Genomic DNA, 72,089 nt, shown 5'->3' with positions numbered 1-72,089 from the left:
CCTCGGCTCTCCTGCTGCTTCTTCTATACCAGCAGTTCTCAACCTGTGGGTCGTGACCCCTTTGGGGGTGAATGACCCTTTCACAGGGGTCGCCTAAGACCATCGGAAAACACACATATAATTACATATTGTTTTTGTGATTAATTGCTATGCTTTAATTATGTTCAATTTGTAACAATGAAATTGGGGGTCACCACAACATGAGGAACTGTATTAAAGGGTCGCAGCATTAGGAAGGTTGAGAACCACTGTTCTATGCCCTTCCTTGTTTCACTGTCCTAAGTGTGATTTTGCTGTGGGCAATAAATTCTTGCTTGCTTTGCTGTATTTCGTCTTTTGATGAAATCTTTTCTTCAAGAAGACAAGAACTGAGGTCTTATTGTCTTGCAGGTAACATTTCCTCCTACCCAAGAACATTTCACTCTTAAATTTCAAAAAGGCCTCCTCTTCCCAGGTAGCATCCCATGCTAGAGATCTCTCCAAAGCCTCATTATATGTCCTATTTTTTGCTCTCTATAACAATTTTACAGGTTTAGGGTCAGGCCCCTTAGGAATGAGGATTACAGAGAAGAGAGCCTTCAAGCACTTGCCTCAGCATACAACTAGGGTATAAACACTTCCCACCATCTCTTATATCTAAGCAGTAAGCTCACCCATGTTGGACAATACTTATCCACCTCCCAACCACTTTTTCCACTCTCTAAGGACAGTTCTGTGTGATGCGAGGGATTTTTTGTTTTTAAAGATAGGTAAGTCACAAAAACAGAGCAACCCCTTTTTGGAGCACCATACCTCCCACTGATCATTGTTCAAAATTACTGTCCTGCAAATTAATATATGGAGAAAAGTATAAGCTGCTGCTAGAGCAGCCATTTCTCTTCATGTGTGGGCTATTCTGTTCTACCTCACCTCACAGGAAGTGAAGGAAACAAGCTATTTTGTTTCAATTACAGAAAAGCAGTCTTAAGGATTTACTCTTTCCTTTGTTTATCAAACAAATAGTCATCATATGTCCACTATTACAAATAGATTCTGATAACAATGATCTCCTTAGTATATTGGTTTGTTTTCTGTTTAATTCATCAGCAAAATTTTTCAGGGAAACATGAAGAATTATAAATGTTTCAGTAACAAAAGCAAACAACAATCAAATATATTTAAAATTAAACTGCCATGGGCAAATGTTTCCAGGTTTCGTTTAATGGCAAAAACAACTTGAGTACTAAGTGTGACCATAAAATAATAAGATTATTATCTTCTAAAAATAAACCTGAGAGGGTGTACCCATCCAAAGACATAACCTCCCACTAAGTGTAGCTAGCTGAGAGTCTGTGCCCTCGTGTACTGGTGTGGCCAATACTCATCTTTGGAGATTAAAATTAGTTTTAGTTTGGGTATGATGTTCCTCTTCTGGGATCCTCAGGCAACCTGTACTTTGATAGGTATCAAAGAACTTGTCATACTGGATTATCTGTCTCCCTCATATAGCTGAATGCCCCTTGAAGGAAGGGATGTCATGTGATTTTGTACCCCTGGGACCAAGCATGTACTCAGTAAGTTGATTGAAAAATATATCTGCATCATATTTTTTGGACCACCTTCAGTAGCATATCCTTCTTTTAATAGAGAATGTGGTTTTTTGGAGAACGGATGGTATTCAGAAACATGTTGAGCAAATGAGATAGTCATCAAACTGAATAACTCTGTGTTTATTTAAAAAATGAGCTGTTATTACAATGTATTGACTACTTTTCTTCTGTGATTCATAAATTGGCGCTGAAAACAATTCCAAAGAAAGAATTACAAAGGTTTTGAGCAATAGACGCTTCCTGGGACAATATCTTTGAAAGATTGCATTCATTTTTTTTTGTTTAAGGTTTAATATGTGTTTAGAGAACAAATAAATATTTGTCTTGAAAATTATTGAATACATACCCTAGGGAGCAAAGCATACTTTTTAGAGATGAACAGCCTTACCCTGGAGCAGGATTGCTGTATTCAAATCCTGGCTCTGCAGCTACCTTAGCATATAGTCTTGGACAAGTTATTCAACCTATTGGTACCTCAGTTTCTTCATTTGTAAAATGGGGATGAATAGTATCTCCCAAATAGGGTCACTGTAAAGAGTAATTGCATTAAGTGCATAGAAAATAGGGTCTAATAGTGTTCAATAAGAGTTACTATCATTTTTAGCATTATTATTATAACAATGTTTGAGGCACTGGGTTACTAAACAAACAAAATACTAAACAAACAAAAAAGGCATTTTCCTGTCCTCAGGAAGTTTACTAATTGGAAACATAGGCATGTAATTTATAATACAATTTGATGGGTGCCCTTAGATATCCCAACTGTCATTATGGTATGAACACCTGATATGAGGAGGTGTTCATACCATCTCAGTACAGTCCTATAAGCACTGAATGGCGCCACTCAATTCATTGTGTCTTGAGAATGAGTGTTAGTACAACCAGATGCTGCATATTCATGGTAGTGATGAGAACAGAAGGAACTGAGCTGGAGATAACACTCTTTTACTAAAATGTTTCTATTTTTTTAAAACAAAGGAATGGTATGTGGTGTTAATGCCTGTGAAACTATTCAATCTTCCTCACTTCACTTTGAATACAAACCAGTCTGGATAGAGAATTCATAGACTCTATCATCAATTTGTTTCTCTCTTTTAAAAAATTAGTTCCAATTTCAAAAACTAAGTTTATGATAACATTGATCTTTAAATGCAATAATCTAGAAGGACTTGCCATTTTACCAAGATAACCTAGAGCTTCACTATGGAACAAAATTGTGTCAAAATTTAAGAATAATAACATTAAATAATTATGTAATTTACATCTGGGAAATATATTGTTTCATTACTGTATCATTTCTTTTACTGCAATATTTTCAATTAAAATATTGGTTGCTTTTTTAAAATTAGAGTTTTCCTATCTCAGAAATAGTTATTAAGATGAAAATTCATGTCACAATCAGTTATTTTGTATGATTCATGGAGAAACACTTTAAAAATAACTTTGCAATAAAGACAGAAAACTGTTTATTCACAATTGTGAGTCATCATAATTATTTTTGAACATTTGGTAAATCATATTTCTGTGAACTTTTAAGTATTTAAAACTCTTTCAGAATTTATTTATGGCCCCCTTTTATGAATCCTGCAAAAGCTTCACTTTGTGAAAAAAATGGGCTTGAGATAATAAGGGTAATATGAGACAATGGGTTATATATGTGTTCCTGCCCTCTCCTCATCTTTTCAATTTCTCTTCTGAAAAGTTCAAATAAGTCAAGGTATGATTTGGGGAATTAACATAATTGCAAAGAGAAACAGTATGGGTCTGTAACCCTTCCAATATGGCATTTCTGTATGTCTGGGCCCAAAAGCAGGGGCAAACAGGGCATGGAGTATGCATTGAAAGATTTCTCCTTCACAAGGGAAGAAAGTGAGTTTACCATGACATTTTTTCAGAATAAACCAGTGACGGTGCCACAAATGTGTGTTTTTTTAGGAAAGGGAGAGAGAATACAGCAATGGTAAGTGGAGCCAGGTGCTATATTTGGCATTTGTTCCAGATTTGCTTAGTTGAACTGAATTTTCTTCTAAAAGTTTGTAATTACTATTTTGGGGATGGGCAACACACCATTCTGAGTTATACAGAATGAGCACACAGCTGTCATCTTCATTTTCTACCAAAGGCTATTAACAGTTTGTCCTAAAGTGAAGGATTTTATTCTGCTACATGGATCATGAGTAGAACAATCATAAAGTATACCAATACTGGGAAGAAAATCTACATTCTGTGCATGTGTATGATTAATACTCTTCTTGGACACTAATTATGATGTCCAAAGTTTCCAGCCTCATCTGAAACTTCCTAAGGGTTCTGAAAATGAAATGTGCACCAACTACAGTGACTGTAATCTGTGTTGCACTTCTAACATCAAGATATTTTTAAAAATATCCAAGATAGACTTCAATGGCAATTTGAATTATGTTGTTCTTTCACAATATTTCAGGGCATCCTGACCCCCTATCCTTGTGAGCCTCTTGCCTCCCTCCTTATTTTCCCATGGGTCCACTGGACCCAGGCATTTTTAGTCATAATTCTAGCTTAGGGCTGTCCAGGTTCTTTATGTGTGGCAATGCCACACCTAAGTCTTCCTTTCTGGGCACTGCTCCCACTTTCTAATCACTATCCCTTCTTTATGGTTCCTCAACCTTAAATTATCCATGAATGGCGATTTGTTCCCTCAGTGTCCTAATTCAATCTTTTGAAGGGCGAGGGTAGAAGTTTATGAATCCTTACTTGAAATTGTAAAATGTTATGCATTTGGAGTGGGTAGTGTTTACAGATTTCTTCAAATTCTCAAAGAGGTCAGTGTTCTTGCAAAAATTAAAGAATATTGCACTAAGGTATATAGTTATAGTTTCCATTTGAAGATTATTTATGTTTCAAGAGATGTCCTGGGATTAATCCCTTAACCTAAATAAAGGGTTCTTTTTTAAAAAAATATATTTTATTGATTTTTTACAGAGAGGAAGGGAGAGGGATAGAGAGTTAGAAACATCCATGAGAGAGAAACATCCATCAGCTGCCTCCTGCACACCCCTACTGGGGATGTGCCTGCAACCAAGGTACATGCCTTTGATCGGAATGGAACCTGGGACCCTTCAGTCCACAGGCCGACGCTCTATCCACTGAGCCAAATTGGCCAGGGCAAGAAAGGTCTATAAGAAAGAAAAAGCAGGCACCATGGTGGGGAATATATTGTTTGGGAGAGAATTTTTGTGGTACCTCACCACTTTATATGTGTGACTACTTTATTAGTTTAATAATGGTGACAAAGGAATTTATCAGAAGCCTTCTGTTTCACCCATGGTTATGGCCTTAATGAATACTAAGATATAATACATTTTAAAATGTTAACATGAGAAAATGGGGTGGGGAAGCAGTAAGTCCACTTTGTTTCTTTTTTTTGGCATTAAGTCCACTTTGGTTGGACAAACATTTATTGGGCACCTATTATGTTTAAAGCACAGTGCTAGGTGATACAGGATAAGAAATAAAATCCTATTTGGTGTAATCCCTCCAGAAATTGAAAATTCTTATGGGAGGTGGAATAAATAGATACACACATACATGATATTAATGTAAGACAGATTATGAGACATGCTACTATATAATGTGAGAGAAGAAGGCATTGATACTAACTAGATAGGAAGACTTAACTAAATGTAGAAACGAGGCTATCAACCAAAATCCTGGGCTGCACTCTCTTTTTATCCCCCTTTCCAAACAACTACTCCATCCTTTTTTTTTCTTAAACAGATTCAGAAATTGGGCACATTTAACTTTAAACTTTTTTTCTGTATTCCTGATTAGGAAATATTTCAGACCTAAAAAGGGTATATAAAAGATTACATACTCACACACCCACCACTCAGCTTAAGAAATAAAACATTACAGATATAGTTGAAGCCTCCTGCATAAGTACACATTAGAGTTCTCCTCTTTTACTAACACTCCCCTGCTTTTGACTAGTGGCTTTCAAAGGTGACCCTCAATGAACCCTATCTTCTGGTATTCATGCCCTCCCCTTTAGTGTGAGTGGGACTTAGTGACTTGATTCTAATGAACAGAATATGACAAAATTGATGGGATGTCACTTCTGTGATTAGGTCCCAAAAGACTGTGACTTCCATCCCACTGGCACTTTCTCTTGCCCCCTTACTTGCTTTGATGAAGCCTACTGCCATGTTGTGAGGTGCTGTATGGGGAGAGACCTACATGGCAAAGACACAACAGAGGCCTCCAGCCAAAACACTGAATCCTGCCAACAACCATGGAATTGAACTTGGAAGGCCACCCTTCCCAGTAGAGCCTTCAGATGGGACTGCATTCCTGTCCTACACCTTGATTGCAGCCTTGAGAGAGATCCTGAAGCAGAGGACCCAGATAAGCCATGTCTAGCTTCTTGAAAATGTATGTTTTAAGCAGTTATTTTTGTGATAATTTGTTATACTACATGATAACTAATATGCCTTCCAAGAGGTAATCACTATCCTAAATGTGCTATCATTCTCTTATGTGTCTTTGTATGCATCATTCCCATGCATGCCTATACACACACACACACACACACACACGCACACACAATCATATATACTATATATACATTATTATATATAAATATATATGATATATACACATATAGTAATTTTATTACATGTTCTTAAAATCTATATAACTGATATTATGTGGACTATATTTGTATTCTTCTGTGATTAGGTTTTCCCTTTATTTTTTCACTGCCACCACTCAATCTTTGCTTCTCTAGGAGGTCTTTCTCTATGTCTCAGCCCCTGTGAGTTTTAATCTCTCCCCAGCCCGACCCTTTCTGTACTGTTCAGGTTACCTGCAATAGTCTCATACCAGTACATTAAGCCTGGTCCTACATTCAGTGAAGCTTAGCTTCTTCCCATATTGCTCTCTAAACTAAAATCTAGGACTAAGTTCTTTAACATTACGTGGGTCTCTAGGTAAACCTGTCTCATCACTTGGGTTTCCTTTGATAATGGTACTTTCTAGAGCAGTATGCATTTAAAAGTTTAATGTGCATATTTGGGAATCTTGTTAAAATGTGACTTTGGATGTCTAGGGAGTGTCTGAGATCCTGCATGTCTACAAAGCTTTCAAGTGTTGCTGATGCTGTTGATACATGGACCACATATTTAGTTGCAATGTTCCAGAGGCTAGATGTCCACCTCTCTCTTTAGAAAAATTGTTTTCACTTGACATTTATATTGGATACCAGTAAAGAACTCATAGGCTTACCCAATGATGGAAAGTAATGGCTTTCAAAGAAGGTAATGTGAACCAAAGCAAAAACAAGTAATATAAAGAGAGCTTTCACTCAGTGTTATTTACCTAAGAAGAAATCTGTCCCTCCTCGAGCTTATTCATTTAAAACAAACTTTTATTTTTTTTAACTTAAATGAATGCTGGCAAATATATATGCAGATGGTAGGAGAAAAGTCAGATGTCAATGGATGTCTTCAGGTGATTAATTTTGGAGTGATATCAGTTTTGATAAAATTCCTCTGGGCTTCTAAAAAAAAACACACAAAAAAACCAAAAAAACCAGTGAAGAGCAGGTTCTTTCCCTCATCCTTTTCTTTCTATCCCTCCTAACTACAGGATGGTATAAGAGAAAATGAACCACATTAACCTGCACCAGTGACTTTCAAAATGTAAGAAAATAGTTTTATGTATGTGTATACTATATTTCAATAAGGAGAGAAGAACAATACATTTTCTTCTTGTAACTTTGGACCTTGTGCATCTGATGGCTTCAACCACCTGATCACACCAGTATTGTTTCTCTTGCCCAACATCAAAGTGCTTGCCTCTCTCTCCCTCCTTCTTTCTTTTTGGAAAGGCCAGTCTGGAATTTAAATAAAGCTTTCTACTTTATAAGACTGCAATTTCCACTTCTGACAAGTAACAGGGACTGGATTTATCCTCTCACCTGAGACAAACAGGACAAAATATATAAACTCTAGCTGTCTTGGTTCCCTGAACTCCCAGATCGGTGTTCATCAACTCAGGGAGTCTGCCAGGCTCTGCCCGAGCTACTCTTCCCCATGACCTATACTGAAAACTTTGTGATTGGGTCCCAAAAGAAGGCAAAAATCTGTGCCAAATCTTCAACATTAAGACCCTAGAAATAAGAGGGGGAGAAGAGGGCTCTAATACAAGGTGACAGGAGATTTGGCTTTGGATGGTTGGCACACAGAGCAATATACAAATCTTGTATATAAAGAAATTCTATGAGTAATTATATGCCAATAAATTAGATGAAACTGACAAATTTCTAGAATACATAATCTTCTGAAACTGAAGAAGAAAACAATATGGCCCGGCCGGTGTTGCTCAATGGTTAAGCATCGACCTGTGAACCAGGAGGTCATGGTTTGATTCCAGGTCAGGGTACATGCCTGGGTTACAGGCTCAATCCCCAGTGTGGGGTATTCAGGAGGCAGTTGATCAATGATTCTTTCTCATCATTGATGTTTCTATCTCTCTCTCCTTTCCTCTCTGAAATCAATAAAAATATACTTTATTTAAACAATAAAGAATTTAAATTAATATATATTTTTAAAAGAAGAAAAATGTGAATAGACCTGTAACAAGTGAAGAGATTGAATAATAATTTTTAAAAACCTGCCCACTAAGAAAATATCAGGCCCAGATGGTTCACCACTGAATTCTAATAAACATTTAAAGAACTAATACTACTAACTTCTCACAAATTATTCTAAAAATATAAGAGGATGGAACACTTCCCAATTTATTCTATGAGGTCAATGTTACCCAGATACAAAAACCAAAGACATCACAAGGAAACTACAGACCATTATCTCTTATAAATATGAATGCAAAAATCCTCAAACAAAATACTAGCAAACTTAATCCAACAACATATAAAAAGAATTATGCACTATGGAAAGTGGAATTTATCTTAGAAATATAAGGTTGGTTTAACATCTAAAAATCAACTAGTGTAATACATCATAGCAGTTGAATAAAAAATTAAACAACATGATCACTCCAATAGATGCAAAAAAGCATTTGACAAAATCTAACACCCTTTCATGATAAAAAACATTTGGCAACCTAGAAATAGAAGGGAACTTCCTCAATTTGACAAAGAACATCTACAAATAACCCATGGCTAACATCATACTTAATTGTGAAAGAATATATGCTTTACTCCTAAGATTAGAAGCAAAACAAGAATGTGTGCATCTCAACATTATACTGGAGTTCTTTTCAGGGCAATTAGTCAAGAAAAAAAAGGTACCAGGTTGGAAAGAAAAATTAAAAGTATTCCTATTTGCAGATAGCATGATCTTGTATGTAGAAAATCTTAAAGAAAATGCACGCATACATGCACACACAGAGAGAGAACCAAAAAAAAACCATTATAGCTAAAAAAAAAAGTTCAGTAAGGTTACAGGATACAAGATCAATGTGCAATAATCAATTGTAAAGCTATACCTTTACAATGAACAATACAAAATGAGGTTAAGAAAATAATTCTATTTATGGTAGCATCAAAAATAATACTTAGGGATAAAATTCAGAAAAGGAGTGCAAAACTTATACTCTGAAAACTATTGTTGAAAGAAAATTGTGATCTAAATAAATGGGAACACATCCCATGCTCATGGATTGGAAGACTTAATATTGTTAACATGGTAATGCTTCCCAAATTGATTTAACACAATACCTATAAAAATTTCAACTTGTTTCTCTTTAGAAATTAGCCAACTGATTCTAAAATTTATGGAATTACAAGTAACCCATAATAGCTAAAACAATCTTTAAAAAAGAACAAGGTAGGAGGATTTATACTTTTCAATTTCAAAATTTACTACAAAGCAATGATAATCAAGACAATATAGTATTGGCATAAGGATAGACATGTAAGTTGGTGGTATGAAATTGAGAGTCCAGTAATAAAACCATGTGGTTTTGGTCAACTGATTTTGACAAGATTGCCAAGGCACTCAATGGTGAAAAAATAGTATTTTCAAAATAGTGCTGAGACAACTGGATAGCCACATGTAGAAGAATGAAATTGGACCATGTACCACACTATGTAAAAAATGTAACTCAAAATGGACCAAAACCCTAAAAAGTTAAAACTATAAAAAACACATAAGAAATCATGGGGTAAATCTCCATGACCTCAGAGATGGCAAAGGATTCTCATTTATTACATCAAAAGGATGAGTAATGAAAGAAAAAAATATATAAATTGGACCTTATGAAACTTTTGTGCTTTAAAAGACACTCACGAAAGTGCAAAGACAACGCACAGAATGGGAGAAAATATTTATAAATCATTAATCTGATAAGGCAGTTGTATCTAGACTATATAAAGAATTGTTACAACTTGATAATAAAAACATAAATAACCCAATTAAAAAATGGGCGAAGGATATGAAAAGATATTTTCCCAGGGAAGAGATAGAAAAGGCCAATAAGCACATAAAAAGTTGCTCAACATCATCAGGGAAATGCAAATCAAAACAACAATGAACTTCATATCCCTTCATATTCACTAGGATGACTATAATAAAAAAGTCAGATAACAAGAATTGGTGAGGATGTGGAGAAATCAGAATCTTTGTACATTGCTAGTAGGTATGTAAAATGATGCAGCTACTTTGGAAAGCAATCAGATAGTTCCTAAAAAGTTTAAACATAGAGTTAACAACTGATCCAGCAATTCTCTCCCAAGAGAAAGGAAAATATATATCCACAAAAAACTTGTACATAGAATCATTATTCATAATAATCAAAAGGTGAAAACAACCCAAATGTTCATGAATTGATGAATATATAAACAAAATGTGCTATATTCATACAATTGATATTATTTGGCCATAAAAATGAATGAAGACCTTACTGATACATGCTACAACATGGATGAACCTTGAAAATATTATACTGAGTGAAAGAAACCAGTTACGCCCTAACCGGTTTGGCTCAGTGGATAGAGCATCGGCCTGCGGACTGAAGGGTCCCAGGTTCCATTCTGGCCAAGGGCATGCACCTTGGTTTCGGGCACATCCACAGTAGGGGGTGTGCAGGAGGCAGCTGATCGATGTTTCTCTCTCATTGATGTTCCTAACTCTCTATCCCTCTCCCTTCCTCTCTGTAAAAAATCAGTAAAATATATTTAAAAAAATATATTTTACTTTACGTTAAAAAAAGAAAGAAGCCAGTTACAAAAGATCACATGTAATATGATTTCAATTATTTGAAATGTCCAAAATAGGGACATCTATAGACAGAAGGTAGATTAGTAGCTAATTAGGGCTGGAGGGAATAGGGAATAGGTAGCGAAAGGGTATGGGGTATTAAAAATGTTCTAAAATTGGTGATGGTAGGACATCTCTGTGAATATACTAAAAGTCATTGAATTGCATTCTTTAAATGGGTGAATTGTTTGGTAGGTGAATTATATCTCAGTAAAACTGTTAAAATAAGCTAGGGCATTCACGGGGCTTATCCTGTTTTCCATCTTTCTGGGATCACTATCTTTGTTACCTAGTATCTAGTATTTTGAAAACTGGTGCTTCAGATTATGTCTTCCTGTTGTTGTTTCATACAGGAGGGTAAATACAAATGCTATTACTATCCCATCTTAGCCAGAAGTAGCAATCTCTCTATTTTTCAAATGGGGAAATTGAGGCCAAAGCAACTAACTGGTTTAGTGGCAGAGTCATTTCTAATCTGAAGTTGAGACAGGATTTCTTCTTGTCTGTCCAGCTTCTGAGGCAGCTTGATGGCAGAAGGTTAATTAACCAGGCACAGCCAAAGTAAATGTCTGTTACTTGAGGATCTCAGAAAGGTCCAGATCTGTTTTCCAGCTTCCCCTCATTCAGTATGTATTTACTGCATACCTATGTGCAATGCCTTTTGGGAGACATCCCTGGCGATAGGGAAGCAGGTGTTACCATCTTTGGGAACAAGGGGCTCTCCATTTATTTGTGAGAAAAGGCTGTGCATGAAACATCTCTATGACTAAAGCATGTTTACCTGTAATATAATGAATGACTTACACAACTGTGCAGCCCAGAGAGTCAGCAGGGATCATGGTGTGTGGGCTTTTCTCAGAAAAGGCTTCTGAGGAGGGAGAACTGGGGCTTCAAAAGATGGCAGCATTCCCTGACTGGGTGAGGCAGCAAAGGCAGGACATTGTGTCCACAGGGCATGTGTTAAAATGCGCATAAGGGCTCAGAGGGTCATTGGCTATAAAAAAAAGTCTGAGTCTTGAGGTGGGGGATGTTGTTCTAGCCAGAGGGATGATCTAGGGCATTTCACGAAAGTCCTGTGGTTAGGGGATAACTATTAAGGAAGCTTCTTTCACTCAGCAAACTAAAATGCTCCAAGGCAGACATTTTTTTTTTATAGGAAAACAAATATCTTCCCAGTTTATGAAAAGCTGGGTTGTCATTTGGAAGTTACGGGATAAGTATTTCAGACCCTTGCATGCAATCATTCACTAAGCATGCATTGAACTGCTACTATATACCCATGAATACCCAGCTCCTTAGGGATTCACAGGTGCCTAAGACTCATGACTTGTTTTGGTTCTTGAGGGAAAGACACTTGGGCAATGATGACAGATTTCCTTAGGTAAAGGTACTCTTCTTCACCGCTGTCAGTCAACAAAAGTGGTCAAGTCCTTTCCCTTCGTAGACCTGTCATCAGTGTCAGGGTGGGACAGGGGAAAGGATGCAAGGCTACAACAACTTGAAGGTTTTCATTTAATGTCAGCATGGCATGGGGCACTCCCTGAAGACTAATCCAGAATTTTCCTTTACAGCCTGACTCCCAACTCAACATCTCTAGGGAGCCTTCTTTTCTGTATCTGCTCACCTGACCCCCACCAATCATCCCGAATTACAGGAATATCTGTGAACATTGTTTAGCTTCCCTATGAAAGCACAGGCCTTTGAGGTGCAACATCCAGACTTGGGTTTCTCTTCTGCCTGCCTAGGGCAGACTTTCTACAAAGGGCCTTCACATCCCCTCTTCCTTTCTCTCTTTGGATCCTCTGCATGGTCTCCCATGAGATTTCTGCTCTTGTGGATGGTTGTGATGCTGGTTGTAATGCTTGTGGTGCTGGGATGCTTGGGATGATGAAAGATTGTACCTCCCTGCTCCCCAGTGAGACCCTCCTTACCTTGCCCCCCGCCCACGGGAGTGACTAGGCTTATTGCTGGCTAGGCTGTGGGTGGTCTCTGAAAAGAAGCATCACACAGGGCTGCCATTTCCCTACAGGCGCCCAAAACCCTAGGGACAAGAGCACAAGGTCCTCAAGCTGAGGGCCTCCTGCCATTTGTAGAAGCTATGGGAGCGGTACGGGGGGGGGGGTCATCTGTCAGGACTTGACCTTGTCTCTCACGTCTCAAGGGGTCAACTGCGCAGGTCCTGTGACCTGAAGCCCAGCCTCCGGGAGTGGGGTACAATGTCAGGACTCCATCCTTCCTCTTCACCAGGAACTGCAGCCCTGCAAGGCCTGGTCCTGGATGAGTTGACACCAACAAAGGCCCCTTTGCACTCACAGGCTCGCCTCACTAGCTTATGGAGTTTCAAGCAAGAAAAATATTGCTGTATCACCCTCTGCTTGTGCAAGACCTTGGCATTCACAGAGACACTTTTTCATCATCTCATTGATGCCTGAGAATAGCCATATTAGGGTATGTTTTTCTCAAACTGTAAATTCACCTTCTCTCCCTTCATTATTCCTTCCCTGCTGGTTTTATAACTCAGTGAATTACAATCCCCCCACAAGTCTTAACAGTACAAATGTCTAAGGAAAAAAACTAAACATACCCATGCATCTTGGTTGACAGTTTAAGTCTGATAACATCATACTCAGCAATTATAGAGCAGGAACATACTCCCTAGTGAGTCAACAATAGAGTTCCAGGGAAAATTCCTAACATCTATGAATGTATTATGGAGTCAGAAACCCAATTTACCAAACAGATCATGAAGGTATATTTATTTTAAAAGACATTCCTAAAGTTACTGAATTTGAGTGAATATGCATTTGTTATATTTATCTGGGTTTTCAGATAGTTTATAGAAAGAGATTCATTCTATCCCACTGATAACTAGTGGCCAAACCTAGGACTTGGGGTGACTCTTTCTGAACCTGAACTCATCATTTGAGTCTCCCTGAGATGGAAGGGCTTGCATCCAGGCTACTCATCAAACACCAAGAAGAACGGAAGAGAAAGAATGTCTTGAAGATCAAGGGTGCGAAGCCACAGTATATTAACAACCAACTAAAAACTCAGATAAAGTACCTTTGAAATGATTATATGCTGCAAAGCAGTAGTTGGAACAGGACTTCAGTTCCTTGGTATTTACACATAAAGATCTAGAAATTCATCTAACAGCACATTCTGGAGGAATGTACAGAAGATGTCAGGGTGGAAAGCCAGACTCCCATTGGATTCCTTCTGGATCTCACAAATCATTTGACTTTCTTCAGCCTCCCTTGCTCATCTCAAATGATAGAATGATGCCAATACCTGAGTTATTCCCAGAGAGTCAACTGAGATCATCCAATCAGTCCCCAGATCTGCTCTATTTATCCTAAATGTCTTTTGAACCCTCCACTTCTCTCTGTCTTCACTGTTTTTAGTTCATCTTTCCCCCAGGCTGCATTCTTTTCATTCCACTCTTTACATTGCAGCTAAAGAGATCTTTTTAAAAGATAAACCAGGTCACATCACAAATCTGCTTAAAACCCTTCAGTAGCTTCTTAATACTCTCAGGATAAAATCTAAACTCCTTACCTTGCTTTACAAAACCCTTCATGGTCGGGCACCTGTCTTCCTCTCTAGGCTCATCTCACACTACTCCAGCCATAATAAACTAGTAGCCATTTCCAAGTGAGCCAACCTCTCTTACCGCCAGCTTTTGCAGTAGCTTATTCCTCTACCTAGAACCCTCAGTCCCTTCCAGCACTCCCTTTCCTCCCCCTAACCCTGTAATCCTGCAGAATTCTGAGTTTATATTACCCACCAGGGAAACTCTCCTGCAGTTTGAACTGCCCTCCTCTGTGCCCAGCCCACTCCAGCACCCTATGCTTCTGTCTTTTTAGCTCTCATCACCCTGCTTGAAACTGTCTTCTCCCTTGTTGGTTTCTCCCACTCAGTTTTTCAGGACTGTGTCTTACTCATGTTGAATGAATGATGAATGCTTAAATGCTTTGTAAACTGCAACTTGCTACACAAGTGTTAAGTATTATGTAATATTACTGTGTTCCAGTTGGTAAAAAATTATTGTTGGTCTACTTGTTAGGGGCAAAAATAGAACATTGGGGGCTAGCTATGGTTGTGGGAAATATTAATCATGCTCTGTTAACCATGATTGCCTTGTGTTGATTAAAGAAAGGACATTCTGGCCTGGCTGGGAGTTGTACACCCCCAGGACCTGGGAGTCAACCTTAGAACCATTCTCATTCAAGAACTGTCTTTCATGGAAAGATTAACAATCTTGTTGCCCAAACAATGAAGTCCCACCCCAGCCTCCTACTTCCCCATATAGGATAATCTTTGTCTACTTACCCTATATAAGCAGCTGGAGCTGCAGAGCAGTTTTGTGTGTTTTTTTTGTGGACGACCTGCTGCTCTCCCATACTGCCAGTAGTATTGGAATAAACACTCATATATGATTCAACCCTGTCTCTGATTAATTGGCTCAAGTAGTGACAGGCAGCATGGACCCATTGATTGTCCAGTTACATACTCACTCATTTGAAAACTAGCATCACCTTTCAATTACATCATTCTGGTTCCCTCTTAAGCCCAATACTAATAAAGACTGCCACTTACTGAGCATTTGAACTGGGCTAGGTTCTGTGATAAGATTTTATGGGTATGATCTCATTTACTCATCATCATGGCAATCTTATGAGCTAGTCCTATTATAAGTATCATCCCCATTTTTCAGATGAAAAAACTAAGGCAGGATCAAAGAGATTAAGTAGTTTGTCCAACATTAAATAGCCAGATGTTGAATCCAGATACTTTGAATTTCAAGATCCAAACCTTGATCCTAACCATCTCCCAGTTCTTCCAAAGTCTTCAGATAAAGACACTATTAACAGAGTGAACAGTAACTTCACATAATGGGAGAAAATATTTGCAAATCACATATATAATAAGAGATTAATATCCAGCATATATAGAGAACTCTTAAAACTCAACAATAAAAACCTAAACAATCTGATTTTTAAAATGAGCAGAGGACTTGAAAAACATTTCTCCAAAAGAAGATATACAAATAGCCAATATGCACATGAAAAGATGCTCAACATCACTAATCATTAGGGATATGCAAATCAGAACCACCTCATACCAATTAGAATGACAATTATAAAAAGAAAATAACAGAAAATAAGTGTTGGCAATGATATGGAGAAAATGGAACCCTTATGCATTGCTGGTAAGAAGGCAAAATGGGCCAAAACCGGTTTGGCTCAGTGGATAGAGCGTCGCCCTGCGGACTGAAAGGTCCCAGGTTCGATTCCGGTCAAGGGCATGTACCTGGGTTGCGGGCACATCCCCAGTAGGAGATGTGCAGGAGGCAGCTGATCGATGTTTCTCTCTCATCGATGTTTCTAACTCTCTATCTCTCTCCTTTCCTCTCTGTAAAAAATCAATAAAATATATTAAAAAAAAAAAAAAAAAAAAAAAAAGGCAAAATGGTGTAGCCACTGGGAAAAACAGTACAGCAGTTCCTCAAAAAAAAAAAAAAAAAAAAAAAAAAAAAAAAAAAAAAAAAAAAAGAAGTACAATATACTCTAGCAATTCCACTCTGGCTGTATACCTCAAAGAAGTGAAAACAGGGACTGGAAGATTTATTTGTAATCATGTTTATAGCAGTATTATTTACAATAGCCAAAATGTGGAAGCAACCCAAGTGTTCATTAATAGGTAGTATATAATATATATATATAATATATATATATATAGTGATGGAATATTATTCAGCCTTTTAAAGGGAGGAAATTCTAACATATGCTACAACCTGAATGAACATCGAGGACATTATACTAAGTGAAATAAGTCAGTCGCAAAAAGACAAATACTTATTTGAGGTACCTAGAGTTGTCAAATTCATAGAGATTCATAGAGATGGAAAAGTAGAATGGTGGTTGCTGGCTGCTGGACGGAGGGGAGAATGGGGAGTTGTGTTGTTTGGGTACAGAGTTTCAGTTTTGCAAGATGATAAAAAGTTCTGGAGATGAATGGTGGTAGTGGTTGCATAATAATCTGAATGTACTTAATGCCACTAAACTGTACACCTAAAAATGGTTAAAGTGGTAAATTTTAAGTTTTGTATATTTTATCACAATTTATTAAAGATCTAAGATTTTAACTATTTCCCAGTCCTGCCAAAGTCTTCATATAATTTCCTCTGATGAAAATGTGCAGCCTTACATTGAAAAAAGAGATAGAGGAAGATATAAACAAATGGAAGAACATACCATGTTGATGGATTGGTAGAATCAACATCATTAAAATTTCCATTCTACCTAAAGCAACCTACAAATTCAATGTACTCTCCATTAAAATACCAACGACATATTTCAAAGACCTAGAACAAGTTCTCCAAAAATCCATCTGGAATTAAAAAAGACCCTGAATAGCCACAGAAATCCTGAGAAAGAAGAACAAAGTTGGAGGGATCACAATACCAGATATCAAGCTATATTACCAAGCCACAGTTCTGAAAACTGCCTGGTACTAGCACAAAAACAGACATATAGACCAATGGAACAGAACAGAGAACCCAGAAATCTACCCAAGCCATTATGCTCAGTTAATATTTGACAAAGGAGGCAAGATCATACAATGGAGTCAAGACAGTCTCTTCAATAAATGGTGTTAGGAAATTTGGTCAGATACATGCAAAAAAAATGACACTAGATCACCAAATTATACCATGCACAAAAACAAACTCAAAATGGCTAAAGGACTTAAATGTACAACAGGAAACCATAAAAATCTTACAAGACTCCATAGGCAACAAAATATCAGACATTTGTCTTAGCAATATCTTTACAGACACAGCTCCTAGGGCAATGGAGACTAAGGAAAAATGAACAAATGGGACTACAGCAAAATAAAAAGCTTCTGCACAGCAAAAGAAACTATCAACAAAACAACAAGAAAACCCACTGCACGGGAGAACGTATATTCCAATGCTATTTCAGATAAGGGTTTAAACTCCAAAATTTACAGAGAACTCATACAACTTCCTTAAAAGGAAGATAAACAATCCAATCAAAAAATTGGGCAAAGGACCTAAATAGACACTTTTTGAAAGAGGACATACAGAAGGCCGAGAGACATAAGAAAACATGCTCAAAGTCACTAATCATCCAAGAGATGCAAATCAAAACAACAATGAGGTACCATCTCACACCTGTCAGAATGGCTATCATCAACAAATCAATGAACGACAAATGCTGGAGAGGATGTGGAAAAAAAGAAACCCTCTTGCACTATTGGTGGGAATGCAGACTGGTGCAGCCACCGTGGAAGACAGTATGGAGTTTCATAAAAAAGTTAAAAATGGAACTTCCATTTGACCCAGTGATTTCACTTCTAGGAATATATCCCAAAAAACCAGAAACACCCATCAGAAAGGATATATGCACCCCTATGTTCATAGCAGCACAATTTACAATACCTAAGATTTGGAAACAGCCTAAGTGCCCATCAGCAGGTGAGTGGATTAAAAACCGTGGCACATCTACACAATGGAATACTATGCTGCTGTAAAAAGAAAAGAACTTTTACCATTTGCAACAGCATGGATGGAACTGGAGAGCATTATGCTAAGAGAAATAAGCCAGTTGGAGAAAGATAAATATCACATGATCTCATTCATATGTGGGATATAATGATCAACATAAACTGATGAACAAAAATAGATCCAGAGACAAATGGCAGGGGAGGGAGGGATTAGAGATCAACCAAATGACTTGTATGCATGCATATTAGCATAACCACTGGACACAGACACTGGGGCGGTAAGGGCTTGCCCTTGGGGGTGTGAGTGCGGGGGTGGGGGAATCAATGTGGGGGGAAGGAGACATATATAAAACTTAAGGCAATAAAAAAAAGAAAGAAAAAGAAAGAAAATGTTCTGCCTTCTCTTCAAGTAAAGTGTCTTTTATTTCTTTTTCCTCCTAAGACCGGACTGCTCTCTGCCACAATCCCTAGAGCCTCCACATTGGTCAGTGCCCCTGACAGGGCAGGACACAGCCTCAGGCTCTAGTTCACTCTCCTACTGGGAAGAAAGTGCTTCTACTCCGAAGGCAGCCAGCACATATTTCACTCAAAACAGTTGTCAGATGGCTGTGGATCCCTTCTGTTCCCAGGAATTACACTGGGACTAATTGCACTGTGCATATTCCATCACTGGTAGCTAATCCCAACAGTGATGTTGGGCATCGTTATTAATAGGCTTAGGACAAACAAAAATGAGAGGGGAAATGGCTTGGGCTGAGTCACACAGCAGTTAGAATTCAGAGCTCCCAGCTACTAACCTCACCCTCGGCTCTTTCACACACCTGGCAGCTCCAGAGACTTGCTGCTTTTTTGTACTCTGGGCAACAAATTCTCTGGCTAACCAAGTGGGTCTGACTTGTCTTGCAGAGAAATAAAGCAAAAATCTTCCTTGGGATGCTATCTTCTGATCTTTCTGTTTCCATTGGTTGACAGGAAACCAGAGTCCCCATGACCTTGAACACATCATTGAAAGTCTCTGGATCAGTTTTCCCTTCAGTAAAATGTGGGCAAGAGTTATTGATACCCACCCCAAGAGAATCTGTGGATGAGCTAGAGAGAGGATTGGGGTATGTTTATCCAATCTAATCTGCATAATCCTTTACATGAGTGAACCCCAAACTTGGCAGAACATCATTATCACATGGATACCTTTAAAAATACAAATTCCTGGGCCTTGACCAGCCCAGATTACTTGGACTCCTCCATTCTCCCAGCCACATGGTCACCAATGTGAAGAGAATCCCTGTGAGTTGACAAGCGGGGTAGTCTTTAATTTTCCTATTTAAATTTTTTCCAACCTAGGTTAAAGGCACCTTCTCTACGAGATGGGAAGCATTGCAATCTCTCCTTTCAGCTCTCCTGTGGACTCACTGTTCCCCAATTTTGGCATTTCTCACATGCTGCCTGTTATTTTTAATTAATGCCTTCGAATCTTTGCCTCTTGTGTCCCCAGTTAGCTACTGGAGAATAAGAACTGTAAGAAATAAGGTGATTTACCATCGCACCAAAAAAATTAAGATACCTAGAATAAACTTAACTAAGGAGGTAAAAGACCTGTACTTGGAAAACTACAGGACACTGAAAAAAGAGATAGAGCAAGACATAAACAGATGGAAGAACATACTGTGTTCATGGATTGGTAGAATCAACATCATTAAAATGTCCATACTACCCAAAGCAATCTATAGATTCAATGCAATCCCCATTAAAATACCAATGGCATATTTCACAGACCTAGAATGAACTCTTCAAAAATTCATCTGGAATAAAAAAAGACTCCGAATAGCTGCAGTAATCCTGAGAAAGAAGAACAAAGTAGGTGGGATCTCAATACCAGATATCAAGCTGTACTACAAAGCCACTGTTCTCAAAACAGCCTGGTACTGGCACAAGAACAGACATATAGATCAATGGAATAGAATAGAGAACCCAGAAGTAGACCCAAACCACTATGCTCAATTAATATTTGACAAAGGAGGCAAGATCATACAATGGAGTCAAGACAGTCTCTTCAATAAATGGTGTTAGGAAAATTGGACAGATACATGCAAAAAATTAAACTAGACCACCAACTTACACCATACACAAAAATAAACTCAAAATGGATAAAGGACTTAAACATAAGACGGGAAACCATAAAAATATTCAAGGAATCCACAGGCCACAAAATCTCAGACATATCCTGAAGCATTATCTTCACCGATACAGCTCCTAGGGCAATGAAAACTAAAGAGAAAATAAACAAATGGGACTACATCAAAATAAAAAGCTTCTGTACAGCAAAAGAAACCATCAATAAAACAAGAAAGCCCACTGCACGGGAGAACATATTAGCCAATGTTATCACCAATAAGGGTTTAATCTCCAACATTTACAGAGAACTCATAAAACTTAACAAAAGGAGGATAAACAACCCAATAAAAAAAAAATGGGCAACAGACCTAAATAGATACTTTCGAAAGAAGACATAAGGAAGGCCAAGAGACATATGAAAACATGCTCAAAGTCACTAATCATCTGGGAGATGCAAATCAAAACGACAATACAGTACCATCTTACACCTGTCAGAATGGCTATCATCAACAAATCAACAAACAACAAGTACTGTTGAGGATGAGGAGAAAAAGGAACCTTGGTGCACTGCTGGTGGGAATGCAGACTGGTGCAGCCACTGTGGAGAATAGTATGGAGTTTCCTCAATAAACTAAAAATGGAACTCCCATTTGACCTAGTGATCCCATTTCTAGGAATATATCCCAAGAAACTAGAAACACCAATCAGAAAGGGTATATGCACCCATATGTTCACAGCAGCACAATTCACCATAGCTAAGATTTGGAAACAGCTTAAGTGCCCATCAGCAGATGAGTGGACTAAAAAACGGTGGTACATCTACACAATGGAATACTATGCTGTGGTAAAAAAGAAGGAATTTTTACCATTTGCAACAGCATGGATGGAACTGGAGAGCATTATGCTAAGTGAAATAAGCCAGTCAATGAAGGACAAATACCACATGATCCCACTCATATGTGGAAGATAATGAACAACATAAACTGATGAACAAAAACAGACCCAGAGACAGAGAAGCATCAATCAGACCGTCAAACCTCAGAGGGAAGGTAGGGGAGGGTGGGGGTAAGGGGGAAAGATCAACCAAAGGACTTGTATGCATGCATATCATAACTCATGGACACAGACACCAGGGGGGTGAGGGCATGAGTTGGGGGGTGGGGGGGTAATGGGGGGATAAGGACACATATGTAATACCTTAATCAATAGAGAAAAAAATCCCTCCAAAAAAGAAGAAAAAAAGAGAAATTAGGCGAGCCCCCAAATTCAGGGGTCCTGGTAGAACATAAAACATACTCAGGAGCCAGGCAGCAAGGCAAATATCTTTAATCTTGCAGAAAGGTGCTCAGCATGTGGTCTGCACTGAGCAGGCAGTCCGCTAGGCTTTTTAATCCTGATGCATGTGACCTGTCCCTTACTCTTTTTAAAAAAATATATATATATATTTTAAATTATATTTTTATTGATTTCAGAGAGGAAGGGAGAGAGAGAGAGAGAGAGAGAGAGAGAGAGAGAGAGAGAGAGAGAGAGAGAGAGAAACATCAATGATGAGAGAGAATCATGGATTGGCTGCCTCCTGCACACCCCCCAATGGTGGGGATCCAGTGTACAATCTGGGCATGTGCCCTAATTGGGAATCAGACCAGGACGCTTCAGTCCCCAGGCCGAGGCTGTAGCCACTGAGCCAAACTGGCCAGGGCTGTCCCTTACTCTTGATTGGAGCTCAGGCTCATAGTCTTTTGTGATTGGCTAATTCAAAGGAAGGGGTTGACCTTTGCCATTTCAAGATGGTGGCCCCCAGGGCAGCTGCAAGTCACAGGGGCCAAAATGGTGGCTGCCAATTTATGCAGTCCAAAATCGCGGCTGCCTAAACTGTTCTTTGACAGAAAAGATTACTTGTTTATTCTTACAGAACTTGACATACCCTTCTCTTATTAGCTCCACAAATGCCAGCTCCATTATCCCATAATATATGTTTAATGAATATTTGTTGACTTGCAAATATTGTATCAGGAAATCTGGACTAATTTCTTACTCATTAGGGGAGGTGTTCTGTGTCCTTTGGAAGCTTTCTGATCACATGGAAAGCACTTTAAAGAAAGAGACAGGAGCCTTAGCTTTCACTTCTGGCTGTGTCATAAACTCCCCTTGTGACCTGCAGCAAATCACTTGCCTTCTCTCTCTCTTTTTTAACATTTAATCACCTTTACTTATTTATTTTTTGTTTGTTTCTTTTTGTTAATCCTCACCCAAGGATATTTTTCCATTTTTTAGAGAGAGTGGAAGAGAGAGGGAAAGACAGAGAGAAACATCGATGTGAGAGAAACACATTGATTGGTTGTCTCCTGACGAGAGCCCGGGCCAGGGAGGAGCCTGCAACCTAGGTACATGCCCTTGACTGGAATCGAACCTGGGACCCTTTGGTCTGCAGGCCAACGCTCTATCCAGTGAGCCACACCAGCTAGGGCCACTTGCCTTCTCTTGCTGTCAGTTCCCTCATTTGTGAAACCAGGGTTGATCTGTAAAGTTTCTTTTAGCTCTGAGTTTGGGCTTCTCTAGATAGGTAGCCTTTTTCATGTCATTGCTTTTAATGTCCACAGTGAATTATTTTCCCCCTGTAAGGACTGCCTAATTGATGGCTCACCCCCAGTATATAAAGTGAGAAACACAAGAGAAAATAAATGCTTTGGCCAAGCTTCCATGCCTAGCATGTGTGCATGTGTAGGGGTGGGGGGTGTTACTCACTCCTCATCCCAGGCCCCTGGCTTTGACTAGATTTTTCCATTCCAGAGCTGTTTAGCAGCTCTTCCCAAGCATAGGACTGTCAACCCTTAATTATATGCATGCCCACTCTCTCCTCTGTGAATGACACAGGGCAAAGGTATGACATTCCACCTGGGATTCCTCTTGTCCCTCTGAACACTCCCATTCACTGCCATATTCAGTACAGTCTGTTCAAGTATTGTCTCCTGAGAAGGAGATGAAAGACACAAGACACTAGTCCTTGCCCTCATGGAACTTCTAGTCTCCCTGAAGTGGGGACGTAAATGTGTGGGGAAAAATGTGCTACCATATGTAAGGGAGAACCTGGGCTTCAAGTGCTGCTTTGATACATCTCCAATACCTAGAACAGTACCTGACACATAGAAGATGCTCTACAAATACATAAAAATAGGTGCTAACTGCCATGGTTTTCAAACATTTTAGTTTAATGAAGGGAAAGCCTATCTTCAGTGAAGCAGGTGGATATAAGGTTGCCCTGGTAAGAGGAGCTAGGGTCAAACCCTGCTTGCTCAGGTCTCCTCTGGGCACCAGAGATGATCCTCAGCCCAGTCACTTACTGCAGTCAATTAGAAAGGAGTTGAAGATCAACTTGCTGTTTTTCCTGGTTAACCTTAGGAAAATAAATGGAGGTTTGAAGAACCAGGCCCTCCAAAAGGAATTATTTGCCACCTGACAAGGCGTCGTCAATCTCTCCTTTCCCCTCCTTCTAGGGCAGCGGTTCTCAACCTGTGGGTCGCAACCCCTTTGGGGGTTGAACGACCCTTTCACAGGGGTCGCCTAAGACCATCGGAAAACACATATATAATTACATATTGTTTTTGTGATTAATCACTATGCTTTAATAATGTTCAATTTGTAACAATGGAAATACATCCTGCATATCAGATATTTACATTACGATTCATAGCAGAAGCAACATTACAGTTATGAAGTAGCAACAAAAATAATTTTATGGTTGGGGGTCACCACAACATGAGGAACTGTATTAAAGGGTCGCGGCATTAGGAAGGTTGAGAACCACTGTTCTAGGGTGTTCCAATTAGTAAGGGCAGAGGGGAGAAAGTTTTCACTGTGAGACTTGTAAGTTAGTCTACAAATGTATATCAGTGTAATGTTTGTTTATTTTAAATAAAGAAGGAAAGAAAACCACAGTGGTAATGTTTTCCAGTATTCAATAGAAAGTCATTCCATGTTGTCTTCCAAGCAGTCCTGATTTGAAAATACAATGTAAAACTCTCATGAAATCTGTTTAGTTAGTAGATGATGCTTCCTTTTGCACAGCTCACCCTACATCACACTGGTATCTACTAACATTCCTGACCAAATTCATGGTCAGCCTTAGGCACATGCAGATGCTGGAGGGGCTACCTGATGAGAGAATCTCTACACATGTTTGCCTTCTCCTTGCCTTTCCACCCCTCATCAGCAAGGGAGGGAAAACATACTTGTTTTCCAAGGATGCATACTTGTCAAGATGATCCAGGGAGGAAGGTACATCCCAGATATGCATCTGGAAGACAATTTTGGGTAACCAACATCTCTTTTTAAAAATCTGTTAAATGGATAAAGTTCTTGAATTAAGAGATTTTCATTATTATCCATCTCATGGCCCTTTCATAAAAATCTCTTTACCTGTACCACAGACTGTCCCTCCATGCAGATGCCAGAAGAGGCACACATTAGACCAGCTGTGGGCAAACTACGGCCCGCGGGCCGGATCCGGCCAGTTTGAAATGAATAAAACTAAAAAAAAAAAAAAAAAAAAAAAAAAAAAGACCGTACCCTTTTATGTAATGATGTTTACTTTGAATTTATATTAGTTCACACAAACACTCCATCCATGCTTTTGTTCCGGCCCTCCGGTCCAGTTTAAGAACCCATTGTGGCCCTCGAGTAAAAAAGTTTGCCCACCCCTGCATTAGACCGAATGTGTCCCTCCCAAATTCATACGTTTAAAGCTAACCCCTAGTGTGATAATATTTGGAGATGGGACTTTTGGGAAGTGATTAGGTTATGAGGGCTCCCTCACAAATGACATCTGTGTCCTTATAAAAGAGACCTCAGAGAGATCACTTGCCCCTTTCTGCCATGTGAGGTTATATAAAAAAAGAGCCGCTTATGAACCAGGAAACAGGGTCAGACCAGACACTGAATCTGCAAGAGCCGTGATCTTGGACTCCCCAGCCTCTAGAAATAAATTTCTGTATTTCACAATCCATCCAGTCTATGGTATTTTGTTACAGCAGCCTGAATGGACTAAGACACCCCACTCAACAGCAGGGGAAACTGAAGGGTAAAGGGAGCTCACTTTAGACAGCAAGCCACCAGGAGCCCCAGCTTCTCCCCTACTGCCTGACATAGCCATCTCTTCCACTTCTTGGCAAATCCTAAGACTTCCTTACCTTCAAAATCTATCTCAGGCCTGACAGCCATCTATCCAACACTACTGCAGACTTCACCCCCTGTCCAAGCCCTGACCACAACGTGTAGCCTAGTCTTTTGCACTTAAGTAGCTGAGCTTGAATCATTAAATCTGGTCTTAAGATAGAAGCCACTCAAGGCTAGGGCTGGAGGGAACCTTGGAAATTAGGAGAAACGGAGGCTTTCCTAGGGTTCCAAGGTTATGAAAAAAAATATGGCTGCAACCCAAGTTTTCCTATGTGTGCCTATGCCTTCCTGGCTACATCCTGAGTTCCTCTATTTATTTTCTTGGTCTCTTTCCCCTTGGCTGCACAGGGCCTGCTCTCTGTGACCATGGTGTTGACTCAAGGAGGGATTAACGACCTAAACAACAAAGAGCCCAGATAGAGGCTGTGGTCCCCAGCTCTGAAACATGACTTGATCCCAACTAAGACCTTCGCTGGTGTTGGTTCGGAAGCCCAAATGATGGCTCCCAGAAATTAGGTCACTTGCTCAAGGCTACTTGGCTAAGAAGTGACCGCAGCAGGAGCCAAGTGTAGGTCCTCAGGCCCCAGGGGCAGCGCTATGCCCTGGGCACTGCTTCAGGCACTGTCTAGAGCCCGCAGATCTGGAGGCCCAAGGAGCCAGGGGTAAGCCCAGATCCCGCCCCCCTCCTCTGCTCAGCGTGACGTTGGTGGAAGTGTATTATTCCTTTAGGTCTCTAAGCATTGCCCGCATATTTGTGCCTGTGGTTCCTGTCTTAAGTGTGGGGGTTGGAAGGAGTCAGTGTGGGCGGTTTACACTGACCTCCTGTACGTAATCCTAATCCGGGCACCGTTGAGGGTCCCTAGCCACCATAAGCCAACCCTACCGTCTCACGCACAAGCCCCCACTGTGACGCGAGGATGTCTGAACTCAGGGTTCTGGAGTGGTGAAACCCGAGGCAGCTTGGCCGGCCTCTGGAGTACATCAGGATTAGAAGACTTTCTCTGGAGTAATGCTCTCGGGTCCTTCGCCCGCCGTGCTCCCTCGCCCCCCAGAGTGCCCGCTGACCCCCGCAGGCGGAGTCCTCGTGGCCTCGCCCATCCGGCGGGTGGCCCCCCTGCTGTCGAAGTACTTCTCCAGATTCCGGCGTTGGGGGAGGAAGAGATGAAGAGCCTGCGCACGCGAGGCGCCAATCCCCCCGGCTCGAGCTGGTGAGCACATCTTGACGCTTCCCCCACAGCTCAGCTAGAGCCACAGAACTTTTACACCACCCGCGTTCCCTGACGCTTCTAGAACTGGATACCAAACACCCTCAGATACCTGTATTCACTACTTTTGTAGGACTTTCCGGAGAAGGCGGGCAGGGGGCCGGAACCGGGGTGAGGGTCTTCCCCGAGACCCCCTCTAACCCGTTTCTCTTTGCAGACAGCAGTGGTCAACCCTAGAAGGACGAGACTGGGCGTCCCAAAAGACCTAGCGGACTATGCTCCTCGAGGTACCGGCCTTCCCTGGGGGTTAGGGAGTGTGAGGAGAGGGCCGCGGGGGGTTGAGGAGGGTGGGGAGAGGGCCGCTAGCGAACGGATCGGTTTGCTGACAGGTTTGAGGGTGGGATAGCGTAGTTTGGAGTGAAGAGCCCGAGAGCAAACACTGTTTCTTTTTCCTCCCCCCCTCATCCGAAAAGGAACCACATTGCCAGGGGGAAATAAGACAGTGTAAACACAAACAACCTCAAAAAGAAGCCAAGAAAAACTAAGCCAAAAAACCCAAGCGCAACACTGTTACAAAACTGTCTGGTTTTGTAACAATTTCCCTGCCGCCGGCCAATGAGCAGCGTGGCGGCGCGTCACGTGGTGACGTTTTATATAACGCTTTGCTGAGACAAGACAGTTATTAGGCGGCGCGAGGCGGCCGGCATGGAGCTCTCTGAGGAGCGGCAGGGACCGGTGTGCCGCCTCGCGACCGCAGTGGCAGCCCCAATTACCTCAAGCCGCTGCTCCCTGCTCTGGGTCCCCGGCCCCTAGACGCCTCTTCCTGAGTTTGTCCTTCCTTTAATGGATTCATTTCAGGCTGAACAGATGCCGAGCTTGCCCGCTGAGCTCGCGAGCAACAACTTAGAGCTGGCGGAGCCGGCGGCATCAGTGACCCGTGTAGATTCGGGCCACCCGGAGGCGGCTACAGAAGGTCTCGCACCTCTACCGACGCGGGAGCCGGAGCAGCCTCCTCCGGCCTCGACGACGGAGTGTAAAGTCCTGCTCACACAGGCAGACGCCCTGGCGTCCGGGGGGCGCCTCCGGGAAGCCCTCGAGGTATACCGACAGCTGTCGGAGCGGCAGCAGCTGGTGGCAGAGCAACTGCAGCAGCTGGTGCGCTGCCTGGCTGAGAACATCCCGCCAGGAGAGGCACTGGCGCCAGTGCCCACGGTCGGGGGCAGCGCAGCGAGCTGTGTGGTGGGGGCGGAAGAGGCAGGGGTGGCCACCGCCGCCGAGGCCACCGAGTTATGGGATGGCTTCAAGTGCCGGAAGTGTCATGGGTTTCTGTGGGACCCCGTGTCCTTGTCGTGCGGCCACACCTTTTGTAAAGTGTGCCTGGAACGCGGGCGGGCAGCCGACAGGCGCTGTGCGTTGTGCGGGGTCAAGCTCTCCACGTTGATGGCGGCCACCGGGCGGGCGCGCGGAGCCCGGCGGGCTGGGCAGCAGGCGCCGCCGCCGCCGCCGCTGCGGGTCAATGTGGTGCTCAGCGGTCTCCTCGGCAAGTTGTTCCCTGCTCGAGCTCGGGCGTCGCAACTCCGGCACGAGGGCAACCGGCTGTACCGCGAGCGCCAGGTGGAGGCGGCACTACTCAAGTACAACGAAGCGGTTAAACTAGGTGAGCCCACGGGGATCTCCTGACGGGGAGCCCGCCGGGAGGTGGGGGATTGACCGGGACCGGAGTGGGGGAGGGGTTTCCGGAGTTCACTCTTGGACTTTTCCTCTGCCCCTGCCAATTTCTCTTTCTTTCTCTGTGTCTCTGCCTCTCCGTGTTGCTCTTTGTCTTTTTCTGTGTCTCCTGTTAGCTTGTGTTTCTGGCATCTCCGTTTCTGTTTGTGGCACACTCTCTGTCTCTCCTTTTGTCTGACTTTCGCACCTTTGTCACTCCGTTTGTTCCTCAGTGTCATCGACTCAGTTTCTCTTTCTCTCCGTCTCCCTCTGTCTCCGCACGCCTGGGCTCCCGCTTACACCTGCCTGCACCTTCCCCGCCAGGAGGGGAACTTCGCACCCTTCCCACCCTCACACAGGCTCTGCTGGGTCTCCGCCAGCCCCAGGTGCTCTCTAGGCACCTGTGTCTGCTGTCCCGCCAGCCCGGGCCGCCCTTGAGGCCGGGAGGTGTCCCTTCCGGGGCCGCGGCTCCGGGTGGGCTGGGTCCGGCGTGGAATTAGGTCAGGAGAGCACTGGTTGCATAAGGGCCGCGAGCAGCCCGGGCCGGGCGGCCCCTCCTTCGCGCGGGCGGGCGGGATTGTGTAACGGCTGAGGTAACCAAAGTGGGCCACGCTCGCCTCGGAAACCGTCCCGCGAGCATGGGGGGGTTGGGGGGGGGGAAGAAGAGCGCTCGTGCCCCGCTGCCCTGTGACTCATTGTCACCGCTTCCTATCACAGGATCCGCGTCTGAAATAGATGCCCCCCCCCCCCCTTTCCAGCCTGCCGCCTGCGTCCTGGCCTGGAAACTGCTCAGGGATTCCGGGGGCTGTGGGCTAGCTGAGAAGGGGACACGCCTCTGTTCCGCTCTCTCTTGCTGCCTGGAGACGGATGGGTGGGCTTTGTGGGTTCAAGGACAAGGTGGGCAGCCCCATGCCTGTGGCCCTACTAGGGCTCCGGAGTTCCCGCAGGGAGAGTCTTCCCCAACCCTCTTCTCCCCTCACCTGAACCCAGGAACTGGCCTCTGAGCCACTGGCTGCTGTTGCCCAGTTGGGGCACGCTGCCAGGAGCTCTGCTGATGGGGCACGGAGTCTGGCGAAGCGTGAGGGGAGGAAAGAGGCAGCAGGGCTGGGCAGACCGGACTCTGGGACTCGATGGGTGGAGGAGGGGCTGGGCTGGAGTCTCCCTGTGTGGAGCCTAAACCAGAACTGGCAACAGGTATTGGGAATAGGGGAGGAACTAGGGTGGATTGGGAAAGACTGGCACCTGAGGGAGATGGGGACTCCCTCCACACACACACCCTGTGCTCACACAAACACCGAGCTGCCACTGGGCTGGCATGTGCTGCAGAAAAGAAAGAACAGAGAAGATTTCTTTAAACTGTTTGCTAATGTCTTAAGAGCAAGTAATGGGCACCCACACAAACCCTTAGCACATCCCTGAGGGAAAAACCAACAAAGCCTGTTCCCTGGGGAAGAGCAGGGCAATATGAAGGCAACAGGTGCAGGCCACTTCAGCCCAGATCTCCAAGGAAGGTTCCGTTCCTTCCGTGCATGCCAGGAGGGCCAGTTTCCCCCGAAGTTTTTCCTTACGCGGTCAGAGCAGTCAGGGTGAAAATGTCAAGACCACTTCACCCTTCTAGGAGGAAAGGGGCCTCTCCAACAAAGAATATCTTTGTACCAAAAGATGGCCACGCTCTCTTCCTCATTGTTCTAAATACTGTACCGCCCTTCAGAAAAAAAGAAACCTGCCCCTCACTCCAGATGCAAGGTTTCGACAGTTAACAAGCCTGACTAGCTAGCTGTGTGACTTTCAGAAGATCCCTTCACCTCTCTGGGCTTGATTTTCCTCATCTGAAGAATGGGTTGGTTGAACCAGATGATTTCTAAAGGCCTGCCCAGCCCTGACATCTAGTGATTCAGAGTGTTGGTGACAACCAATCTCAATTTATTCTCAGAAGCCTTGTCCAGGTTCATTCACATTTGGCCATCTATAATGTGAGGAAGGAGCCTTGCAAATACATTTCCATTTTCTTAGAGAAACTTCATATGTTCTGAGTTTCTAGACAGATGTTGCTGTTGCTGTTGCTACCAGAAGACTAACTTGAGCTTGTCTTCCTGGTGGCCGCGATGGAGGTCACATATGGCCAGCTCCCACTCCCCACTTCCTGGCCTCTTTCCTTGTGGGTGATACCTCAGTCAGAAGCTAGGCTGTCAGTTGCTAGCCCCATATAGCTACGAAGCAGGGTGCCAGAGTTTTCTCCATGTCAAAGTCACTGAAACACCCCTGACACCACAGGTCCTCTAAGGATCTGCTTAAGAGAGGGGCAAAAATCCCTTCTTTACAGCTGGCATATCTCAGACCCACAGTGGCTGCAGGGGAGTGTCGTTGGCAGGACAACATTATGGCTAGAAATTGAGCGTGACCCTTTGGGTCCCCAGGGGAAAAGTCTTAGAAAACTTTCCATCTGCTCAAGATCCATCCTCATACAGGATTTACTTGTTTCTGCTGGGGGCCATTAATGAGGGTTTGCTTTTTTTCTCATTTTGGCAGCACCAAATGACCATTTACTTTATAGCAACCGGTCACAAATTTATTTCACCTTGGAGTCTCATGAGGATGCACTGCATGATGCAGAAATAGCATGTAAGCTCCGCCCAATGGGCTTTAAGGTGAGTGTCGGATGGGAAGCATGGGAAGGGGGTATGCTATAGAAGGAATTGGCCAGAAGGGCTGCCGCCCTTGGGGGTATGGGGCACTAGAGCTCAAGCAGACCTGGGAGAAGGCTTTGCAAAGGAGCGGGTCCTTTGACAAAGGGTTACTTAGGGGTCTTTAAGGGACTGGATTCTTCCCCAATTTGATCCTCCATTGATGACCTGCATAGCAGCCTGGGCTCTGTGACTCCAGAACATAGACTTGAGAGCCTGATTACCTGAGTTTATGTCCCAGCTCTTCTACTTTTATCATCTGTGTGACTTTGGACAAATTTACTTAGCCTCCCTGTGCTTTATATTCTTATCTATAAAATGGGGATATTCAAAGTTCCTACTTAACAGGGTTTGTCGTAGGAATTACATAAGGTAAGACATGTAAGATGCTTAGAACAATGCCTGGCACATAGCATAAGTGTTTGCTATCATTATCACCATTATTTTTCAGGCACAACAGAAAGAGGAGGGTAAGACAAGCATTGCTGGCTGGTTGTGCCATTCCGAGTCTTGAATATAGTCAGTCAGCCTGCCAGTATCCACAAACATCTAGGTCACATGGAGGGGTGGGGAGAAAGACAGGCTAGGCATCTCAGGATGCCAGGATGCAAAGTGTCACTTTTTTGCATCTCTGGCCTCAGGACTGGCCCTTAGCCACATGTCAATATATTTGGTTTAGAAGATTAGATTTGAGCCTGGGCTTCACTACTTGCCAGCACAGTGACCATGGAGAAATTGCTTCACTCTCTGGACCCCAAGTGTCCTTGTTTGCAAAGTGAAACTATTGCTATCTGTCCTGATCACCTCACAGGGATGCAGTGAGGGTCACAGGTGATCATGGCCTAAGGGAACTATAATACTTGCTAGGTCTTTATGTAGTACTCGCTCTACACAACCCCAGGATGCCTTCTAGACACCCAACTTACCCAAGTCCAGGTCCATGATCCCTTTATGAATTTCATGGGGTGAGATGTGTTCAGAATCCAGAAGGTTTCCAATCCAGAAAGACCTTATATGAAGTAATACCCTTACTGAGTTTTGGACAGTGCCCCATAATAAGACATTAATATTTCTGCAGTGCGTTACATGAAAATTCACACTAAGTAGGATAAAGAATATAATACACTTTATATCATTTTAGGTCAGGTTGTGCCACCTCATGACCTCTGATGTCAGGCTTATGAAAATATCGGATTATCAGAATTTTTTTTTTAAATCTGGGTCTTCAGATAAAGCATTGTGGACCTGCACACTGAGCCATTGATGTCAAAGTGAATCTCATGTGTTCTTTCATGAGAAGGTGTTCATGGGTGATGATGGATTAGTATGTTCGCTTTCCCAAGGAACACATTTACAGTTTACTAAAGGTCACCAGTGTCTTAACCCAAAGGAGCTCCAATGAGAGCATTTCAGTCCTTGTAGCAGTGCAGGGCAGGGAGCTGCCTGAGGGTAGGAGGACTTCTCTTGCAACTTTTTCTGCTCCCATCCTTAACCTAAGGCCTAAGAGTGGGGCCTTGATAGTGCAATGGGAAACGGGGCTGAGTAAGCAGTATACCCTTTTGGATGAAATGGGAAACGTGACTTCCCCAGTAAAGGAAGAGTTGATGGGAGTATTAAACAGGAATTTCAGTTCCCCACAGGTAAGTGGAGAGGCTTACCTCTCTGTCCCCTGGTTAGCTCTCTGAAGGGCAGTCTGCCTTGTGGGGAAGAACGTTCTGGGGATCCTAGACCACAGTTGTAGTTCCAGCTTTGCCATCGAGGTCTTAGAGAGGTCACAACCCTTCCCTTGGGTCTCTCTTGAAGAATGACCAGTAAGTGTAGGTGGTCACTCAAGCCAGTAATGTGGACTAGGCCTCTGCTCGACTGACTAGTTTGTAGGAAGGCATATCTGGACGGGTCCTGGTTAGTATGTATTCAAATGGGCATTTTTGCTACTTGGTGATCCCTCTAATACAATGGTGGGGCAGCAGGAGGTAGTACTGCCCAGTGGTTAAGAATTTGGACTTTGGTATCAGTCAGTCCCAGGCTGAAACCCTGACTGCAAAATTTATCAGCTGTGTTACTTTGGGCAAGTCACTTTTCTGGGTCTTTTGTTTTCTTTAACATGGGCTTCAGAGCAGTTGCCTGCATGATAGGACTGTGCATAAGATAATCCTTAGAAATGCTTCAGGCAGTAGTGGATGCCCATGAAGTTAGGAAGTATTAAGAATAGTGTCAGGAGGGTGAATAAGAGTGGGATTGAATGCTAACGTTTTCTTCCAGGCACACTTCAGAAAGGCGCAAGCCTTGGCCACCCTAGGCAAGGTGGAGGAAGCACTAAGAGAGTTTCTATACTGCGTTTCACTGGATGGAAAGAGCAGGAGAGCAAGATCTGAAGCCCAAAGGGTGAGTTGAGATGACATCAGGTTCAGCTGCCCAATGGGCTCCCACCTCACTGTCTTCTCCAGGGAGGCGAGTGAGGGAACTGTCTTCCAGGGCATTTGGGGTCTTGAGTGGGTGGCTCCCTGGGTTAAGGGGACAAGCAGGAGACACAGGTTCTAATTGATTGCCCCCAAATCACCGTCCTCTTGGTGTGTACAATCAGATTGAGCAGTTGCTACATTTCTGTAGGAGCCTATGAAGAATGTTCTTGCTTTTTTCACTCAGGGTCTGGGTTGTCAATGGGGAAAAAACCAAAAGACAAAAATAAATACAAACAAGTTAACATGGGGATGGAGACTCACTGAGGAGATTCTGGCTGTTGACAAGAGGTCAGGGGTGTGGGGCTGCCTGCAGCTGTAGAACTTTACTTTGACCAAGTCACAGCTTCACCAGCCACACCAGGAAGCCAGCTCCTCATAAAGGATGCTGGCCCCCGTCTCATTTGCCATACGTACAACTCCAACCTTCAACTCCTTTGCTAGAAATAAAACACATATACTGTCTCACAAGTGTAAGTCAGAGACCATTACAATATAATCCAAACAAGCATTCTGACTCTTGAGTCCCAGGAGAATGTGGTTATTTTTAAAAACTGCATGAAGTACTGAGAGTATTAGCGAAGGCTTAAGCATCCTCATTCCCCGGACTTTGTTGCTTACTCTTCTGCAATGTGCTCTCAGAGTGTCTGGCTAATGGGCCTGAAGTTGGATACTGACATTCAGTGGTGGTCTCTGCTCTTGCCTTGTGCCCAGACCCCAATTCACCACCGCAATCCAAGTACTTCTGTTCCATTGTGGTTTAGCAGAGCAGTGACGAAGAAAGGGAGCAAGAGACAGGACTGGTTGCTGAAGGCTCCAGAAATGAATGGTTAGAAAAATCAATGAACTAGGGGAAGCGGAGCTCTGGAGGTTCTGCCTCTGACAGATTTCTTTTCCGGGGAGTTGCTTTGCTGTGGTTTGGGAAGTGGACAAAGTGTTCTTGAGAGAAGCACTGGTGGATCGATCCTCCAAATCTTAAGTGTAGTCCATGGTGTGGATAATAATAACAACAACAATAATAGCAGCTAACGTTTATTGAGCACTTGCTATGCACACCAGACACTGCACTAGGGCTCTCTGTGGAAGATATAATTTAATCCCCACAACATGCTGAGGTTTGGTGACTTTCGTGAGGTCGCACAATTAGTGATTTGTGGAAGAACATTCGAAGCCAACTCTACCTGTTTCCAGAGTCTGCCTTCTAGCCACTTCACCATCCTGCTGTCCTGAAGGGACATGCTAGGAGTCTCAGCACTCATTGCTGGGGCTGGGTGGAGAGTAGAAATGGGACCAACCAGTTCTGCAATGGATGAACAAAGATGGTTAGAAGAACCTTGACTTTGGGGACAGATTGTGTGAAGGCCAACAGAGGCAAGTGTCAGGTCTAAGGATGAGTGGTTTCTTAAAGAGGTTTTTTTTAAGTATTGATTAATTTTATATATATATATGTGTATACACACACACACACACACACACACACATTTGTTTTTCTACTTCTTTATGAATTTGTTGGTTAATCTTGTATGTGCCCTGACCTGCAACTTTGGCATGAAACCTGCAACTTTGGCATATTGGGACGATTCTCTAACCAACTGATCTACCAGACCAGGGCCATGAGTGATTTCTTTACTCCCACTTACCCATTTCACAGGTGGCCTGAAAGGGTCTGGTATCATCAGTTATGTTGACATCTCTTTCCAGCTGCTTTTAGAGGGGCTGCCTAACTTAATAGGGTAAGACATTGTGTTAAGATCTGGAGACTCAAAGAGGCATAAGACACAGTGTCAGTCCTCAATGCCCTTACAACCCTGCATGTGTTACCCAGCGCGATATAAATGCCAGACAATAGGAGCCTATGTCTGTAATGAGTGTTCTGGAGTTCTGAAGCTGGGGCAAGAATGTAGGGGCAAATTTCCACTGAGTGTGACAAGGGCATGGCAGCCATTTAAGAACACTGAGGGCCCTCAGGAGTGCTTATTTACCAGATTGTTCCATTTTCAGATGTGACAAAGATGGTCCAGGTTCACTTGACATTTCTTACCTTATACACTCACAAACCTCAGATTCTTCTCCCCATCGTTCTTGACCCATTTAAGCCTTTTGAAGGCTGATACTGAAGTGGGTTTGTCTTTCATTTATGTGGAATGATTATTCCCACTGAAAGTTGACCCCACCGTTTGTTTTCTAAAGCCATTGGGAATGCCTAGAACGAGATCTTAGGTGGTAAAGGGGAAGATATGAAGAGCTGCTGCTGTTTCTGCCTTGTTTCCTTCCGTTTCTCCTTTCTGCCTCCGCTCCCTCGCACCACACTCTTCCCTTTTACCCTCACATCTTAGGATGCTGTGTGGTGGCCACTGAAGAACATCATGCTGTTTTGGGGAGAATGTGAGGGAGATTGCTTCAGAAATGGGTTGGTCCTGCTGGGTCACTCAGGAGGGCTTCTGAGAGCCAGCTTTGGCTTCTGTGGAGGAGAGGGCTCTGAAAACTGGCATTTATGACCCTGGGCACTGTGCCTTTCCACCTCATTCTTTTCACAACTTAGATCTGGGAAGTGGGTTCCCCAGAAATAGAAGGAAAACAGGGATGTCTGAGGACATTGGGCCTGAACCCAAGGCCTCTCCCTGGGCCCTGGGATGGATAAGTGTGCTAATTCAATTCCATCTAGTGTGACAAGTATCTGTTGGGCATTTGTTCTGTGCTCTCCAGAAGCTGGTTGTCTGGTTAGAGAGAAAGACTTAGTCTACGGTATGATTTGAGGCTAACACAAGACTGTGTCATGTAAGGTGCTCTATTATGGTGCAGTGAAGAACATGAAAGTATAGGTGACATCAGGGAGGCTGGAGTAGTAGGGGAACGCAGCCCTGGAGCTGAGCCTTGAAGGCCAAGAAGAGTTGGTTATCTGAAGAAACATCATGAAGGAACTGAGGGGTGGGAGAGGGACAGCAAGGGAGCAAATCAAGCTGGAGAATTTGGTCAGAGTTCCTGTTAGGCTCTCTTGATTAATTAATACCCTGACTATGTACCCTGACTGAGCAAGCAGGTGGAGCATCCAGTGGGTTTCCAAACATTGTAGGGGGATCTGGGTGGGAACACTTGAATGTGTTTTAGAAGCCAGGTGACCTGTCCTGTGTTACATGTTACATACAATATACACACGTATATTCACAATCCCTGCTGGCACATTGAGGCAAGACTGTGGGCAGCCAATGATGCAGCCTGCACTAGAACACCCATTGTTGACTCCAGTCCCTTCTGGATCTTCTCACACAATGGGCTTATGCAGTCGCAAAGGAACTAGCCATACACTGAAACCAGTCTGCCGCATTACTAGTACTTGCAATTCCTTGACTTTCTCGGGAAAGTAAAGGTCAGAATGGGGGAGAAGAGGCTGGGAAAAGAGGGAGGAAGGTTGGCTTCTGCTTTTTCTAACACTTCAGTGCAGAAGGGATAAAGGCCCAGGGATGATGGCTGGGGAAAGAGGGAGCAAAATGGGCAGGCAGAGGAAAGAAATATCAGAACCTAGAAGACAATTGCAGACTTCAACCCACTGGGGTATTATGGACATGGCTCCAGGTCCCTCAGCTGATGTTTTGTCTCCTGCCTTCACCTTTTTGGCTCTTTCCTCCTACCTAGGTTTTTTAACCCTACTGAAGATATTTCTATGGAAAGATAGCACTGCAGTGATAGCTCTTTAAGTTTGACTAGGGTGACAGAGGCATCTGGGATGCCTTTTCAAAATGCGAATTCCTGGACCACACTTCAGATCTGGGGAGCCAGGCATGAGAACTTGGAACCTAGACTTTTAATAAGCTCCTGGATGATCTGTTGAAGTGAGGCCCCCTGCCTTGGTCTGCCCTGGTCTGTCTGGTCCAAGGCTTCTTCCCTAGAGTTTTGCCCTGCAACCTTTTCCTTCTACCCTTTTCTCCCCCTCTCCCTTCACCTGAGTGCCTGTAGAAACTTAAGTAGTGAAGTCTTCTGTTTTATGTCACAGCTTCTCCTTAGTTTCTTTTCACCATCAGTCCCGGGGCAGTCTCAGGAACATTCTCCCGATATCCTGAAGCTGTTGGCACCTCAGCTTAGATTAAAGGAACAAGTAGAGTCATTGGCTACTGAAGGCGACAGCCATAATCTACCAAAGTTGTCACAGGTAAAACTCACCCAGCTCGTTTGTGACGCTTCGTTTGGCTGTTTTGTGGGCAAACCTGGGGAGTGAGCCCTACCCCTCTTACTTCAGTTCCTGAGAAATAAGAAATGGACTGGTTATGTTCTTTGCTGGAAGGTTATTTCTTCTTTTTTTAAAAAAGTATTTTATTGATTTCAGAGAGGAAGGGAGGGAGAGAGAATTATTTATCGGCTGCCTCCTGCATGCCCTACACTGGGGATTGAGTCTGAAACCCGGGCATGTGCCCTGATCGGGAATCAAACTGTGACCTTCTGGCTCACAGGTTGATGCTCAACTACTGAGCCACACCGGTTGGGCAGAAGGTTATTTCTTAATGATAAAAAACTGGATTTCAGACATGGTCCCAGGGTTTATGATTTGTTACATTCATTTTTCAGTTCTTGGTCAAATCCAGATGAGAGAGATTTGACAGAACTAGAAAGGAATTGGTCAACTTCCACTGGAGCCATTCAATGAGGTGGCTTTATCAGCCTAGGGGTGGAGCCTGGGCTGATAAAGATCCTCCTTTCGTGCCCTGGCCGGTTTGGCTCAGTGGATGGAGTGTTGGCCTGCGGACTGAAGGGTCCTAGGTTTGATTCCAGTCGGGGGCATGTGCCTGGGTTGTGGGCACATCCCTAGCAGGAAGTGTGCAGGAGGCAGCTGATCGATGTTTCTCTCTCATTGATGTTTCTGACTCTCTATCCCTCTCCCTCTCTGTAAAAAATCAATAAAATATATATTTTTTTAAAAAAAAATCCTCCTTTCCTGCTTTTTGTTTGTTCAAGCTGCTGGGCTTTGAGCGCCAGCTGAGTTCCTTGTGTAAAGACAACTCTATTTGATCCCCAAGTGGAGGTAATTTCCTGCACCATGTCTTACACATAAGTAGATTTCCGGTACTTATTGGAGGCTGGAAGTGATTTGGGAAGGGTTAAGGTCCTTGGAGGAAGGTATACGTGCCTTTCTTTGAAAACAAGGGAACAGAACCACGGAGAGATGGGTTCCAGACCCTGGCTTTCCCATTCGCGGGCAAGTGGGCAGCAGCTGGGGTTCAGAAGTCCAGTTCTGAAGGCAGAGTTTAATGCTGACTGCCTCGGCCCCGTGGGGCCGCAGTCCCCATTGCATTTGTGCCCTGTGTTCTTCCCTGTATGTAAGCCCTGGGATTTCTGTGTTTTCTTAAAGATTCTCTGGCAGGTGGAAATCTTACATTTCCCCACTTCTCTCCCTGCTCAGGAAAAGGAATAAAATTCGGGTGTGTCCAAGTAAAAAAAGGGGGGAGGTGGAGGAAGAACTGAAAGAGCATCTCCTGAAATCAGAGAACCCCTAGTACATTTCAATAATTGTTTGAGGTCATGATTACATGATTGAGAACACTAACACTGAACTTAAGTGCCTGGAGTGGCTTTTAATTGCTCCTCATTCCAAAATGAAGAAAAAAGGGCACCCCTGGTTTCCAGTGAGAGCTGACTGTGGAACAAGGGTGGGGTTTCCACCCAGACTTTGCTTTGCAAATCAGTGTACTCCTGTGTAGCCAAAGCCTGGGGCTCGTGGAAAGTTGAGGACACAGAATTAAATAACCCTGAACTCCCCAGGTTGGATACTGAGAAAACCCACATCCTTTTTCTCTTCACCTCATTGTTTTCTCCTAGCTGTATGGCTCTCATTTTTTATCTGTCTACCAATGTTTTTGGTAGGGGTTGGAGGGGAAACAAGAACATGGGCATTTTGACCTGTAGACTGTGGGTTTACAATAGAGAGGGATTCTCCAGGTATTGTTGGACTTATTTCTAGGCCCATTTTTGAGTATTCCTCTCCTGGACAAACACTTTCTTTCCTTCCTTCCTTCCTTCCTTCCTTCCTTCCTTCCTTCCTTCCTTCCTTCCTTCCTTCCTTCCTTCCTTCCTTTCTCTCTCTCTCTCTCTCTCTCTCTCTCTCTCTCTCTCTCTCTCTCTCTCTCTTCTTTCTTTCTTTCTTTCTTTCTTTCTTTCTTTCTTTCTTTCTTTCTTTCTTTCTTTCTTTCTTTCTTTCTTTCTTCCTTTCTCTCTTTCTTTCAAAGACTAGAGACATTAGTGATCATTTTGCCAAATGATTTTGCCTCTTTTTCAACATTCCCCACAAAGTCTAATGAAGGGAATAGTTGGACCCTAGTTCATTTGAGCAGCATAACCTACAGCTGGACCATGAGGTAACTGCAGGTCTGTGATACACCTATGCCAGAGCCTTCCCAAAAGTCCTTCTGGAGCTGGGCTGTAGGGTGAGAGGAAGCACTGAGTGACAGGATCTACCCTCTCTGCATGCCTTGGTTTCCCTAATGTAGTAACTGGGGAATGGTCTGGATAGGAGAGGGGACTGGTGCTACATCTTACATTTCTCCCCTTCACCACTGTCTAAGGAATCTCTCCCCTACATGCCTTTCTGTCCTTGCTTAGGGAAGTCCCCCAACTCTGCCCAAGCTGGGCATGCCTTTGTCACTGATGCTGTGTGGACAGAAGTGACTTCCCCTCCTCCATGAAGCCATGTGTCCACTCAGGACTGTGCAGTTCTTTCTCTGTCTCCTGTGGTGGGAATATCAGAGGACAGTATTGATCCCTAGTAGATTCTGACTTTTGGCTCTTTATTCCGCCAGGAAAACGAGGAACTCCCCCATTGTTCTAGACAGGAGGAAGGAGCAGCCAGTGGGGACTGCAACATCCAGATGAATCCTGTGGAAGTAAAGGGGCATGGGCAGCAAGGCACCATGAAAGACCAGGAAGAAGAGGAGAAGGATTATCCTGCCTCTCCAGAAGCTGCCTCCAGCCAGACTGGCAAAAGCCAGGAAAAGAAAAGGAAACATTTTCAAGTTGAATCCAAAGACCCAGACGTTCCTACTAAAGTCTGTAAGCCAGGTACTGACTCTACCCAGGGCTAAAGGGGCTTGGAGGAGATGATGGGCTCCCCAGTATAAGCAGGTTACTTGCTGTCCATGTGAGGGTTCTTTAGGCTCTGGGTGTATGACCCAGCTCTGGAACTTGGCTGTGGCACCTCAGAATTGCTGTGAAGTTTCTGTGAGAGCATGCATAGTTCCTAGCGTACTGCCAGTGCTCAAGAATAATTGTAATGGAAAGCCAAGGCATAAGGTCAAGCACAGTCTCAAGTAATGATATCCAATGCCCTTGATGGTGTCACTTTCTGCCAGGCCAACCTCTCCCTACCCCCATCCCTATTCCAGGAACAGAGGACCAGAGCTGTGCAATCAGGCCACACTCTGCTCATTCTCAGTTGTGTTTCTGTAGTCAGGCATCTGAGAAGCAGCAGCTGCAGCTCAATAGCTTTCCAAGAGAGGTGGGCAATGCCAAGAGTCACTATCAGCTTTGAAGGCCTGGCTCAGTCCATGGAGTTGCCGCTGCTGCTCCTGCTGCATGAGGTGCCTGTTGCATTTGAATGAAGTCCACTGGGCTTCTGGATATTCCCTGACTTGTGCTTCTCTTTCTGTGGGACCCCTGGACATCTCAAGAGTCTACTTCAGGGTATCCCATTCTCAGTGGGTCAGGTGACTAATAAATCAACCCTTCCAGAAGGGGTGAGAGTGGCAGACTGAAAAAGTAATTGGGTTTTTTGCCTCACAAGTTCTGTCTGTGAAACCAAGGTTGGTCCAACTCTGACTTGTGTTTTCTAAATCACAGAATCTCCTCCTGATTTGGGGGATTTGCCTGCTGTCAGTATTCCACTCCCATCTTTTGACGCAACCGACCTTGAATGTGCCCTATGTATGAGGTATGTGATGTGTGTTGTCACTTACTGCCTGAAGGGTCTTCCTCTCTGGTGTGTGAATCTTTCTGCTAGTGACCTACTGCTTCATTGGTCAGCACATAAAAACATGGTTCTAGCGAAATGAAAATTACCTTGACACAGCCTGTCACACGGGCTAGCTGGTGTCTCCTGTTACAGGTTGCATTCCTTATATTCCTGACTTGGAAATACTTACACAGTGGGAAGGAAACTCAGAGATCCACTCAGAGGTCACAAACTGGTGTCCCACAGGCTGAATGTCTTATGTTTGGTCCTCATGGGATTTTTGTTGTTAAATTTGAATGTCTTGAGACAAGACACACACTTTCCAGTTGGTCATGGTAACCTCCCCTACTCACTGTCTTCTGTCTTACATTAGCCTGCATCTCACATTTGCATCACTTCCCTGGCCTTTGTAGGTATCTAAGTTTGCGACCCTAGGACTAATGTCAACTACTGGATCAATATCTCAAAACTCAAGGGCCAATGTCAGTGCCATAGGTCTAGTCTATGGAAGCAAAGTAGAGGACCTGCCTAGTGTTTGTTTTGTGCCATGAAGAGGATTAGTAGTGGATCTGTACTACTTAGACAAGCATTTTTCCTTTACCCAGTGCCTTATTATCCCTACTTTCTCAGATCTCTGGAGAGGCAAATCATCCACATGCTTCCTCCCAAACCCCACACAAAAAGGGAACTTGCTACAATCATAGTCGGTGTGGGGAAAAAAGTACTTTATTTTATTTATTTATTTATTTATTTATTTATTTATTTATTTATTTTTAAATCCTCACCCCAGGATATTTTTCCATTGATTTTTAGAGAGAGTGGAAGAGAGAGGGAAACTCAGAGAGAAATGTCATTGTGAGAGAGACACATTGATTGGTTGCCTCCTACATGAGCCCTGACCAGGGCCTGAGCTGGGGAGGAGCCTGCAACTGAGGTATGTGTCCTTGACTAGAATTGAACCTGGGACCCTTCAGTCCGCAGGCCAATAGTTTATCCACTGAGCAAAACCAGCCAGGAGAAAAAATTGCTTTCATTTGTTTCATTTCACAGCTGTGACTTTGTAGCTTGGAGAAACTCCAAAGCCAGATGGTCTGGATTTGAACCCTGACTCTGCCACTTGCTGGCTGTTTGACCTGGAGCAAGTGACTTTCTTTGACACTGTTTTATCATCAGTAAAATGGAGAACAGTAGTCTTTACCCTATGGGGAGGGGGTATAATTAATTGAGAAAATCTACTTAAAACACTTAGAATAGTGCCTGATATATAAGTACCTAATAAATGTTAATTATTTTTTCTCCTAGACCAGTGATCGCGAACCTTTTGAGCTCGGCGTGTCAGCATTTTGAAAAACCCTAACTTAACTCTGGTGCCGTGTCACATATAGAAATTTTTTGATATTTGCAACCATAGTATAAAAAAAGATTTATATTTTTGATATTTATTTTATATATTTAAATGCCATTTAACAAAGAAAAATCAACCAAAAAAATGAGTTCGCGTGTCACCTCTGACACACGTGTCATAGGTTCGCCATCACTGTCCTAGACCATGAGGAGGTTCTTTTTTTTTTTTTTTTTAAAGTCCCACCAGTTTAATTACAATAAAAACCCAAAAAATGGAAAACAAGGGGTAGGGAAGAGGACCCTAAGCAAGGGGCACAGGGAACCCTGCTCATGGCAGCAGGCCTGGCTGCTGGGCCCCTTGGTATTGCTGTTGCTACAAGGGAGGTCAGGGGGCAGCGATTGTCTTGTGGGAGCCACCATTCACCTGGGTTGAGGACCCTTACTTCTTCTGGTATGTGCTCAGCTTTTGCATGCCTCCAGTCTTGTCCAGCAGGCCAGAGATGAAGGCCTCAGTGGGTTTGTAACAGTCAAAGAGCAGCTCCTTGACCCTGGAAGCCTGGGTGTCATCACTCTCCATGTCCAGGAGTTCATCCACATCAATCTCCAGCCCCAGGATATCTTCCTGGCAGTTCTAGAGGCGAGTGAGCTGTTCCAGGATCCAGTCCTCCAGGTTGAGGCACTTCCATAACTCCTTGCAGTTGTACTTGATTGCGACCTTCCCTTGGCGCTTCACTGGGCCATCATCCTTTAGCTGCCAGGGTCCCTCACCTGCAGTACCAGGGGCACCCTGAAAGTAGATGCGAGGACCCTGGGCCACCACCTCCCAGACCAGGAGCTGGGGCATCAATGCTGCACCCTCCTTGGGGCCACTGTTTGCCCTGGTGGCTGCCTCGGCCATTGTGCATGTCAGGCTTCCCCCTTCCCCCCCCCACCTCCTCTGGGTTGCCTGATGGGTGGCTGAGGGCTCTTGGCTTGGGTCAGCTCGGGGAGGGAAGTTGTATCCAGAGTCAGCTGCAGCATGTGGAGCCCCAGGGCCTGGCTTGTCCATGTATACATTCTAGTAGATCTATGAATTCCCTAGCATTGTATGTAGAAGTGTGTGTGTGTGTGTGTGTGTGTGTGTGTGTGTGTGTGTGTGTGTGTGTTTGTTTCCAGGACAAGGTCCACAGCTTTCAGTAGATTCTCAAATGTGTCTTTCTTCCAAAAGATCATTAAAAGGAGGCTAAGATATTTGCACAAAAGTTGTTTAGATGGCTGAGCCAAGAGAAGATATGTTAAGACAAATATTTTGGTCCATCACACAGTGGGATCCAGCCAGCAGAGTATTCTCAAAGGTTGTTTTGTCCTTTACAAGCACATACACTTTCCATGTCAATCCCATGCATTTGTATTCAGAATGACTTTTCTTGTCACCTGAATAAAAATGACTAAGGCAGCCATTACCTTTCTTTCTCTTAAAAAAAAAAATAGAGTTGGCAGATTTGCTCATAAGCTCAGGCAGACCTGATGACGAACAGTTCAATAGATGGAACATGAAACACCCGAGGAAAGCCTTCCATACAGTCAGGAGTGTGTTTGCTTTTACCATCTCGATCTCCTCAACAAGGTGGCAGGCGGGCCATGCCAGAGCCAAAGGGATAGAGAAACTCTGCTTTTCTGCAGAGAAATGGGCCTCCACAGGTAATACCATGGCGGCTGTAAACCTGTGATGTGAGTTGTGGACTTTCACATGTCTAACTTTGAGAGATTTGATTCAGTTTGCTCAGAAAGCCCCGCTCCTTCGTGTACTTATCACTTCTCCTGACATCCAGGGGATGCAAAATCAAACACACAGACTCATCCTGTTTGTGTTTTCCCTGAGGTTGAAGTTCTTTTGTTCCCTTTCCTCTGCTTTCTCCCTTTCATCTTGTTTGTCCCTGACCTCGACAGGGGGCTTCAGAGAAGGGTTAGAAATCTGGTCCAAGAAATAAACACCAAGAGGATAAGACCCCTTTTAGTTTGCTTGCTCCGACTTTAAAAGCCATTATTTCCCTTATCCTGACACTCTAAGTAAGACTTTAAAACAAAAAGCCATCTTTGCCTGGAGTAGCTATTGTATAGGCCAGGAAGTTATAGGGAGCCTCTCACTGCTTTATGGCAAAAGGAAAGCTGCCAAGTCCAGAGAGCACTTCTGATCTCAAGGCTCATAAAACGGTAGCCCTTGGTAAGAAGCATGTAGTTCCTCTTCCAACAGGGTTTGTCTCAAAGTCAGAAATCAGATGTTGATAAGGGCTATTTCATATACAAGCTTTAGCTTGAGTTATTGTAGGCTTTTTAAATATATGTATTTTTATTGATTTTAGGGAGGAAGGGAGAGAGAGAGAGATAGAAACATCAATAATGAGAGAGAATCATGGATAGGATGCCTCCTGCACTGGGAAATCCCACTGGGGATTTAGCGCACAACCCAGGAATATGCCATGACTGGGAATCAAACCATGACCTCCTGGTTCATAGGTCATCGCTCAACCACTGAGCCACACCGGCCGGGTAAGTTATTGTAGTCTTGAGAAAGTTCCTGTTTTCACTTCCCTTTGGTGTATTTATTCTTTTTATTGTTAGGATTATTATTAGATTCTATTATGACCCTCATGTGCCTTTGAGTGAGAGGGTCTAAGGGTACAGTTATTTTTAAACGATCTGACAGGTCATAAACTAGACATTTGTATCTCCTATATGAGTTTCTAGAATGAACTCCAATCCTGTGGTGCTACATTGGCAGAAAACAAATTTGAGTGCAGATTTATCTATTCTGATTCTAGGGAGAAAATGAAGAGCAACTTGTAAATTCCATGGGAAAGGGTGGAAAGAGTAAACGGAACAATAATTGGCAGCTGCATTCATGAGGAACTTTCCAGGCTCCCAGTCTCCCTTGCTGGATTGGGGGAACTCTGCTGATGGAGGATTCTTCCTAATTCCAACATCTCAGAACTCTGCCCCTCAATTTATAGTGACTGAAAATCCTTCCTTGAGATTTGCCTGATATGGATATTCTAGCCTTTGGGTCCGCCACTGGGGCTGCTGTGCAGAAGCACCTTTGGGGTGACAAGATATTTTGAGATGTGGAGCAAGAATGTTTGATGTTTGAACCAGTTATCTAATGGCCTAGTGACCTCTTTATCAATTGAAACATAAAGCTTTATATTTAACCTAGATTTAACTACTCAACTACCTGGGTGTTAGGGAGCCAGTTTATTCTATTCTATTCTATTCTATTCTATTCTATTCTATTCTATTCTATTCTATTTTTCTCTCCCTTTCTCTATCTCACCCCTCCTTCTCAGGTCCCTCTTTGCTCTCAATTTGATAGCAAAAGAACACAATACAATGATGTAACTGGTTGGAAAAGATAGCTATTTTCAGATAAGCCAAACATTTTATCCAGGCTGAAATCTAACTGAAAACATTTATTATTACTATTGCCTAATCCCTCATGTGACAATGTAAAATGCTTTCTTGTGAAAAAATCTGGCCCTACTCTGATTTATAAATGTCTCCCTGAAGTGTTTTCTAAAATCATTATCAAAAGTGGTAAATAGCCCTGGCCGGTGTGGCTCAGATAATTGGCTCATCATCTCGTACACCGAAAGGTCTCGGGTTAGATTCCTGGTCAGGGCACATACCCAGATTGCAGTTTCAATCCCCGGTCCAGGTTTGTTCAGGAGGCAACTGATCTATGTTTCACTCTCATACCAATGTTTCTCTCTCTCTCTCTCTCTCTCTCTCTCTCTCTCTCTCTCTCTCTCTCTCTCTCCCTCCCTCCCTTGTTCCCTCCCCCCTTCTCTCTCTCTAAAATCAATAAGAGCATGTCCTGGGGTGAGGATTTTTTTAAAGTGGTAAATAAAAGGGAAAGGAATTCAAGTATATCTCTATATCTAGCTCTATCTACCTAGCTAGCATCTACAGTTCTCTTATTTCTCTTTCTCTCTCCCCACCACTCCCATGAGGGGAGAGGAGAGGAGAGGGAGACAGAGAGGGAGAGAGAAGTTGTGTGTGTGTGTGTGTGTGTGTGTGTGTGTGTGTGTGTGTGTGTGTGTGTGAGAATGTGTGCTTCTATAAGTACACAGATGATTTCTGTTCTAGGTATAGAGGTACACACAGTCGTGGCCATGTCATATAGGGGAAAAGGAACACAGGCTTGGAAATCAGATGTGACTTTACATCCAAGCTCCAGCTAGCTGTTTGACCATAGATAAGTTGTTTAACCTGTCTGGTTCTTAATTTCTTCAGTAGTAAAATGAAGCTAATCATATTTACAACCTCTTAATATATAAAATTAATTTATGTGGAAAATAGTATTACACACACTAGAATAGCAAGAGAAATATTCCATCTGTTGCTAATCACGTTACTCAGTTAACTTTTGTAGTAGGGTCACCCTGAATATTGAATTGAATTGAGTTTTGAAAGGTGATATATTCTAATCATTTGAACCTTGAATTATTTCAAATCAATAATTATGCACCGTCTGTGGCAGCATTTTTGTTTGTGGCCACTCAGATTAGAGGTGTTTTAATCATAGCTCTTACAAAGAGTTGCTGTATTCTTTTGTGTCTGTTTTACTCATCTGCTTATTAGATATCAGTATTAATTGCAATTATTTTTTAAAATATATTTTTATTGTTGATAGTATTACAGGTATCTCCCATTACCCCCCTTATTGCAATTAATTGACCAGCTATATCATTGTTATTTTATGTGGATTACATTGTTCAATGAACTAAAGGCCCACTTTTGAAATTATCTGTAAAAATAGTTCTGCAGATGCAGATTCATCCATCATCTTCATCATTAGCGTTATTGAATAATGTACAAAAAACATTCGGCTTCATAAGACTCACATTTCTGAGGAAATGAGACATTCTGGTTTAGCTGTTCTAGTAGTTAGAATTCAGCGTAAATGTATTCTCTTAATAAAATATTGTAAAGATGATACTCATGCAACCCCTCTCAGTTCAGGAAATAAAACATTGTCAGAACCCCAGATGCCACTTCCAAATCACAACTCCCTCCTCCTGAAACCACTATCTTAACTTTTATCTCTTCTTTTAAAGAAGAAAATAGTTTTGCCATGACGTATGGATCTCTAAACAGTGTAATTTAGTTTTGCCTATTTTTCAAAAAAACCTTTATATAAATGGAATTATTCAAAACGTATTCTTTTGTTATGGCTTCTTTACCTCAGTATTAAGAGTTATCTGCCCTGACTGGTTTGGCTCAGTGGATAGAGCGTCGGCCTCCGGACTCAAGGGTCCCAGGTTCGATTCCGGTCAAGGGCATGTGCCTTGGTTGTGGGCACGTCCCCAGTGGGGAGTGTGCGGGAGGCGGCTGATCGATGTTTCTCTCTCATCAGTGTTTCTAGCTCTCTATCCCTCTCTCTTCCTCTCTGTAAAAAATCAATAAAATATATTTTTTTAAAAAAAGAGTTATCCATGTTACTGCAGGTAGGTAGAACTTGTTCATTTTCATTAGTGTACATATAGTGTCCTATTGTATGAATCTCTCACAATTTCTTTTTTTAAAAAATATATTTTATTGATTTTTACAGAGAGGAAGGGAGAGGGATAGAGAGTCAGAAACATCGATGAGAGAGAAACATTGATCAGATGCCTCCTGCACACCCCCCACTGGGGATGCACCCGCAACCAATGTACATGCCCTTGACCAGAATCGAACCTGGGAGCCTTCAGTCCACAGGCCGACGCTCTATCCACTGACCCAAACCGGTTAGGGCTCAGAATTTCTTTTAAAAAAATTTTTAAAGGAATAAAAAGAAAAGAAAAAAAATCCCTAGCCAGTTTGGGTCAGTGGAAAGAGTGTTGGCCTGCAGACTGAAGGGTCCTGGGTTTGATTCTGGTCAAGGGCACATACCTCAGTTGCGGGCTCCACCCCAGCCTGAGCCCTGTTTGGGGCATGTGCAGGAGGCAACCAATCAATGTGTTTCTTTCACATTGATGTTTGTCTCTGTCTTTCCTTCTCTCTTTCACTCGCTCTAAAAGTCAATGGGAAAGTATCCTCAGGTGAGTATTTTTAAAAAAATCAAATCTCTGCCCCTCCCCTTGACCTGCTGAATGATAAACTTTATCCTGTGAGGCTTCAGCATGTCTATATTTTTAAAGCTCCACAGGTCACATTGACAATTAGGTCTTGAGACTAATACAGAAGATTCAGTTCTGCAGAGATTAGCAGGAATGTGTAATACAGTGATTCTCAACCCTAGTTGCACATTAAAACCAACTGCGGAACTTTAAAAAGCCCTGATGCCTGGCCCTTACTCTGAACCAACTGATTTGAATCTCTTAAGGTGTGGTGCCAGGCATTTGTAGTTTTTTAAAGCCCCCCAGGTAATGGGCTGTGTGGGGAGGAGGAGGAGGGAGAGTTTAGAAAGGGGCATGAGGAGATGTTTGGGGGTGATGGGTATATTCACAATTTGATTGTGGAAATGATATCATAGACATGTATAGATGTTACAACTTATCAGACTGTACACTTCAAGTGTGTGCAATTTATTGCATGTCAATTATACCTCAATAAAACTGTTTAAAGAAAAAGCTCCCCAGGCGATTCTCACACACAGCAACGGTTGAGAATCACTGTTCCAACAGAAAGAGCACACAACTGGAAGTGGAAGTTGGAGAGCCTTTCATCTGCCAACAGTTGGCTCTGTACACATGGATAAGTGACTGAATCCCTCCTAGATCTCAGTTTCATTCTGGTTTGTGGGTTTAATTTTTTTCCTCACGTACTTTAAAAATAGTGGTTATACCATATTGAAACCCAGGGTTAGAGATTTTGTTCATTAGAAAGATGTGACATTATTAAATGTACAATGAAATGTTACTTGAGCACTTCTGCATAATTTTTAGAAAAGAAGATACTATATAGATAAAATTTGCCTTAACTTTATTTTTTCTTTACATGGGGTTTAACTTTTTAGCGCGTTTGATCTTTTTAGTGCTGAATTCGCTTATGCTAGTGCTAGATTTTTTAAATTGCAGTAATTGGTATCTAACTTAAGAGAAACATGTTCTGTTCTACTTGAATCATCAGTAATTGTTTTAGGGTTGGTAGGTTGTTGATACTATTTTCTGGCCAGGTAGCTGATGCACTTCCCAGCACAGCCACACGAGGGGGCTGTGCAGCTGGCCACCTCTTCCTCTCTACTGACATTTGTAAGGTCAAAATAGTCTGGTCAGGATCTTTCTGTTCCTTTTGTCCTCTTGGTGAGTGAGAGCCCCACTTCTGAACCATCATTTTCAGCTACCCCAACCCAGTGGTTTTGCTGCAAGTGAGCCTTTCTTTAAGCAAAGTAAACCCATGAATCTCTCAATGTACAAAATAGCTTTTAAAAAGACCACCAGCCCTGGCCGGTGGACTTAGTAGGTTGAGTGTCATCTCATGTACCCAGAGGTCACCGGGTTTGATTTGGGTCAGGGCACATGCCCAGGTTTTGGGCTTGATTGACCCCCAGTAAGGGGCATGCAGAAGGCGACTGATCAGTGGTTCTCCATCATCAATGTTTCCCTCTCCCTCTCCCTTCTTTCTAAAATCAATAAAAACATATTTAAAATTTCCTTTTAAAAAAGACCCCCAAGAATGCTTTGAAAATATCCAACTCCCGCAAAACAATTAAAATAAGACTTAATTGAAGTGTATGTGCATGCATATGTATATATGTACATATATTGTACATATGTATCTATCAGTAAGCACATCTATATATATATATATATAAAAAGAGCTAGGGGCTGTCACATCCGAAACAACTGAATGGACAACTGAACAGGCTGAGTGGGGCGACAAGGCCAGCAGGGGAGTTAGTGAGGGACAACGAAATGACTGAGCAGCAGGTTGTGTGGGGCAACCAAGCCGGCAGGGGGGGGCAGTTGGGGGTGACCAGGCTGGCAAGGGGGCAGTTAGGGGCAATCGGGTAGGCAGGCAGAGGCAGTTAGGGGTGATCAGGCTGGCAGGGGGGCCAGTTAAGGGCAATCGGGTAGGCAGGCAGGCAGGTGAGCAGTTAGGAGCCAGCAGTGCTAGATTGTGAGAAGGATGTCCGACTGCCAGTTTAGGCCTGATTCCTAAACAGGCAATCGGATATCCCCAACGGGCAGTCAGACATCCCCTGAGGGGTCCCAGATTGGAGAGGGTACAGGGTGGGCTGAGGGGACCCTCCCCCCTCCCCACTGCATGAATTTTGTTCTTCGGGCCTCTAGTTAACAATAATACTCTATCACCCCTAGGAAAATGATTCATCCATATAAAAAGGCGGTTATCTGTTTGTTACAGTGCAATTTCAAGATTCTTCAGGGAATAGACATTGCTTAGGTAAAAAATAGAATCAAGATTAGCAAAGAACCCGAGTCATTTTTCCATTGTAATGTGATATAAAGTACTTAAATGGATAAACGTATGAATGTGTGTTTATCTGTGTATGTGTGTTTACATACACTCAGATGAATAGGTTGGCTAAATGTTTTAGAATAGGATCTATGCAGACACTCTGGGTATTTATCTCTGGACACTGAAAAAAGTATGGATGCCCCAGAAGAGATTGGCTAGAACTAATGTCACAAAATGATCTAACTATGTCCTAAACTTTAGTAAATGCATTATTTTACAATTCAGCTCAGAAATAAAAAGCAAATGCCTTTTTGAAGTTCAAAAACAGCATGGATTAAAAAACCAACAACACACCTCACCCCAACATACAGAATTTTCCAAATAATACTATAAAAGCTTACATTCAGTATCCCTGTCTTTTATTTTTGGTCTTATTGCCGTTTTCTTCCATTTTGATTCCTAAATTTCAGATTATTCTATGAGCCAGTCACAACACCGTGTGGACACACATTTTGTTTGAAATGTCTTGAGAGATGCCTAGACCACAATGCGAAATGTCCACTATGCAAAGATGGTCTTTCACAGGTAAAACATTATTTCTTTTTGGTCGGATTGGCTTATTTGGAATTGAGTACTTAAGAGAGTGTGTTATTGGATCCCAAGCCACTGCACTGTGCTGGGGCAAAATACTCCCTTAGACCATCTACCTCTTTCTCCTGTCTTATAGCTACTCCTCCCCTCTCAACTGTTTCCTTCAAAAAAAATGAGGCAACATCTAGCTTTTTATGAACTCTTGGTAATGAAATAAGTTTGTGTTGGAAACAAAAGTATTAAATTGATGATAAACATGGATCCTTGTTCTAATCCCATCATGGCACCCAATTCACTGTAATGTTGTGTGACTCTTATGTCCTCTCTGGGCTTGGACTTAGACGAGCTCTGATGTCCCTTTATTGTCAACATTTATACTGTGTGTGTGTTTTTAAAATTCTTTATTGTTGAAAGTTTTACATATGTCTCCCTTTTCCCCCATTGACCTCTCCCCACCTACTCTTGTCCCTCATATACTGTGATTTGAAGAGATCACTCCTAAGGCTGCAGAAACCTCACAGACCTTCAATATGGTCCTTGTTCCGCCCCTCAGAAGCTACTCTATTTATTAGCAGTTCCTTGGCTACTTGAAAAGCTCTGAAGCTTCTAGGTCCTCTAAAATGAATCACACAAGTTGTCACCTTGGTTTTTCAAGTCGGCCTGATGGGATTTTCTTTAGCACAAGAACACCCAGGAGTCCCTCCCCCAGGGACTTGTATGCCATATTTTACAATCAGCATTAATATTGTTTGACCCCTGTCATCCCTGAGGAGAGAGGGGAGACACAAGACTATCTCTAGGTGAATGTAGGTCCAGAGAAGTCACATGTTGAGCTTCCCCAACACCCCAACTTTTAAATGAAGGGAATAGAGTGAAATAATCACACAGGAAAACCCTGAGGGCGTGATTGGATTGGGGGAAGGGTCAGCATCATCCTTGCCTAGGTAAAGGGGTGGGATTTGCTGGCCTGATTATAGGTGAGAAGCCCATGGTCCTTATACTTAAATAATACGTTTGTGTTACGGTAACACCGCAACACTCAGATAAACAGACAAAAGAAAAGTCTACCATTGTGCTCTTCACCTGGAGAAAACCATTGTTAATGGTTTAGTATGTCCCTTTCCTGGGTTTTTGTTTGAGCATCAGCAGTCACCTCCTTCTTTGTTTGGCTACCTCCTGAGTCATTGCTTTTCCCCAAGACCAGGACTGGGCAAATCAGGTGGTTCTCCTGCAGTCACACAGTGGCAGTGGCTGATGAGGCATCGTGGAGGCAGATGCTGTGGAGTCCCAGACTTAGGGGCTAGAAGATATTATCATTCCCAGAGAGGAGAGATAACTATCTTTTTTTTTTTTAAATATATTTTATTGATTTTTTACAGAGAGGAAGGGAGAGAGATAGAGAGTTAGAAACATCGATCAGCTGCCTCCTGCACATCTCCTACTGGGGATGTGCCCGCAACCCAGGTACATGCCCTTGACCGGAATCGAACCTGGGACCTTTCAGTCCGCAGGCCGATGCTCTATCCACTGAGCCAAACCGGTTCTGGCGAGAGATAACTATCTTATTCCAGTCATACTCAGTGCAGAATAGACAAACATAGCCCATACTGGGAAAGGAGAAATTGTCCTAAGGTAGCAATTTTATACTCAGGAACTCCCACTGCTGGGCATGTGTGGGTAGCTTCCATAGTGAGCAATTCTGGGCAGATGCTTTATTGTCAGGTCCACACAGTTTAATGCCCTCTACTTACAGATGCCTGGATTTGCATGTGATAGGGGTGTTTGGGAGGAGAGTAATAGTGATAATTGAGCCTGAGTTCAGTTCTGAAATCACGGTTTATAACATAACTTCAGTGATAAATAGATGGTATATTTTTTAAAAATCACCAGTATTTAGTTGTGAGGTTTTTTTTTAAGATAGAGAACAAAAAAATACTTAGGCTTGAAATATCCAGAAGCCAAGCATTGGGATGGGGTGGGGGTGGGGCAGGGCAGGAAAGGATCAATGATTAAAAATTACTCTTTAGTTTCCTGAACCTTTTGACCATAGACATTCAGCATGTCCCAGATGGAGACATGTGGGTTTGTAAACACAATAATCAGAAAAGGGAAAGGGAAGGATTTCTCCCCTCTTTTGACAAGAACATGATCTTGATATCAGTGTTTTGAGAAAGCAGTGAGATTTTTAAAACATAAATGCAGGCCTTTTCCCCTTGTTAGAATATTTTTCCTAATTATAATAATAATCAATTTCACTAAATTTATTGGGGTGACACTGGTAAATAAAATTATATAGTTTTCAGGTGTACAATTCTATAATATATCATCTATATATTATATTGTGGGTTCACCACCCAAAGTTAAGTCTCCTTCCATCACCATTTATTCCCCCTTTACTCTCTTCTATTTCCCCCACCCCTGCTTCCCCTCTGGTAATCACCATACTGTTGACTTTTCTAACATCCAGAGAATACATACATTATGATAGTATCAGCTGCTAATGTGTGGGCCTAAATTACTCCAATATGTGGGTCATTTGACTATTCTACTGATTGCATAAGAAGTGCTTTGTGTTTTTCTGATGACTGTATAATATCTAATTGCCTCCTTCCTCATATAGTGCTTGGCATCAAGAAAGTACAGCAAAAATGTCATAATGGAAGAGCTAATAGCCAAATTCCTTCCAGAAGAATTCAGTGAACGAAAGAGGCTTTATGAAGAGGAAATGGAAGAACTTTCTAAGTACGTATATGCATGTTTCTATTTTCAGTTTTACTCATACCAACTCATAGAGCTGAGTGCACAATTCATCCTTAACTCCTCATTCAGTGATATCATGTCAGTAGCTTGAAGTTGGCCATGGTGAGAGTATTTGCACCATGGAAATTAGCAAATGCTATAAACCAGGGATTTCCCCACCCCTAGAAAGTCAGTTGTTCAACATTCACCAGTACACTGGTGAAGAAGCATAAGCCAAATCACTGCCAGGTGAGATCTTGGCACTAGTAACTGGTGTCACTGGCAGAAGTAAGTTGGAGTAGCTTAAGTGTCCAGAAGACTGTTTTCAAATGCATAAGGAGGTGCTATGAGGTTAAGAACTTTGGTGTCAGCCGGACCTGGGCTTATGATCCAGTTTTTCTACAGAGTAAATGTACTTCATGACTCTAGGAAAGTCACTTCACCTCTCTGGGCCTTAGTTTCCTCATCTGTAGTTTGGGGATGATAGTAGTTCTTACCTCATGGACTTATAATGAAGATCAAATGAACTAGTAGCTAGTAAGTACTTAATTAATGGTAACAGTAAGAGTGCTATGTCCTCTGCCATGTACAGGTGTTGAGAGGTGAAAGGTAGGGATGGGGATGCAAATAGGGCTCCAGGTTCTCTGCCTGGCTAGAAGAACAGCTCACTTAGTGGGCAAAGCAGGAGGCAATCACTAATTTCTGCCTCTCATACTGCTGCCCTCCCGTCTCGACCCCAGTGGAATCCTAACAGCATTCTGGGGGTGAGGTTCCCGGTGGCAAAAACTGTTCTGGATTTATGCCTGCCCTGTAGAGAACCATTTCTAAATTGCCACCAGCTTGTCTGAATGTCCCTCTCACTTTGAACAACATGTTTTCCTGGGAAGCTAGAAATGAAATCTTTTTTTTTCCTCATTGACTTATATTACATCTACTCAGGGCATCTTTATCTTTATTTCTGATTCTTAAGTTTGTCTTGAATCTCTCTGAGCCCTCCTCTCAAATATTATTTAATGTCTTATTAACAAAAACTGGAATATACTATAGAGAAATATACTAAATTTCTGTTTAAAGGCATCCTATATTTAATTCTTTTGAGATTTGGGCAAATGATCTTATATCTATTGATAAGTTCAGCTATTCCTATATTGGATTGACTAGACAAATAAGAGAACAGGGTCTAGGAGGAGCCGGCCCAGTTGGTGGTACTCCCCTCAGGCTCTGTGTCTGAACCTTCGTGGCACTTGTTAAGGGCAAACTCCTGGGTCCTGATTCCATAGCTGGTGTACCAGAGTCTCTGGGGGCTTTGCAGACTGCTAGTCTGGATATAAAGGCCCTCAGTTATCCTGCTGCACAGGTGTATTTGAGCATCACTAGGCTAAATTACTCCTACCTCCCCATTGCTCCCTCCTCCTCCCACCTGGACCTGCCATGCAGACTTCTAGGGGCTTTGCAAATTTTAGGTGCTCATGGTGACTCTGTAGAGAATGTCCCATCATTGCTCTGGAGATCTGGGTCCACTTATACCACCAGTACCCTTTCCCATACTGCCAGCAAGACACCTGGAGAGATTGTTGAGTGGACAGCATGAAAGAAGAAAAAATATGAAGTATAACTGTCACCTACCATGTTAATGTGCTAGATAGAGAACTTTAGCCAAATTAGGTTGTATAGAATATCCATTTTTACCTCAGCCCTTAGGCAAGCCCCATCTTGGGACTCAGTCCACAGCATCAGTTGCATTTTAGTATTTTTTATCAGCCATCAAAACTTGATGTTTCTGCCCAACTAGCATGGCTCAGTGGTTGAGCACTGACCTATGAACCAGGAGGTCACAGTTCAATTCCCAGTCAGGGCACATGTCTGGGTTGTGAGCTCGATCCCCAGTGGGGGTTGTGTAAGAGGCAGCTGATCATTGGTTCTTTCTCATCATTGATGTTTCTATCTTTCTCTCCCCCTCTGAAATCAATAAAAATATATATTTTAAAAGAACAACAACAAACACTTGATGTTTCCTTGCCTTCCTGTGGAGGAACCACGTGGTGACATGTGACCAGCCTTTCTGTGTTGTGCTCCATTGCATTGAGAATCATGTCATTTACTCTTCCTTACAGCTTAAATAAGAATGTGCCTATTTTCGTGTGTACTATGGCCTATCCCACCGTTCCTTGTCCCCTACATATATTTGAGCCTTGCTACCGTCTGATGATTCGTAGATGCATTGAGACAGGCACAAGACAGTTCGGCATGTGCCTTGGAGATCCCGTCAAGGGGTAAGTGAGGAGCTATGTGAGTCAAGGAAGGTGGGTGGAGAAAGCTTTTGGTTTTCCTTCGGGCTTTCCCAGGAGGTTGGGAGGTACAGCTCAGGAGACTTAGCCAGGTCATGATCATAGGCATTTGTAAGGATCAGAGTCCCTCTAGCCCTTAGTTTAGTATGTGAGAGGCTGCCTATTTAAAGGAACCTCAGGATAACTCTTTTGTTAAGTGGGTGGCATATACTATAAAACTTCTTTTGAGGGTGGGCTCTGGAGTCAAAGTGCCTGAGTTCATATTTTGGCTTCAGCCTTGGAACAAGTTTGGCTTTGGACAAGTTACTTAACCTTTTGTGTGACTCAGTTTCCTTATCTGTAAAATGGGTACAATAAGAATGCCTACATCATTGGGTTTGTTGGAATGATTTGTGAGTTAATAATGCACACAAAGCACTGAGCATAGTATCATAGCACATAGAATGTACTCAATAAATACCAGCAGTTGTATTAGTACATTAAGGTTGTTTTTTTTCACACAGGCACTGCCTGTTGTATAGCTGTGGCTGTAGATCCTGGGACAGGTGAATAGGCAGAAGTCCCTTGAGGCACAGCATGGTGTAGAAATGGCTTGGTGAGGCCAGGGAAACAACTCATGAAGATTTCAGTTTCTTGACTTTATTTCCAATAAACAGGTTTGCAGAATATGGCTGCATTCTAGAGATCAGAAATGTTCAGTTCTTTGCCGATGGCCGCTCAGTGATTGACAGCGTAGGCAAGAGGCGCTTCAGGGTCCTTCGTCAGGGCCAGCGGGATGGCTACAACACAGCCGATATTGAATACATTGAAGACCAAAAGGTAAGGGTGGCTAGTGCCAAGAATCCCAAAGCCAGGTTATTCCTGTGGCTTGGCAGATGGAGATGGTTTCAAAAAGATCCCTTAGCATCTTTGGGGGCCTTGGGATTTGACATCAAATTGGTGCAGCAAAATTGAATGCTGCCGCATTGTCATTGGGTTGTAGAGTGGCAGTGAGAGCACTCCTTGTCCTGGCTATCCCTGCTTAGTTGCTTAATTATATTTGTGGATAAGAAATGCCAAGCCAGACCAACCCTTGGACCCATTCCACTAAGAGTTAGGTCTCTGTCAGGGATATCAAAGGATAGATCTGGAGCAGGGTCTACACATGTGTATTGCTTTATCGATTTATTTATATTTTAAAATGTTTTACTTTGAGATAATTAGAGATTCACACATGCATTTGTATTTCTAAATGGGCAACCTGGCTAAGAGCTCTTCCCAATAATACATCATTTGCTAAGGCAGCAAGATGACATGTCTAGTTAATCCTTTCTTTTCTGGACTAATGGGCAGAAGAGGAGATAATAAACCTGTGTTTATTTATACTTACAGTCACTATGTAGGACACTTAATAAGTATTTGATCAGTGAAAAAAATATATTCAACTTGGATGATAAAGTTATAAAGTGAGACACAGGCACATTCATGTCTCTCTTCCCAGTAAGCAATGAGAAAGCAGATGTAAAAAATGAAAAGGAGAAAAACATAAGCCAGCATAACCTAGTTTAAGATCACGCCTCCACTCAGGCCAGTTTGCATTTCTGGTTTTCTATATGTGTTGCTGTTTCAGCCAGTTTACCCAGCCAAATCTTTATCCTTCCTCCACCCTCAGCAGTATTTACACACAGTCCATCATCTGGCTGAAGAGCCTTTCACATACCACACAAGAGAAAGCCAGGTGGGTGAGCCTTCCCATAGGGGGACAGGATGGATGCTCAAAGAGAGTCAGGTACCAATAGTGGCTCTAGGAGTGATGGAGAAGGTACAGAATGTTTCACTTCCACTTTGATACTTTCAGGTTCTAGGAGAGGATTGTGCTGAACTCATGGGATTACATAACTGTGTCTATGAACAAGCATCATCATGGTTTCATTCGCTCAAAAATTCTCTTAGGAATCGGATAATCAATCACTTTGGTCCAATGCCAGACAAAGATGCGGATCCTCAGGTATATAAATTGTCTTTTTGTAATTGGTTTCCCCTAGCAGATGAGAGAGCCTAGGGTTTGTGATTAGATGGATGTGTGGTTATCTAGCAAATCAAATACAGGGAACAAGATGGATCTAATGTGGTATTGTGTGTCTGGGCATTAGGCATCAGGGGTAAGACCAAAAGGAACCCAGGTCAGAATTCCAGGAACTAAAGTACAGCAGTAAGAACGTGGATCCAAGACAGGTTTTGACAGGTAAGTCAGGTGAGAGATGGGAACACAGACACAATCAGCAGGAGAACCTCGAGTGGGAGTCCAGATTCACACCATGGTAATGTGTTCGGGTGACAAGATTCACATAAAGGCCAGGCTTAAGAGAAGGGTGACCTGGAAGCTGAGACCAAAGGCTGCCACTTCCAGGGAGCTTCATAACTGTCTTACCCGCCCCCCCACACACACACACATACACACACACATTGTTTCAGGAGCTAGGAAATAGGGCCAGCTACCTTAACGGATTCCAACTACAAGTCCACAGAAACTTTTCACTCCTGGGTCTCTCCATGCCTAGTCCTGTGGATCTAGACCCTTGTCATTGTCCTCATCAGGGGTGAGCAGAAACCAGAAAATGGACCCAGTAGTTAAATTTACCATTGGCTGAGTTATACTAGAAAGCAGTTCATTGGGTTCTACTGAGTCGGTCTATTTCCTAGGGGAACAGGTCCCTCAGAGAGATCAAGCTGCAAATGAGAAATTCTCCAGGAAAGTGGAGATGGTTAAGTTTCATCAAGCTTTGCTTGCCTGGTATAAATCAGAGGACACCCTCTTTCTAGGACAAGACTGGAGCTATCCTAGCCAAATATCTCCCCACAATCACCTTTCCCACATTCTGAACTGGTTCTCCTATATTATCACCTCCTCCAGAACTTTCTGAATTCTTCGCTTACACACATTCCTGACTCTTTCACAATAATAAAATAGAATATGTCTATTCTGACGTCCCTGCCAAAAGACTAGTCCTGCTTACCTCTCTAGCTGTGTGAGCTTGGCTAAGTCCCTTTCCCTTTCTCCACTTTTCTCCCATCTTTGAACTGAGGCAGATAGATGAAGAGATCTCTAAATTCTCTTCTTTCTCTTGCATTCTGAGGCTTTAAAAAACCAGCCTGTTCCTACTGGGCTGAAATGGCTTGCTCTCTCCAGACCACAAAGGTGGCTCCCTTTCCCCATGTAAAAGCATCATGAATGTTGAAGGGAGAAAGGCCAATTAGTGCTTCCCAATAACCCAGCTCCTGGCTCTGGGCCACTGTAACTCAGGACTATAGCAGAGCTCTGAGCAAGCTCATGATATAGCATAGTGTCTCCTTTCACCTTCTGGAAAGCATTCTCCCCGGGTCAGGCAGAAGATAGCGATCAGCAATGATAACAGCATCTTCTACCAGAAAAAAACAGATGCTACAGAGTGATTCATAAGGACTCAGTAACAGAAAGCTGAAATTTGGAGTTTCATTTCCTTTTTTATTAGGACTGTTATCATGTTGCTTTGGCAGCAGCAGCACTAGCAAACAAACAAACAAAAAGCCAAAATTGCATTCAGTTTGATCCAGTCAGTGCTGCAGCTCCAGTGGTCCCAGTAATAAAAATGTTCTAAGCTTCGGGAGGAGGATTCTTAGAAACAGCCACAGATAATAACATCAGCTTAAATATCTTTGTTAATTATCCTGGGAAACAAAGTTCAGAATATGTACCTCTAATATTCAACACTGATAATAGGAGGGAGAGTATATTACAGACTGCAGTGAGGGACAAAAATGAATCCAAATGGAGACACAGAGAAGCCAAGAGGGCAGTGAGGGTTGGGGCATAATTAAGTGAACCAATTTGGAGGCAGATAATCCCACATGTAGGTAATTTGAACAGAATGTGCTTCGCTACAGTCCTAAAACCAGCCTTCAGAAAATTGGGGGCAGAAAGCTCATTTCGGGCTTAGTAGAATATAAGTCACCAATGTCTAAAATGCATGCCTGGGCAGCTGCTGACAAACAGAATTTTGGTGAAGGGCTTGTGTGGGATGGGGGAGGTCTTTAGTGAAAGGAAACCTGGGCACAGGATACATTTCTTATGGGAATGTGTTTTCTTTCTTTTATTTTTATTATTATTTGTATTATCTTTGTTGTTGAAAGTATTACAGATGTCCCCTTTTTGGAATTTTTGCAAAGTGGGATTATTGGGCTTTGGGGCTGTGCATCATAGGCTTGGTTTCAGGAGAGAAGCTAACTGTAATTGTGGCCCCATATAGTGACATAGCATATGTGGAATATAGTGCCTTCACCCAGAAGCAGGAAAATGAAGGGAGTTAGGAGACATGCAAAGCCTAAGGGGTCATGGAAATTGAAGGACCCACAAGCTGCATGCATCAGTCTGAAGGATCTTAAATAGAATCTTAGAAGTGGAAGAGACTGAGTAGTGGAGATTCCAGCTTGTAAAATCACACTGGCTAGGAAGTATAGTGAATCTGTTAGGATACTGATTTGCTTCCTTTAACCAACTACCAAAAATAACTAGCTTAAACAAGATAGCAGGCATATATGTCCCGGAGGCCTAGGGCAGCTCTGTTCTATGATATCATTCCATCCTCACAAGTTCCATCCTCATAAAGCTCTACCATCCTTTGTTGCCCTCATCCTCCTGATCACCATGTCCTTCTAGCTAGGGGAAATGGAGAGAAGAGGAAGGTGGAGGGCATGTGCCCCCTTCCTAGGGCATGACCCAAAAGTCACACATATCACTTCCCTTTATATCTAATTTGCCAGAACTTTGCCTGATGGCCTCACCTAGCTGCAAGGGAGGCTGAAAAATGTCTTTTTCTGGGTGGCTATGTACCCAGCTAAGATAAGGGGAAATACACTTAGTGGCCAGATTATTATGACCACCTGACATTTGTAGGAAAATTAGCTATAATTTCATGCTGAAGTTGCTAGAGGGCCAGGCCATTATAAACGTCTGAATAGCACAACATACCTAAGTATTGCTGCTGTCAAGTTCATCCTATCACGTTGATGGCGTATCTCAATGGAGATGGCTTCTTCCAACAAGACAATGCACCATGCCACGGTGCTCATATTGTGCAGGAGTGGTTTCAAGAACATGAGGGAGACATTACCTTGCTTAGGTGGCCCCCACAATCACCAGATCTCAATCCAATTGAGCATTTGTGGGACAAAGTTAAAAGAGCCATCAGGCAGTTGGTTCCACAACCATCAAATCTCACAGAACTGGACAGTGCTATTCACCAGGCATGGTGTCAGATTCCTCACATCACCTATCAACATCTGGTGGAGTCAATACCAAGAAGAATCGCAGCAGTATTAAAGGCAAAAGGTGCCCCAACGAAGTATTGATGAGGTGGTCATAATAATCTGTCCGGTCATAATAATCTGGCCACTCAGTGTAGATACAGGGGCAGTTATCAGTCTCTGCTACACACAGAAGCAGTTTCACCTGGGATATTTACCTTGCTACTTTGCAAACCTGTACATTGATGTCAATTCCACAGGAATAAGATGAACTCATTTTGTTTCTCTGTTGCAGATTAACCCAAATGGTCCAGCCTGGTGCTGGTGGATATTAGCAGTTCTGCCGCTGGAAACCCGTGCTCAGCTTCCGTTCCTAGCAATGAGGTCCTTGAAGGATAGACTGAATGGTATTCGGCGCATCCTCGCCTTTATAGCACGAAACCAAAACTAGTGAGAGTGAATTGATGAAAAGGAAATTTCACCCTCTCTACTGCCTAGGGGAGTCATCTTGTAAATATATCAAATTGCAATAACATCTTAACTGAAGGAAGTATCAAATAGAGTCATTACCTTGCTGTTGATTATAGAGAGAAATTCAGTTGAAAGACCAAAGAATGTGACCTGTTAGAAACTTTCTGTGTTGAGATACTTCTTGACATGCTGCACAACTATACCCACAGCAGAGGTGTTCGAGCCCAGAAAAAAAATTGCTTTTGACATAAAATTTTCTGAAAGTTTAAAGTGGTTTTGCTTTAATTCTCTTTCTTTCATCAGTGAATGACTGTGTGATTGAAATGTGAAGCAAAGATAGTAATAATCTTGCTGCATTATTTCACTGACTTGAGGTCCTATTCCAAATAGTTCAGGTTTTATAAAGCATTGTATAAAATAATATTTATACTCCTTTCTGTTTTAATAATTTATTTTTTGCACTACTGTATCCTTTTTTCTACATGTATGTTTGTAACTATTTAAGTGTGCATTACTGAATTCACTTGCTTTATTTATTGATGTAGTTAACCATGTAACTAGAAGGAAGTAACAATACTAGAAATGTGCCATTTTTGCTTTAACCATTTTTACTTGGTTTGATTCCAGTTCTTGAACTATTTTTGTATCTCTCTAATTGGATGCTTAAAGGAACAATATAAAATACTTAAGGGATTTGCCATAGATTGTAGAATAAGCCAGGTTAAAGTAAAACCATCCATTTTCTATGTGTTACACAGAGCAAGGCTTAAGGAATTATTTTTCTAGAATGAAGCAATGAATCAGAAGAGTGTCCTTTATTGCAGGCTATTATAGGCATTTATCTGAGCAATCTAATTCTGTGTTTCTTATCTCTCCCCAGTTCAGTTAGGAATGGGCTTTTTAGGCAAGATAATATTTAACCCTTCTGAGGGAATGGTTTTCAGTTAGGAATGTCACAGTGAGGCCCAACTAGCCTCCATACCCTGCCTCTTTTCAGGGTTCTGAGGGTCACAGCCTGGGCAGCATGTGTGGAAATACTTGATGAAGGACTGTCCATTATGAAAAGTTCAAAGAAGCTGGTAGAAAAGGTAAAATGCTTAAAAAACAACCCAAACTAACATTTTGGTTTTTAAATCTTTTTAAAGGAACCAAAAAGTTAATTCATGATTTTATCTAGCAATTGCCTTTCCTCCTAGTTGCATTGGGCCAAAGATTTCAATATGGGGAAGAATGGTGGGTAAGGAGATAAGAGTGAGCCCTGGTTTAGCTTGCTTTAGAGTTAGTGTGGTTTCTTTAGTGCCAGGCCAACCTGAAAAATGGCGTATGTATGGGAGTGTTATAATGACAAGAGTGAAAAGATTAGGGCAGGGAAGAAGTGAATCATGCCATTTGTGCATTTAAGAAAATGACCATCCCCCTCCGCACCGTGATTCAGAACTGTAGCAGTGTGTTGTTTATTTGAAGCCTGTCCACTCTTTAAGGTGAGAGGTTAATGCCTCAAGTAATCCCTCTGACTTCTTGCATCATCACCTGTGGCCAGAAACAGAAAAGGCAGAATGAGATAATCTGCACTTTCTTAATGGATGCTATGTTGTCAGAGCATCATGTTACCAGGTTTGATGTTTGGAGCCAGACTGGACTGATGAAGAATGGAAGGCAGGCATGGTTACTGCCCAAGCAAAAGCTACCAGACTCCAGGAGCATTATATTACAGACTACGCCTTCCAACTTGGTACACACCATGTGGTCATAACACAGTCCTAGTATAACAGTTTCCTATTATCTAGTGTAAATGTAACACCCCCCCCCCAAAAAAAAAGGGTCATAAGCATCTCTACTTGCTAGATGTGTTACTTTTGTGATTTCACTTTTCTTCCTGAGCCCCCGTTTCCTCATCTGGCAAATAGTAATGATAAATACCACATATAAGGTTGTTATGAACATCAAATGAGGTAATATATGTAAACCAATTAGCAGGATGCCTAGCATATAGGAGACACTCAACAAATAATAGATATGATTAGATTACTCATTGTTACGGAATTTCATCAGGGCCCCATATTTGCAGAAAATGCTACCTTTACACACAATACCCATCTCTAGCCCCTTTAAACTCAGTTGCACCACTGAGTATTGGACCATAATCTGATGCTTTACAGATAGTTCTTTTTGGAGTCAAGTCTGTTTTGGAAAGTGAGAAGACTAGGAAACAAATAAGGCTCAGGGGTAAAGGAGAATTCTGAGTCGGCACATTTTTTTTATTTCAATGGAGCTAAAAGGTAGTATTGTTTGGAGGTCTAAAATTTCTAATTAAATGGAAGCCTTAAGTTTTAGCTCCATTAGAATAACCAATTCATCACTCCCTGCTCTCCAAAATGTATTTAAAATCTTGGCCATGCCAGGGTGAGTGAATTTTACAGTCTATGACTTTTGTGCTTAGTTCATGGTATTTCTTTTTTTTTTAATATATTTTATTGATTTTTTACAGAGAGGAAGGGAGAGGGATAGAGAGCCAGAAACATCGATGATAGAGAAACATCGATCAGCTGCCTCTTGCACACCTCCCACTGGGGATGTGCCCGCAACCAAGGTACATGCCCTTGACCGGAATCGAACCTGGACCTTTCAGTCCGGAGACTGACGCTCTATCCACTGAGCCAAACCAGCCAGGGCTCATGGTATTTCTTTATGCTGCCCCAACAAAAAAGTATTGCGAACCCACTATGTACCAGGAACTGAGCCAGGTGGTTTCACATACATGAGCCTGTTAAGTCATTTTGTTTCTCACATCCACCCTGTGAGATCACATCGTCTCCAGACTGGATGAGAAAGCTGAGGCTCAGCAATGTTAAATACATTGCCTAAGTAACATAGTCAGCCAGTAAGTAGCCAAGCTTGTTATTGAACCCATTACTTTGCAGATTTTTAACATTTTAAATAGTTTGTGTTATACATAATTTTATTTACTAGACATGACAATCAACTCAAAAGCCCCCCAGAAACTCTCAGTGAGAAGTTGCAGGTTAAGTAAAATTAAATTACCCAACATATCTCTACTTAATCTAGGTAGAAAGGGAAGTTTGAATTGTTAAAATAAAATTCCACACCATAGAATGCTTCATGTTGAGTGAGTATGTAACTCCAGCAAATGTAGATCTTGGCAAGGAAAAATTTTACTTTGCTCTCAGTAGCTTAGATACACATTTGGGTGGTTTTACAGCAAGCTTTTATTTTAGTGGTGGGAGGCAAGATGCAAGGCTCAGCCTTGGCTTTCTTTGGGAGGTACTTGAATGGGGTAATTAGTTAGACGTGACCATTTTCACCTCTTATGCATTGATTTTGCAGCAAAGCTTAGGAATGAAGATTATACAGAGACATAAAGCTAAGTTTAGCCAGGAGGACAAGACTTCTCCTTGGTAGACAGTGCCATTTATTTGGTTAGGTTTTCCTGTCTATCGGACCCAATCTTTTTCTAGTAGATTGGTGTGTGTGTGTGTGTGTGTGTGTGTGTGTGTGTGTGTGTGTGTGTGTGTGTGTGTACACTAGGTACCAGGCAGACATGCCTTTCTGCTTTGTACTATATTACTGCTGCTAGCTAACAAACAGAAAAATGTAGAAAATGGAATCCGATAAAGTTAATTTTTGGTAGACAACTCAGAAAAAAAAAAGAGTGATTACCCCTGACTTAGGGGGCCAGGGAACTGAGTATTTCAACAATTTGCCTTTCCTGAAGTCTGACTGCTTGTAGATCTGTGGGGCTAGTCAAGTCACTGCACATGTGGCACTTCCAGCTCTGCCTGTGGAGCTTGCCTGGGCTCAGATAAACCCCTGTGACTGGCTATTGGAGCAATGGAGCTCCCGAGGCTGGCTCACAGCACCCAGAGGTCTCTGAACTGTCAACAGGTTGCACACTGTTGATGGGCTGGAATCCACTGGGAACTGTGATTCCCTAGGCCGACTCTATTTCCAAGATGGAGTTTTTTTTCAGGGACTTATTCCTTGAGTTCTCAACATGCTGACTTTGCATCCATTCTCGTTTACCAAGGCAGAATCATAGCAGAGGTATGGATCATCTAAACATGCAAATGGAAAGCAGCTGAAATAATGGACAAGGACAGATTTTTCAGCCCGTTCTCCAGCTTGTGGATTTTTTCCCCTGAATTAAAAAAATACATATAATAGTAATGGTTAGAATATTCAATTTTTTTTTTACAGGCAGAATTTTTTTGTTGAGGTTTTAATTCATGATCAAAGACAGATCTGAAAAGCAGCTGGCTGCCTGGGCTGCAATTTGTGGCCCTCCCTGAATGCAGAGAGGAAGAAGGAAAAAGAGCTGTGTAAAATGTATGTGTTCAATTCCTCCTAGAATGATAGCTCCTGCCATTCAACTATTTTATAATCTGGGTTTTGCACATCCAGAGGTGAAATGAAGACATTTTCACTAACAATTGGGTATTTGCAAATGCACTAAGTTTACCTTGAGTGAGAAGTGCCTGTAATATCTGTTCCTGGTGTCATTTTGAAGATTTGCTTCATGATTTTGTAGCCTTTTAAAAATTTGTCACAGCAAATGTGATAAACAAGTTTACAAAGCAACACTGTAGCTTATACATCATTTAAAAAGTTGTTTAACGGGCATCTATTGTCAATACAACAACAATAAACAAAAGGAAAGCAAATAGGTCAACGTGGCATCACAGGCTTATCTTAGATAAACTGGTTCCATCATTTTATGCAATTCTCAGTAATGCCAGGAGTAAAATATCAAGCAACCCATTGAAACATTGGAAAAAATGTCTGTTTGTTATTCCAGTTGTTTGTTGAGCAGCTATTTTACTCTCATACTGTAATGAAATGAAAGAGGAATTAAGATAATGCTTTTTTTCTGCCATATTGCTATTCAACTACCTCTTTATGCTTGATTTCTCTTTAGGATTTTCTTTCCTCCAAATCTGTGCAAAGAAAAGTTTCGGCTCATCTAAGTTGCAATAACAATGTAATATAGACAGTCTCTGTAAAAGCTGTTTATTCATTAAAAAATGTTTTCTATTGTCTCACTGTGTATCTAATCCAGCTCCACCTATATGTTAGGGCAAAAGTTACCCAAATACTTTCATTTTGTTGGAAGCCGAATAGAGGGGGAAGCTATTGAAACATCTATTTTGTTCATGTTCCTATTGGTGGTAATACTTTTGACCAGAAGATCTTTCAAGGAAATAGGCCTGCACTCAGATAGCAAGCTCTTTGTACAGTGAGGAAGGTGTGAACTGATTAATGTGACATGTTCTGAAAACCTGGCTATAGAGTAATTGGTTTTAAGCATGTTTCAGAAAGGCTTGTTGTTTAAAAATTATGTTGAAGCATTTTGCCAATAATCTACCCACAGTTTATTGTAAATCCATTCATATATTGAGTTTGCTTAAAGCAGAGCACACTACCTACTCTGTTTTCTTTGGCATTATAAAAAATGTTCATGAAAGCGAATTACACATTTTTATTTCAGTTAAACTGTTTCTCAACAATAGGCTAAAGCTAAGGCCCAAAGTGTGAACCTTTTGACAGGAAAATTGGTAACTGACTGGGACAGTGAACAATATCGGCCAAACTGATTCTAGTGAGAGAGTTTAGCAACAACTCATCTTATTTCCAGGACCCATTTTATCCCATGCCGCTGACAACTTTATACAGGTTGTTTTACCACCAAAGAAACAAATGACATGGGAGTGGGACAATTAAAAAAATGAAATGATAGAAAATTCCACTTGGGCTGCACCTTATTCTTTATAAAAGGATATTTTGGGAATTGAGAAAAATCAGAACTCCTCCCCTACTTGGTCCCAGAGGGAATGCTTGGCTCTGTTGGTTGTTGCCTTTCTGTGCCCAGTCTGCCACATTCCGGCTCTCAGGAGATAGTATGCACTCTGGTCAAAGGAGCAATCTTCCCTCCAAAGCAGTCCTTCTGCCCAGAATGCTGGCATAACTCTCTCTCTGGAGAACTGTGTTGGATCATCTAAAAAGAAGCTCTGGTTTACAGTTGTTCCCTAGGCCTTGAGCAAAGCCAACACTTTGTCTCCTTTCCTTTGGATCCACTCTGGCAGATTTCAGTTGTCTAGGGCCAAAGATGCCTCTCTGGAAGGAACCTTCCAGTCTGAAAATGAGATGGGAGCAAGAGAAGGGAAGGGAAAATGCCCTAGGCTCACAGACTTCCAGATACTTAAACTTTCCCTTCTGCTCTTACATTTGATTTCTTCACTCCCAGGAGTGGCTGAGGTGGGATGGGAAGGGGCTGGTGGCAATAATACTCAATATTTGCTTCTCCCGGGTCAAGGCAGAAAGTACAGGAGCACTGACTAGATCTCTAAACCCACTTCCCCATCCCTTTCCAGTTTTCTGTTACTGGTTTTCCCATTTCAACCGATGCTTGTACTGACTGGCCATCCATGTTTACTGTCCTCTTACACACATGGATTAGCAAATGTTGCATTACAAAGCCCTGAAAACCTCTTTCCTCCATTTACGAAAATGCTCCCTTCCAAACCTGCCTTCAGAATACTGCCTATCTTCTAGTAAGTCGATAGTAACAATTTTTGGATGCCACAAGTGCAACAAAATTAAGTCCTGAAATAACCCACTTACTCTAAATCCAGTTTTGCTATAAAAGTCTTCTCTTGGATTTTAGAGGCGCATTATGGGAATATTCAACACAGTCATGGGAATAGGGGAGATTGCTGCCCCTTTGGTCCATCAGGTAATATGGCTATTCCTAGCTTGCAACTACATTCTCAGGACCATGTGCTCCTCCTACAAGGCCAAATGAGCACTTTCATCAGAGAACCAGTAGTTAGGTTGGAGGGAGCATTATGTCTACAAATGAAGTTAAGCCTTTCCATTTTAGACAGTGTACAGAAATGAGTTCCAGTTGGAGGGAGGGAAGGAGGCAGAGAATGATTGTGGAAATGGATAATCATGATAATCAAAGTGGTACCCTTTTCACCTTCTTGGCAGAACTTCATGCATCCCCTTCCCCTACTGATTGGGTTTGATCTTCCATGCCAATTGGGAATGTCACTTATGCTCACACCAAAACTGCAGTCATGTCTTCAGGAAATATGTCATGTTCTTACACTCTTAGGCAGCCAAAGGCCCAGCTAATGTTTGTTGAGTGTTCACTCTGTGCCAGGCTCTTTGCTATGAGTAGATCTCAATTCCCATGTTGTAGGTGAGTAAATTGCAGGGTGGTTGTGATTTGTATGAGCATATGGATTAAAACATAGGCAGTCTGATTGCAGAGACTGCACTCTTTCTTTTTTTTCCTTTTTATTGGATTTATTGGACCCTGGTTAACAAAATTATACAGGTTTCAGGTGCACAATTCCACAATACCTCTCTGTATATTGTGTTCACTGCCGCAAGTCATCACCATTTTTCCCCCCCTATAACCTCCCCCATCTCTCCCACCTTCCCTCCAGCCCGCTTCACCCGAGGAGTCACCACACCGTTGTCTCTGTCCTTGAGTTTTTTTTTCTCTTTTTTCTCTTTTGCTCAATCCCTCCACTTCCCCACCCATCCCTAATCTCCACCCTGACAGTTGTCAGCTTGCTCTCTATGAGTCTGTTTCTATTTTGTTTGTTAGTTCATTTTGTTCATTAGATTACATATATAAGTGAAATCATATGGTACTTATTTTTCCCTGACTGGCTTATTTCTCTTGGCATAATGTTCTGTAGGTCCATCCATTCTATCACAAAGGGTAAGATTTCCTTTTTTATGGCTGAGAAGTATTGCACTGTATAAATGTACCACAGCTTTATTATCCACTCATCTACTGATGGGCACTTGGGCAGCTTCCAAATTTTGGCTATTATAAATAACACTGCAATGAACATAGGGGTGCATATATTCTTTTTAAAATATATTCTTATTGATTTCAAACAGGAAGGGAGAGGGAGAGAAAGGTAGAAACATCAATGATGAGAGAGAATCATTGATTGGCTGCCTCCTACACGCACCCCCTACTGGGGATTGAGCCCATAACCCAGCATGTGCCCTTGATGGGAATCGAACCTGGGACCCTTCAGTCCATAGGCTGATGCTCTATCCACTGAGAAAAACCAGCTAAGACTGGTGCATATATTCTTTTGAATTAGTGTTTCGGGTTTCTTCAGATAAATTTCCAAAAGTGGAATCAACTGGGTCATAAGGCAGTCCCATTTTTAATTTTTGAAGATAACTCCATGCTGTTTTTCACAGTGGCTGCACCAATCTACATTCCCACCAGCAGTGCATGAGGGTTCCCTTTTCTCCACATCAACAACACTTGTTTGTTGATTTATTGATGATAGTTGTTCTGACAGGTATGAGGTAATATCTCATTATGGTTTTAATTTGCATTTCTCTGATGATTTGTGACATTGAGCATCTTTTCATATGTCTGTTGGCCATCTGAATGTCCTCTTTGGAAAAGTGTCTATTCAGGTCCTTTGCCATTTTTAATTCGATTTTTTGTTTACCTGGTATTGAGTTTTATAAGTTCTTTATACACTTTTCTTATTAACTCCTTATCTAATGTATTCAGTGGTTTGTCTTTTCATTTTGTGGATGGTTTCCTTTGCTGTGCAAAACTTTTTAGTTTGATGTAGTCTTATTTGTTTATTTTTTCTTTTGCTTCCCTTGCTCAAGGAGATATATCAGAAAAAATATTGCTGCAAGAAATATCCAAGATTTTACTGCCTATGTTTTATTTTCAGATTTTTGTGGTTTTAAGTCTAACATTTGTCTTTAATCCATTTTGAGTTTATTCTTGTGTAAGGTGTAAGAAGGTGATCTAGTTTCATTTTTATACATATCTGTGCAATTGTCCCAACACCATTTATTGAACAGACTATCTACCCCCTTATATGTTTTTGCCTTCTTTGTCAAATATTCATTGACTATAAAGGCATGGATTTATTTCTGGCAAAGCTTACACTCTTAATGGCTGTTATGAGCTGCCCATCTTGCAGTGTCATAGACCCAGGAGAACAACTCAGCTCATGGATTCCCAGTGTGAAACTTCTAGTAACAATGACATCAACTGAGCAGCAAGAGCACTCCCATTTACTTAATGTAAACTCTGGGCTGGGCACTATGCTAAACATGATCTTGTTTAGTCCTGAAGGAAGTGCTATTATTACCCAGCTTTTACAGAAGAGGATGCTGTGGCTCAGAAAAAAAAGCAAGGAAGACCATGCAGCTAGGAAACAGGGAGGCTGGGCTTGGCACCCAAGCTGTCTGATCCCACAATTGTTATTCTTATTCTGCAAGTTAGACGGCCTCTCATGAAGCCAGCCATTCTCCCCACTTCTTGGACCTTGACTCCTGTATT

At 42.4% G+C, this 72,089-nt stretch overlaps 1 protein-coding gene across 3 annotated transcripts; it reads left to right on the top strand.

Annotated features, from left to right (window-relative positions):
• The first annotated feature begins 27,545 nt into the window (after positions 1 to 27,545).
• Positions 27,546 to 67,779, top strand: LONRF3 (LON peptidase N-terminal domain and ring finger 3). 3 transcript variants are annotated; one of them, XM_036304529.1, is made up of 12 exons: positions 27,546 to 28,525; positions 31,105 to 31,223; positions 33,522 to 33,644; positions 37,710 to 37,865; positions 40,504 to 40,762; positions 41,540 to 41,630; positions 51,845 to 51,959; positions 54,586 to 54,707; positions 56,819 to 56,977; positions 57,649 to 57,811; positions 58,830 to 58,979; positions 62,550 to 67,779. In XM_036304529.1, exons 1-12 carry the CDS (start codon positions 27,712 to 27,714, stop codon positions 62,703 to 62,705), a joined length of 2,427 nt encoding a protein of 808 aa, XP_036160422.1. In that variant the 5' UTR covers positions 27,546 to 27,711; the 3' UTR covers positions 62,706 to 67,779. The 3 variants fall into 3 exon arrangements, with proteins under 3 accessions (XP_036160422.1, XP_036160421.1, XP_036160420.1); XM_036304528.1 differs by lacking the exon at positions 37,710 to 37,865 and having other exon boundaries at positions 67,659 to 67,779; XM_036304527.1 differs by lacking the exon at positions 37,710 to 37,865.
• The last annotated feature ends 4,310 nt before the right edge of the window (positions 67,780 to 72,089 follow it).

This window comes from Myotis myotis, unplaced genomic scaffold, assembly GCF_014108235.1.
Source record: "Myotis myotis isolate mMyoMyo1 unplaced genomic scaffold, mMyoMyo1.p scaffold_m19_p_4, whole genome shotgun sequence".
Taxonomy (NCBI): Eukaryota; Metazoa; Chordata; class Mammalia; order Chiroptera; family Vespertilionidae; genus Myotis; species Myotis myotis.
Note: the sequence above shows the minus strand (reverse complement) of the source record. Positions and strands in the feature narration are given on the sequence as shown.

Excerpts from the sequence above, each read along its gene's own strand:
- LONRF3 (XM_036304529.1), top strand. The coding sequence starts at position 27,712 with ATGGATTCATTTCAGGCTGAACAGATGCCGAGCTTGCCCGCTGAGCTC. Across the intron at positions 31,224-33,521 it reads TCCGCCCAATGGGCTTTAAG|GCACACTTCAGAAAGGCGCA; the intron begins GTGAGTGTCGGA and ends GTTTTCTTCCAG. Across the intron at positions 37,866-40,503 it reads ATCTACCAAAGTTGTCACAG|GAAAACGAGGAACTCCCCCA; the intron begins GTAAAACTCACC and ends TTATTCCGCCAG.